The sequence below is a fragment of the Cupressus sempervirens genome, chromosome 8 (genome assembly GCF_028749045.1).
Source record: "Cupressus sempervirens isolate cs-2001-9-10 chromosome 8, ASM2874904v1, whole genome shotgun sequence".
Lineage (NCBI taxonomy): Eukaryota > Viridiplantae > Streptophyta > Pinopsida > Cupressales > Cupressaceae > Cupressus > Cupressus sempervirens.
In genome coordinates, this window is record NC_143125.1 from 412,214,744 (window position 1) to 412,286,832 (window position 72,089).

Consider the following 72,089-nt stretch of genomic DNA (forward strand, 5'->3'; position numbering starts at 1 on the left):
ATAAGGTTCATTGTCGATTGAGCCTACCAAAAAATAATAAGGCTCATTACAAAATAGATAAAGGCTCACTACTGAATAGAACAATAATGAAATAGAATCCACCATTAAAATAATTGCCTCCAACAATAGCAACACCAAAATGATATCATAATTAGTTATTTCTTACACAAATTCTCATATAGATCAATAAATGGATTTTTTTTTCAAATTTGCATTCATCAAGGTCACATGTGTCTCTATATCTCTAATCAAATTATAATTATTTACTTAAACCATGTCATGTCATATAAACTTCAAAGTTAGTTTGATTATAATTTGAAATAGATAACGCCAAAAATATTATGTAGTGGTCAGGAATAAAACATGGACTACATAACAACTTGCATAACTCAACATGTCTTTCTCACTCTACACTCACTATAACATCTAATAACATGAAATAGGATATACACACTACAACACAAACACTTGATCTGAAGCACAACAACCACTTTCCAAATAGGATTGTATTAAAATAAAGATATTGTATATCTAAAAATATATTAAAATAAAATAGAGAAAGAAGAAACTTACAACTTGATTTTATTGAATAATAGAAGCCTATTTATACAGGAAAATGAGCAACCAACATACCTAAAAGATTGATAAAAAAATTGATAGAAAACTATTAAGAGTTTGACAACACACCAAGAGAAATAGACAAGTGGACTACTCTAAACAGCTAACTAGATTTGAGAGGCAGGTCTACAACTAGTCATTTGTTCAAACTAGAACTTTATGAATAACTACAATTAAACTAAATACTTGCTTCCAACAACTCAAACTTGAGTTTCCACATGTGTAGCATGTATTATTCCTTATTCTAACACTCTCCCCTAAGGAATAATCTTTTTTTTTAAATTACTCCTAACATATCTCTAACGGTTACAAACTTTATTTTTCCCAAGGACTTGGTAAATATATCAATTGCATTGCCATTGGTATTACAATAGTTCAACTTTATCTCTTGAGCCTGAATTCTCTCTTATAAAGTGATGTTGTGTTTCAATATGCTTTGATCTTGCATGATATATAGGATTTTTTGCAAGTTTGATTGTACTTTGATTGCCACACTTGATTAAAGTAGGTCCATCTTTCTTTTGTCCCATATCTTCAAGAATTCTCCTTAGTCAAATTGCTTCACAAGTAGAGCTGCACAATGTTTTGTGTTCAACTTAAGTAGATGATAGAAAAATAGATGGTTGCTTCTTGTTGGTCCAAAAAATAACTCTTGATCCTATATTGAATGCATAACTAGTTGTTGTTTTACAATCATCTGGATCTCCTACCCAATCAAAATGAAAATTACTTGACTCAACATTCAAATGGTTAGTATATTCAAGGCCAAAAGATATAGTGTCATGTAGGTAACAAAGGACTCTTTTTGCTACATTCCAATGAACCTTAAGAGGATTATCCATGAATTGGCTAAGTATGCTGACAAATTATGAAATATCAGGTCTTGTAGTGGTCAAGTAGTTTAGACGTCTCACCATTTTCCTATATAATGTCCCATTGACTTTTGAAGTATAACTATCATAAGAGAACTTGAAATTTTATTCCAAAGGAGTACATGTTTCTTTACATTCTTGCATATTAAACTTTTGGATTAACTTCTTTGCATATTTACTTTGATTAATCGATGTCCTACCATTTTGTCTTCATACTTTAATTTCTAAGAAATAATGCATTTTTCCAAGATCATTCATTATTAATGCCTGTGATAGAGCTTCTTGATTGCATAAATCAACTCTATAGAACTTCTTGCTATGATTAAGGCATCTAACAACATTCTCATGTTCATCATTTTTATATACAAATTTGGATCATTTTTACTCTTGATATATCTGTTGGATACAATTAAGTAATTGTGTATTGTCTTTGATGTTACACAAATGTCATATCAGTTATCAGACAGAGTCTACCGAGTTCTATCAACCAGGAAAACAGTTTACAGAGTCTACCGAGCTCAGTTGGTCAGTAAAAGCCTTTTTGTAGTGTATACCGAGCATTCCGGTATGTCACACGGTGAGTTAGTGTTAACCGAGTTCACTCGGTAAGCTAAGGAAAGTTTAGTTCTTACCGAGATCACTCGGGTATCAAAGGATTTTGTAACGAACGGTTAGTGTTAACCGAGTTCGCACGGTAAGCTAAGGAAAGCTGAGTTTTCACCGAGCTCACTCGGTAGTCGAAGACAGCTTTTATCGAGTCTAGTCGGTTTCCAAAGGAAGTGGCAGGATTACCGAATTTCTCGGTAATTGTAGTTCTTACCCAGTTATGCCGATTAACACAGGAAGGAAGTTTTTGTTCTGTATTGACCGAGCAGCGTCGGCTAGTGAAGAATTTTTTAGTTCAAGCCGACTTTAGAATATGTTTAGTCAAGTTGGTTGGGCAAGCCGACTTTGGAATTGTTTTAACAAGTTGGTGGGGCCGACCTGGTATTATGAATAATATATAAAGAGGTGCTCAAGATGAAAAAAAAGTAGAGGAGAGAATGTATATACGGAAAGTGCAAGGAAGTGCAAGGAAGAGACTTGTGTGTGCCTAAGCAGAATTGAGCAGAGGGAAATCTTGGAGCTGCAGAGATATATTTGATCAGTAAGGATCTCGTGGAGCTAAACTGAGATCTGTATTCAGCAAGATAAGTTGCATGTATTTTCAGATCATTCATTGTTGCTTTCTAACCATTGTAACAGTGATTCCAAAATCTCCTAATAGAGTTGGTTTAACAGCCATTTCATAAATCCTTTAACAGGGTGGCAATTCAGTTGAATTGTTCAAAAAGACCTCTTACAAGGCCACTCCTAACAGGGTGATTAAATCCTCTAACAGGGTCACACCTAACAGTGTGTTTTGTAACCTTTAACAGGGTTGGCTCCTAACAGGGCTCACTTCAGAAGAGTGAAAATTGGTGACTAGTTGCTGGTGGTTTTTCCCATATTGGGTTTCCACGTAAATCTGGTGTCTACTGTGTTAATGATTACTTTCTTTTGCATAGTCGCTTATTTCAGTAAATGCTTCATAAATTAACTAAACACCTATCAAGTTTTAAGTAGTGATTTTTGTAGCAGCAGCAACTAAGTTTAAGGCATCTTTGGGACTTTTGAAAATGTTTTTGTGGTAACTGATTCACCCCTCCCCTCTCAGTTACACCATCTTCATTTTCCAACAATATCCTTGTTGAAAGAAGATTTTATCAATTTTCTCATACCATAATCTTGGTGCTTGTTTGAGACTATATAATGCCCATTTTAACTTCATACCAAATGCTCTTTTCCCTATTTCACAAAACCTTCAAGTTGAACAAGATAAATGTCTTCTCTTAAATCACCATCAAATAACTGTTAATTTAACATCCATTTGATGAAGAACCTAGTCAAATTTATTATCAAATGCAATTATTAGCCTAATATTATTTATTTTATGTATTGGCACAAAAGTATCTTCATAATCAATTCCTTCCTTTTGTGAGTACCATTTTACAACTAATCTAGATTTGAATTTATCAACAGTACCATCAGCATTAAACTTTATTTTGAACAACCATTTATAGCCAATAGGAATTTTTGTTGGTGTTTCATTTACTTTCCAAGTGTCATTATTCATAATTGAAACATATTTTTCTTGCATTGCATTCATCCATTCCTTTTTATTCCTATCTTATTCAAAATTGTGATGTTCATATACACTCATTACTTGATTCATTAAACCATTATCATTATACCTTATTAGTGTCTTGATTTTCCTTGTAGATCTTCTTATTGCTTCATAATTGGCTAGAATAGCTTCAACTTGAATTATTTTATTCTCACTTTGATTATGAATTTGTTGATCTACAATATCTGAATTTTCACCATTTTCTTCAAGTAGTTTCAATGAAATGGTTTTGTCCACCGCTTCTTCATCTTGAACATCATCTACAAATTTATGAAGTATAACATCTCTACTAGAAAATGTTAGCATGAATTTTGATGATATTCCTTTGAGGAGTATCCTAAGCATTAGAGAGTATGACATGTTGCATTCATGATTGTTTTTGTCATTGAAGTCAACATAGCAATAAGTATGTGAAGAATGACAGAGTAGTAGATAGAGATCTTAGTTGTATAGACAATGTTTTGATTGTCTGGTGATGCGCGTTCATGGACATGTTTGGTACGGTGTCCTAATGTGAAGGTTTAATGTGTAGCATGTAAGTCAAAGATGTATGAAAGTTGTACCTAATTTACAGAGAGAAATACAAAGGCAGAGTACTTGAGAAGTGGTTTATGATGTTTGCATTATATCCTTTGGCAGTGATATAATTTTTTGATATACAGCCAGCCAGTGACTTATGACAGTCTGATGATAATGCCAGTGGATGTGCAAGCCCTAGTGTCGCACATGTGAGAAGTTGTATAGACTATGAATCAACAATTCTATTGTAATTGTAAATTAATTAATTATCTTGTTATAATTAATTGGGAAAGCCTCAAGTCCGACTCAAGAAATTATTTTGAAGATATGTTATAAAGGAAAGATGTTTTCCTTGTTTGTAATGTACAAGAAAGATTGCACTATATGCAAAGTAGGAAAAGGAGCAGAGTATTTACTAAATGCGAGGAAGCGATCCAAGGGATTATTGGATGGGAGATTTGTGATCTGGTTACAAGATCAAAAGGACCAGAAGTTTAGTTGATAGGACAAGGAAAGGAAGGAGAAGTACTATTCATTTCTATTATTCTATAAGGAATTATACAAAGATCATTTGGACAATAGGTTCATTGATCTTTCCCTTGAAGCCGTTTGGACAATGGGACCAACTATCTTCCACAACTCCTAACAGGGTTGGCACAACTCCTAATTGAGTTTGAATATCCTAACAAAGATTCAAAGTCTCCTAACAAGGACTGATCTATATTGAATGTTGTTATAGACTCCTAAAAGGGTCCATCCTCTAACAAGGAATGTTTGTATTAGTACATCATCTTGTGGGTACCATCCCCACTAGGGTTTTCCCTCTGATCAAAGGTTTCCCTAGTTAACATATTTGGTGTTATTGTGCATGAGTATCTTGTTGTGGTTTCTAATTATATTGCACATATGGTCAAAGTTTAATAAGGTTGATAATTGTGATATTAGTTGGATAACTGATTCACCCCCCTCCCCTCTCAGTTATATTGTTGCATTGTATATTCTAACAAAAAATACCTTACGAGTAGTATAATTATACACCATGTAGGCTTTGTGATCAATACAATAACCAACAAATATACATTTGAATGACTTTTCATTAAGTTTCCTTCTATTCTCTTTTAGAATATGACAATATGCCTTACTTGACTGACAACTAGCTTAATTCCAAGGAAAGCTTCATAAGGAATTTTATATGCAAGATACTTGGTACATCTTCTATTTAATAAATGGACAGTTGTATCAACTGCTTCAGCCCACACATTATTAGGGAGATTCTCTTCGTTCAACATACTCCTAGCACATTCAACAATTATTGAGTATTTTTTCTTTCAGGTACACCATTAAATTGTTTAGGATTATGACTAGTTGCATATTGCTTAAGAATTCCATTATTTTTCCAATATTTCACAAGATGTTTTAAAACTTATTCCCCCTTGATCTAATCTAAGAATCTTAACATTGTGAGCTATTTATTTTTCTACCATGGTTTTGAATCCTTTAAAATATTCAAAAACTTTACTATTATTTGGCAAGAAATACACTCAAGTATATCTAGTGCAATCATCAACAAAGATAAGAATGCAAGATACTCCCCCAAGTAATTGAGTTTGCATCAAACCATACACATCTTAATGCACTAATTCAAGAATATGTATTTCCTTTTCATTGGTTCTTATTGGAAATTAATTTATATGTTTTTTACCTAATTCACAACCATAACAATTGATTTGTTCATCCTTAAATATTGGAAGACCTTGTACCATCTCTTTTCTTTGTAGAGAAATAAGATCCTTTAAATTTAAATGACCATACCTCTTATGTCATAGCTCTTCGGTAGATACACATGTAGAATTCATTGCAAGATTACTTTCTATTTTTTACATCAAGTTTATACAAACCTCTTGTTCTAATTCCTTCAGGAATCACATTTTTGTGATTTTCCATATCTTTAACTTGGAAACTTGTCTTCTAGAATTCAACTTTTAGACCTTGATCAACAATTGTTGAAACTGAAGTCTAATTCTTCTTAATTATTGGGACATACATAACATTATAAACTTTGTTACATGATCATTAGGTAGTTGTATACTTATATCACCACATTCATTTACATCATGTGACTTATTATCTCCTAAATAGATCTTTCTCACCATTTTTATCTTAAAATTTTTGAAACCGACTTCTATGGCATGACATGAGGATTAATCCCCCTGAATCTATAAACCAATCATTACAATCACTTGATTTAGTTAAAAGTGCATAATAAAAAACAAACACCTTTAAATCATGAAGGTTATCACTTATTGTATTCTCACCATTCACAAAATTACCCTCATAGTTTTTGTTTTTCGACTATTATTTTTCTTTTTGTATCATTCATATTCATCAACAATTACAATTACATTTTTTCTCTACATTTGATTTGGATGTTGCCCCATCATTATACTTTTTTTCTTCTTCGTTATTTTGGTTGTCAAATTTACCCCATTCTTTGGTCTTTGACCATTGCTTTCCTTTATATGGCTTTATTTCTTTCACCATCAAAGTTGACTCTACACTTTGAAATTTGTTATCCACATGCTTCTTTCTCTCTTCTTCTTGTAAATGGATACCCACCAAATTCTCAAAAGAATATTTATTTTCTCTTGCATCCATATCAGTAATGAAAAATAGATAGTCACTAACCATTCCATTCAAAGTAATTATTACTAGATACTTGTTCACTGACATGAACTAACTTATCCCTCAATTCCAAAAAATCACTAACACTTTCATTTACTTCCATTTTGATAGACAATATTTTCCTCTTTAAAAACAAAATTCTATTTTAGTTTTTAATCTCATAAAAACCTTTCAAAGTTGACCATGTACCAGTATAAGTGGCAATGTCTCTAATGTGAGGGACTATTGAGTCTTTTACAAACATTTTCAAGAGAATTATGGCTTGTAATTCTCTTTTCTCCCAATCTTGGACAGCATATGGTGGTGTTGTAGGTGATGTAGGTTTGGCCTCTTTACCATTTACAATGGCCCAAACATTATGACCCTCCAATAGAGTTTCTATCTTGAACTTCCAATTAACATAATTAGCACCATCTAACTTATTTGATTCAATTTGATAAGAATCTATAAGGTTGGGCATCACAAAAATGGAGAAAACTAATAAGAATTTTTTTACTTAAAAACAAATCTTACACTTGAGAATATTTTCTCAATAAGTACTCTTCTCAAATAGCACCAATGAGATCAGCACATTAGCTTATATAACTTGCACTAGCAACATCTATCACACAACTCCTCCTTTTGCAAACATATTGCATCTTCAACACTCCAAATGATTTTGAAAACAACACTGAATGAATTGCAAACTTGGCTCTGATACCATATTATAACAATGATACTATACAACTGAAAACATATGAAAAGAAAACATTGAAAGAAGAAACTTGTAACTTAGTTTTATTGAACAGTAGAAGCCTATTTATATAGCAAAATAAATTACCAACATACCTAAAAGATTGTTAGATAGATTGATAGCAAACAATTCAGAGTTTGACAACATATTGAGAGAAATAAACAAGTGGACTACTCTAGATAGTTAACTGGGTTAAGAGATAGATCTACAGTTAGTCATTTGTTCAAACTAGAACTCTATGACAACTAAAATAAAGCTAAACTCTTTTTGGCAACAACTCAAAATTGAGTCGCCACATGTGCAACATGTATTATTCCTTAATCTAACAGATTGGGCCCAAAATAACAAACTACAATATAATACAGGATGAATGGGATGAGCACAAATGCAACTAAAGATTGATCTAATCAACACATCATATGGGGCGTGCTACATTGGATCACCAAGACATCAAATCCACATCTAAGCATAGGATATATCAACATCAATGACATTCATTAATGCCAACGACAATGATAGCATCAATAATACATTTCAACAATCTCACACTTTGTCATTAATGGCAACATTCGTCAATAACAAAGAAAACAACTCAATAGCAAATAATGTCATCATTAAGATCTTTCTTCTTATCCCTCACAATCTTTGTTCCTCTTCCCCTTTTAATAATGATGGAGGGGAAAAGACCTTTAAAACTTACTCTTCTCCATGTAAGAGGATGTTGCCAAGCATTGATCTAGAAAATAATGAGAATGAAATACCCTTGGACCAATGTACATGTTTGTACTTTTATTGAACATTAGGAAGGGGCAAAACCCCTAACTTCTACCTAAGATACTCAAAACCATCCTTGCACAATGGTTTTGTGATTACTATAATTTTCTTTTTTGTAGGTACATAATTACTTCAATTTCCAACATATTTGATGCATGTGATTATTTTTAGAATGCAATATACTGGAATTTTTGAAATATTTATAGCATTTGTATAATCACACATAATTGATATTGCCTCATTAAAATATATGTCAATATCCTTCAAAATCTATTTCATCTATAGTATCTCAGTGCAACATGTGGATGTTGCAATGTATAATGATTCAATGATAAATAATGTTATAGAACAAATTTGAGATCCAAGGAAATAAGATCCACCACTAATAATCTATCGATTATCAATGCATCTGGCCTAGTCAACATCATTGTAAGTTGTTGAAGTGAAATCTGAATCATGTGGATACCATAATTGAAAATCTTTTGTACCCTTAAAATATCTAAAGATTCTCTTTACAATCATAAGATGTGATTCTTTTGGTTCTTGTTGAAATCTAGCTACTAAGAAAATAACATACATAATATTTGCTCTAGTAGTAGTAAGTATAACAATCTTCCAATAATTGACCTGTACTTAATCATATTTTTTATTAGCTTACATACAATAGCAATAGGTATGCATATTGATTTAGGGTTCTCCAATTAAAAATTCTTAAATAATTATACATTATTCATGGACTAAGAAATTAAAATTATTTTATTGTTTTGATTTACTTGCAATCCAAGTTTTTTTTTAAAAAATAGCTCACTAATCGTCAGCATCTTGAATTCCTTTTGCATTTCTTCTACAAATTTCCTACACAAAACATATTTTCGTCCAAAAATTGTGTCATCAAAATAAACCACAACAATCAAGATATAATATGATTAAATTATGTTATACAAATCATTGTCAATAGATCCCTTCTAGATTCTTTGTCCAATTATATACTTATCCAATCTTTCATACCAAGCTCTAAGTGTGTGCTTCAATCTACACAATACTTTCTTCAACCTACAAACAACATTTGAATCATTTATAGACTTAAATCTTTAAAGTTGTTCATATAGACTTCTTTCTTCAATTATATATTCAAGAACGTTTCCTTAACATCCATTTGATAAATTTTGAAATCTTTTAAATGTTGCAAAATCTAAGAATATTTGGATCCCTTCACTCAAGCAACAATCAAAGTCAATCCTTATAGTCAGGCTCTCTTAGCCTTATATGGCCTGTTGATTCTTTGATTATTATTTTTCGGTTTGGGACTTAATATTTGTTTCTTTTGTAAACCGTTGGGTTTCAAGCACCTGTTAAAACCTGTTTTACATAATCAAAAAATAATCAAAGTCAATATCTTCAATCTAAGTGTAACCTTTGCAAACTAATGTAGTTTTTTTTTCTCACTACCTTTCAATTCTCATCCATTTGGTTTCAAAATACCCACTTTGTGCCAATCACATTCTTGTATACTACCTTCACATTGCACTTTCAACTATTTTGTCTAGTCTCTTATAGTAACACTGATATACTTCATATTTTAGAATATCTCAAAAATGTGTCCATAAGCTATATTGTCAAACTTTCCAATATTGTCTACATCTCTTTGAATATAGAACTTGTTTTCAAACAAAATGAAGTATTGCATTGTGGCTGTTCTTCAATGTCATTGCTCAAAAGATGTATTGACATATTTCTTTTAGAAAAGTTTTATGTTTTAGATTAAGGTAAAAACAAGTTTTGAAGGGACTTGAAACCCTTTACAAAAAACTAAAGATAAAAATTAAAGCACCATCAATGTTAAATGTATATACTAATGTAACTATTGCTTATCTTTGAGTAAACTTTTCGTAAACCTCCACTAATTACCATTGTCCTCATTGCTTCTTCAACTTTTTGTTTCATCATTTCACTACATTCTATTGTGGTATTATAGGAGTTGATAATGCTCTTTTAATGTCATGTTTCTCAAACCATTTATTGAATTAAGTAAATTGTCCTCTATCAAATCTCAAACACTTAACCTTCCTACCACCTTCATTTTCCATTGTTTCTTTAAATATCTTGAATTTCTCAAATGATTCTAATTTATCCCTCAAAAATACAACTCAAGATAATTTGGAATAATCATCAATAAAAAGCATCCAATGGTTTAGTAGATGAATGATCTTTTCTTTTGAATGACTCTCTTGTTTTCTTTCCTTCTTGACATCCTTTGCAAATGATGCTCTAGTTTACACAATCTTGGTAAATCTCTAGTTGCACTTGTTGAACTTATCTTTAACAAATTGTCAAAGTTAATGTGACACATCCTCCCACGCTAAAGTCATCTCTCATCAGACCGATATAGTAAGCAACTCTTTGTCACTCCTAGTTGATACATGTTTCTTCATGTTCTTTTGCCTACTATGATAATTATTTTTTCATCTCATCCAAATCTCATAACCATCAACCTGAAATACAACATTGTAGCTATGTTCACACATTTATCTAACACTCAAAAGATATGATATAAACCCTTCATGTAGTAAAAATTGCCAATGTTATGTTTTCCATTAAAAGGAATAGAATCAATTCTAAAAATCTGTGTTACTTTATCATCACCAAATCTATCAGGCCCTCTATCATATTTCTCAAGTTTCACAAACTTACTCTTATCACAAATCATATAATTTGAACATCCACTATCAATTAACCATTCTTTTTATTTCTTCTAACAAACAATATAAACCTAGCATTATCATCAAATTTCTAGCAAATATAAGAGATATCAAATCTAGGTTTCTCTTATTCTACTACAAATAAACAATCCTCTTGATCTAGTTCATCAACAAACACACAAGCATTTTCATTTACATAATAGACCTTATTGAAATTACGTATAGTTTTAGATTACGGTAAAAACAGGGTTTGAAGGGACCCCGAAACCCTTTCACATCCTCAAAAAAGGAAAAAACAAGCCATCCAACAGGAAAGAGCCCTTAAACCTACTAAAAAGTAGAACCAAAATCAAGTTTTATAGGGACCTGAAACCACTAATAATGTCCAAATAAAGTATCCAGGTTTTACAAGGACCTGGAACCGTCAGTACATATTAAAAACTAAAAGCCAAAAAAGAGGACCAAGCACAGGAACCAGAAGTAACAACCAGCAAGCAGGACCTGAACAGGAACCCGACCAGAAAAGAAGAGCCAGGAAACTATTACAATTCTGTAATCATCTTCACTGCCTCCTTACCAATCTTAGCCGTGTGCTGGATGAAATTACGTATAGTTGTCTTGGATATGTTTTCCTCTTTTCTGAATTTCCTCAACTCCAAGGTAAACTTTAAGAAATCCCCTCCAAAAAATAATATAAATTATTGTCGAATCTTTCATTATTTTGAAAAACCAAATTATTTTTATCGGTGAATCTCTCAATTTTTTTAGTTGAAATATTATTTACGTTGGTGATTATTTTGGAATCATAATTTTTTAGTAGAAAATATTGGTGAATCTCAATAACAATAGGAAGTTTTCTAATCATCATGGAATATTACAAATCATAAGTGAACATGTTTTTATCTTATGGAAATTATGAGATAATTACTTTATATTTTAAATCAATAGTGAAAACTAAATATTGGTAACATATCCCTAAAGTAACTAATAATTATGATAATTATTGGTGAATTAATTTTAATTACTTTGATAATATATAATATTTAGGTGAATCAAATCTAATAATGTATCAAATATTGTGGCGAACCTTTGAGTTTAAATTTTTTAATAAAATAAATTATTGAGTGATTTTAAATATTTTAGAACTAAATTTAATAAAAATGTGGCGATTTAAGTTGCATTAAATCTTAAATTATTAGCCAAATTATAGCAAAATATATCTAAAATTCACAAAATTATGAATATTCACCACTAAAAAACACCCTACTCAACTCAAACGCAATCAAGGTGCCAAACAATTGTTCTCGATAAACTTCTTTAGATCATAAACTTCCTCAATAGCTCAAATCTTGTCATTATATATATATATATATATATATATATATATATATATATATATATATATATATATATATATATATATATATATATATATATATATATATATATATATATAAAGTCATTAGAATCTTCTCCATAGCATATTCATTAGTGAAAGTGGCACCCTAATTTTTTACTTCATTCATAACATTGTTAACCCTCTAAAAGAGGCTTGCAACATCTTCACCTTCTTTCATTCTCAAATTCTCATTTTGATGCTTTGTTGTTAACTTCTTTGATAAGTGTTCTATTTCAACTTTTTTCCAATTATAACCAGTATTCAATGAAATAACCTTTGCTAACAATCTTTGATAAAGCACTAAACATTGCATATTATGGTTTTTCATTCTCCTCATAGATTGAAATCACATCTACAATAGTAGGATCGTTTGTCAATGGAAAATACTTTGTCTCAACAGCTTTCTCAGTACAACTGATAAAAATCATGTAACATATCATGTGCACTTTCCAAGAACTATAATCAAATCCATTAAATATGGAAATTGTCAAATTATGGATCACAGATCTATCTCAAGTGGTTAAGCTCTTCTTCAAGGAACCAACCTCTAAAACCAATTGTTGAACTTGTTGAATAACTGGGGGGTGAATCAATTATAATAAAATAGTTTCTTTATCCTTATTTAATTCGGCAAGATCTTAAAGTAGTGTGATGATTAAAATAGATTAAAACATGAAAGTTCAAACACCATACACCATGAACACTAGAATTTACATGAAAACCCATCATAGGGAAAAAAAAACAAAGAGAATCTCATTCTCATGAATATACCAAGAAATAGGATATACAATCTACAATGCAAACACTTGATCTGAAGCAACACAACACTTTCCAAATAAGAACAAACCAAAAAGAACATACCCCAATATGTTGCAAGATGAATGTGATAAAACAAACACATCTAAAGATAGATCTAATCAACACATCATTTGCACTACACCAAATCACTAAGTTATCTAATCCACATACTATGATAGCATCAACATCACATTCCAACACATTGCTAATAAGTTAGAGATCAATTTTGCTACTTTTTTGTTGAAGTCTAGGAAAGCTAATGAGGGATTTCTGAATATTCCAAAATCAAAACAACAAAACGTATCAATCCACCAATTTGGATGACCCTGATTTCAATTATATCCCTAATGCTCATGGCATAGCTAATGAAGACCCTATACATGGAAATGAGAAATTGAATGTGTAGAACCTGACCTAAATTTTATCCCTAATGCTCATGGCATGGCTAATGAAGACCCTATCCAAGGACATGAGAAATTGAATGTGTAGATTCCTGATATAAACTTACTTATGTGAAGATTAACTTGAATCCGTACAAAAAAAATTCACATGATTTTATGCAAGGGCATGTTATTCTAAACCATAATATGATTCTAAACCTTACTATGAATGTATCCTTCTAGCGTGTAGTATATGTTCTTTTACAAATATTGTTGGTGTTAATGGTGCGCCTTCTTAGAGGCATGGTCTCTATAAGAATGATTCTAGTGATGAGTCTTTCGTATATATAAAATGAATGTGAACAATATATGCTATAGCTTCAATGATTTTATTTGAGTTGCATTCGACATCAAAGGTGACATAATAGACCTCTATAATGTGCTTCTATGATGATTTCATTAAAACAACTTAAAATTATAGATTACCTAATTCCTGGGCTTTCGTTGAGAAGACATGAGAAACAATGAGTTGGACTTAATTGATTGAAGCTTTGAGTTGTCATTGTTGAGATGCAAAACCAATTCCTAAAGGGACATTTTAAATGGAATTCTAAGTTGTATTACTCTTCTATATTTGACTTTGAGAACGACGACTCTAAATAACTAAGTTTAAGTTGACTCTTGATCTTCCATTAGTTTCGAGTGTGGTTGCCCAAAAGTAGCAAGTACTAGGCTCATTGTTGTGCTCACAAGAGATTGTATTAATTTCATGTTGCTGCTCGTGTGAATAGAATATTTGTAAAAACTAGGCATTGAGAAAAAAAGGCACCTAACAACCTCAAGTTGTGGCTTACCAATGTTTGGTAGCACATCAAATGGGGAAACATACATTGTAGTAGAAATGGTTGTAATGCCTACATCAAAAATGGGGAATTATAGATTGTCACAAATAGGAAATTATCAATTGTCCAGGAAATTTGAAAATTTGTGTTATCAATAGAAACTAAGTTCATATGGGATAAGTTGATCCAATTATAATACAGATTTTTTATATCCTTATATCAAGTTATTCCATATGAACATATGGATAATCAACTTGAACCTTTGTCTTGATATGGTTTTGATGAGAAAGCTGGTTTCTACATTACTTATCTATGTATGTATGGTATGTATGCCTATGCATGCATGTGTATGTATGCCTATGCATGCATGTGTATGTATGCCTATGTACATGTGCATGTATGTAGAAAACACCTTTCTTGTCAAAACCATATGATGTTGAGTTTGTACAAAACAATTTCATTGTACTGATAATGTAGATTCTCAGTTGAATTCTCCAACTTCAAATTAGTATGGCGATGAAAAAGAAGAAGAAATATGGCACATCAATATATTCTTTGAATTTTAACATTCTCAAATTCACCAATTTTCATTTATATAAGATGGATCAAGCCAAAACATCGATGAATTTTCATCACAATCACCAACATCTTTTTATGCATTCAAGCAAGTGCCCCTTTTAACAACTTCTCAATGAGTTATCAGACTATTTGTTTGCAATACCTCAGTTCACATGCAACAAAATTTGTTTCTCGTGCCAATTAATAGATAACATGTATAATTTCCATCCAAAATTAAAGGCATGTTCCATTTCTTCTATATACACAAATATCGTTTATATACATGCTTTGCAGGTCAATTATGACCTTCAAATGATTCTCATCAACAAAGGCCTGTAATCTATTAAGCACCAGAACATCATTCTACCACCATTTGACCTAGTTTTTGAACAAGAATCGAAGATCATCTTCAGTTAACTTTCCTAGAGCCTCTGAGGATCCTCCAACAGTGCTGAATTGCAAATTCTAAATGTCAGTATTTACTGGGTTACTTCAAATCTATCACAATAAATCTGAAGACTTTAAAGGCTTCAAAAACAAATGATATATGGCTTTGAATATTTACCCCTCAAAAACAAGTTGCTTCTTCTCCTGTAACTTAAGAATTCTCTCTTCAATAGTGTTTGCAATTACAAACCTTACAACCCTGATAATCACAAGTCAGTTTCCCAGACTCGTAAATATAGTTTGAAACCTAAACCACTATAGCTGCAACAATTACTATTCCCGTCTACAAAACAAGGCCCTATAAATCCAGAAATAGGCCAAGAATCATGCTTCTGATAAAAGTACCTGATTGGTTTATACTGTCCAAGCCTATGGATGCGGTCCTGTGCCTGCTGTTCCACAGCTGGATTCCACCAAGGATCCATCAAAAAGACCTGAAGATAAAAGAGCAACTTTTAACCAGACCAATGAAATGGATAAAAAAAGTGTGCATTTTAACAATACAAAAAGAATCATCAGAAACATTTCCAGTGTGTGTACTCTTACATGAGATGCTACAGTCAAATTAAGAGCCACTCCTCCTGCCTTCAAACTCATTAAGAAAATCTAAGAGAAAGAAATGAATGTCAAACACCAGGATCATAAATAAAACATATAATCAGACATTTGCAGACAAAAAGCTACAACTTCAAATACCTTACAATCGGGATCATTTGTGAACTTCTCAATTGTTTGATCCCTTGCTTGAATACTCATGCTGCCATCTAGTTGCACACATTTTATTCCTGACTGCAACATTCCAGAGACATTACATAGGATCTTTCTTAAATCACAAACATCAGAAGGTTACTTGCAAAATATGTATAGAGATCATACCTTCTGTAAACAAAACTTGATCAAGTCCAAAAATGAAGTGAACTGGCTAAAGACTATTGCCTTCGCAGCAGCATCCTTCTGTAGCATGAGCACGATCTCTTCCCTCTGAAAATAAGAATAAAGTCCATTGTCTAAGCCATATGGAATATATGAAGTACTAAGAGACAGCATTTCTATTTGAAATCTGCACAGGCTTCATTTGAGCCATAAAACTTAACAAGATGATAGAAGTATTTTATCCAAAGAATTTGCCAGAAATTTTTTTATAAAAGAAAATGTTTAATAAATATATTACATAAAAGTCGAAACATATAAACATGACAGTTCCTCTCATCAATCTGTCCCATAAGCCTCAGGTACATGCGTAGATTAGGTGACCAATAAGTGTAAGCACGATACCTTTTGTCAGTTCTATTGTGAACTTATTTCATTCTAAAACTGTAAGTGGAGAAACAAGTTTCCATAATTCAGAGTTGCAATTGCATTATCTTTTCAAAATCTGTGAGTAAGTCATAATCATGGCTCTGTACCATTGAGAGATTAGCATAAGAATCTACTTTTTTTCTTAAATGTTCAGGTTACATCTCACAACAAAAATAGCTGCATTCAAGTGTTGTTAAGGATTGCCAGGATCTCTCTGCCTCATGTCCTTGCAGAAAATGAACGTGTGGATCTTCATCAATTAAATGGTCACTCATGTCCTTGCAACCAATCAACATAACACAGATCAATTGTGTGCCTAGATCACCTACATCTAGACATACTAGTCTTGGCAATGTATAAAAATACTAGTGACTGCTCCCATCATTAAAAGTTCATAAGCTAGTCCTATACATAGCAATTTTACCTACATCCAAGGACCAAGACTATCAAGTACTATGTTCCCATCGTGATAAGTACATCAGCAAACAAAACCATTCGACAAGTTCGAATATAGTCAGAATGTAGACATCAAAATTTGACTTTTCTTCCATCATCAATTTCTTTCATTAATTAAGTAATCTCCGTCCCTAATAATCTCTAATATTCCCAATTTCTTATTCATTAATTGACCGACCATAATTGACTCTAACTGCTACCTTACTCCTTAATAACAGTTATTTTATTATTTTATTATCTTATTTTTTAATTGATCGTTATCCAATCACTAATCAATCTTGATTCACCATTAATATTCTTATGTCTCTTTATAAATAAATACTTTTGATTATTTAATTAACTTTTCTACTACAGTCAAAGAAATTGTTTTTATTTATTCCCCTAGTCACACTAAATTTAAAAAATTCCATTTATTCATGTCTTTAGGAGAACAAACAAATAATCTCATTATTTTAAATTCTTCTATATTGCCTCCAATCAAAAGAATGAGTAAATGTTTATTTAAACCAGGCTTGCTCATGAAAATAAATAACTATAAAGAATGAGTAAATGTTTATTTAAACCAGGTTTGCTCATGAAAATAAATAATTATAATTATTTATTCCCCTTTTCCCACACTCACATTCCCACTCTCTGACATGCTCGGCTAGTTCATCAAATTCCTTCCAGCATTTATTCAACTGTACCCTATCTTTGGCAAACTTTCTCCAACGCATTCCCAACTGTTCATCACTTCTATGCTAGCTAGAATCTCGACCATCTATCTTTCCCCCTCCAAATATATGAACTCAAAGTTCCTCCCTATTTTCTTTAACCACAGTTCATAAGTTTTCCTTTTATCAGTCTAATATTGTGCTTGCAGATTTCTAGGGCCATACTACTTTCATGCCAAAGGGGATTCAGAAGCAATGGAGACATGTTACAAAGGAAGTGCATGGTTTTTGTTTTTCTTCTTGTTGATACATTTTGTTGTATTAATGTTTTATAAATCTCCAACAATGAGTTCAGTTTTCTTGCTTTGATTTGAAGACTCTGGTTATCCTAGGAGGATCATTGTGTGAGAATTTCAAGTCTTCCAAAAACCATCAATTTGCAAAATTTTCTTCTTTTCCATCCAACTCTGCTCAATCCCTAAATGTCACGCAAGATTTTTTGAGACATCCACAACAAGAAAACATCCCTCTGTCATGCTATGTCTACTGGCACTAAACGGGAGACATCTATCTCAGAGAAAATTACATTTCCAAGGCTTACACCATTATGGGTACATTGTGGGGACAGTAAAACATTCCCTAGACCCTCAATAAACTTGTCCAGATCCCTTGTACATCTGGAGAATCAGCAATCATCTCCCCACATTGGAACCTAGAAAACATACATTTTTTTAAAACTTAGATTTACAAAGAATTTAGAATTCATTAGAAAACTGAAATAATGATGACATGGCGCTGGCAAAAACATATTAATAAAATTATGAAAATGGCATGTGCTGTGAAGATCCATGTAGTCTCAAAGGCCTTAATTTGGGCTTGGCTTGGTGGCAAGGCTTCCACCCCTCAACCCCATGATATATTATCAGAAAGAATGTGACAATGGCATTGCCTTGAGATCCCAAAAATAATCTCAGTCAACTTTTGCACATATTTTGGTTGAGGCGGAAATCATGGAAACCCTCCCAGCTGAGTTATCTTTCAAGCTGGTCAAGGATGAGTCAATTCAGCCAATGGACTATGAAGGCATTCCTTTCAAATGCAGAAGATACTTTCAAACAAAAGCATGTAACTGTAAGCTGTCCATAGAAGAATGTGTTCAAACAGGCAACCTGGTGGAAGGATGAATAGCATAAATTATATTCGGGGGGGGGGGAAGAGGTGGATAAAGCACCAGAGCTGGCTTCAAAAGAGGCCATAATGGATCCCAATCAGACTTTGGTTCTAGATTCTTCATACAATTCTGAGGTCAATTTAGGCTTGGGAGATAACAAGTGTCATCAGAAAACAAGGCGGGCTTCAAAGGCCACAATTGAGCGTAAGTCTTGCAGTAGGCCCATTGAAAGACAGTTGAAAACATTGAAGACACGAAACAAGGTTGAGTTTGTTCTTCTGGCAGATGGTGTAAGGGTTTGAATTTTGATGATTGTGGAAAGGAATGTGATTACAAGGATGGCAGTCTTAGTAATCCGGGAGTTATTTTAGAGGGGCATTCTTAGTGTCGTGAAAGAGAGACTAGGTCCTCCATTGGGGAACCCTAGGTGTGACAAAAGGAAGCAGAAAGGTTGGAAGATGGATGGCAGGTAGTTAAAGGTAAAAGAGACAAGAAGATGAAGCCAGTAGGCTTCGATATGATTTTATGCTCACACTCCAAAAGTGGGATAACAAACAAATCTTGATCCCAGACTTGTTAAGAAGTCCTTTGGTTGTTATGGTTATTTCGGAGAGGTAGTTCTCCATTGTAACTGCCATCATTCGAGCCAAACTAAAACCCAATTTGTTTTAAATTAAATAGAAACTAATCACTGACGAAAACAAATTAGGAGACTCCCCTAGGAAAAACATTTCAACTAGTTGCAAGAATGTGTGGTTTTTGAGCTCTTTGTTGAAAACACTCAATACCCCAAGAGGTATAAAAAAAGGCTTATATTCATCTCAATTAACCTTATTTGAACCTTCAAAGGCCAATCATTGACAACCTTAATTAAGTTAGCAAGCTTAACATATTTTGACATCAACTAGGAACCTATTCATGGAGTTTTTACAATCATGTTCAAAACGCTCAAATAACTCCCTATTTTTTGATTAAGAGAAATAATTTGAACCAGAAACTTTAGCGAGAGATTTGGGGTATGATGATAATCCCAGCAAGCTCAGGAGTTCATTATTGATGCAAAATTGTAAAGGACTATGATGCCTTTGATGGTTTAAGAGTATCAACCTAGCTTTGCACAAAAATGCACCTGCATCAATCTTTTGCCAAACCTTTCATAATGATTTGAACATTTGAGTAATTTGTTTTCATTTCATTGAGCTCTTGATTGGCTGCATGTTCAATGCATTCACTTCCCAATCATCTGTCTCTCCTATAAAATTCTCCCCACTAAAACCCTCATTAAGGATAGGCCATTTCAACTAAATGGAATCAAAAGTGTATGTTTGGGGATGGGCCAAGGACATCCAAACATCCTTCATCTGTCCCTACAAGAGCCATCCGTCCCGTAATGTACACATGCATTCAGTTGCCCATCATCTCTCTCCCCTACACAGTCCTTTGTAATGTCCATTTTTGGGGTCGCCTAAAATTTTGCCCAAAATTCATAAATTCAAAGTGAAACAAGAACAAAATGTAGTTAGATGTGTGATTCTTATTCAATTTCCCATCATCTCTCTCCTCCCTATAGAGTCCTCTATAATGTCCCTTTTTGAAGTGACTGTATACTTTTCCTAAATTCATGGATTCAACATGAAACAAGAGCAAAATGTAGTTAGAGGTGTAATTCTTACTTTAGGAAATCGAATGAGTTAAGTTTGTTTTGGAAGCATGCAACCAAATTAGATGATAATATTGATATTGATTAAATACACCCAATTGTAAGGTCAGACCACATATACATATTGATCTACACAACAAAACTCGATGATTTTGGTGTTGGGAGACATGATGAGGTCCCTCGAGTACCCTCTACCATGGGCCCAACAACAAGACCTTATCCTTTGTGGCCCCATGTAGTCCTTAAAGATGGTCCTCAACCATCATAATGTGATGGCATACCTGTTGGAAATATATGATAGGCTGAGTTGCTGAGAGGGGAGGGGTGAATCAGTAACCGATAAAACTTAATCTTTATTTACCAATTAATCCTTCATGTGTATTCTGATCTAGTTGCATGCATGAAAAGCTGAAAGCATTAAAACATTCACAACACTTTGACACACAATATAGTGACCCAGAAACCTTCCAAATAGAAAGTAAAACTGGGGTGAGGATGATACCCACAAGCTTTAGTACTGCAGTATAGAGTTGGCCTACTAAGGCTTACAATGATCACTTCTAATGATCTGCCCTGTAAGGAGCAATAAGGACTGTTAGATCCACCTTGCAAAAGAATTTACAAACATACAATGAAGTATGCACTCGGTAAAGAGATTTACAAAAGACTATCAAGTCTACCTTGTGAAAGGATTTAACTGTTCCACCTATGAGGATGAACCAGTGGTTGATCTCTGATTTGCAACTAAGTTCATTGAATGAGATTCCTTTGAGTGTAATAATCACCTTGTTGTGATAGATAAATTTTTACTGCTCCTTATACTGTCGTAGCCTTTTACTTTGCACTTGTGCTCTTAGTATGTCGCATCTAATAAACTTAATTTTTTTGTTCATTTGAATGTGATACAATACGTTACATATATACCAATCCAAATTACAATTCAACGGAGTCTACTACAATACAAGTTTCACCAAAATAAACAAAGTCGGCCCAACTGCAAAAACTCATGTTTTGAAGACAAACTCGATGAGGTTTTGATACTCGGCAAACATTGTCAATGCTCAACATTGTCATGCACTCGGTAGACATAGAAGCTCGACTCATACTAATCACTTCCAAGTAGTCTAAACTCAGTCTGCACTAGTGACTTGGTGAATACTGCGAAACTTGGCATATAAACTGAATCACTTGGTTGACACTACATAGCTCAATTACACTAGATTCACATCGCTGAAGCTATGAACTCGATAAGCATTATATAACTCGGTTTGCACTGAGAAACTAGGTAAACACGGTTTACACTGATAATCACCAACTTGGTAGAAACTGCTTGGCGCAAACTGAATATTGTTCCTAAAACTTGGTAGCAACTATAGAACTTGGTGGAGCCTATATTACTTGGTTAACACTGTTAACTATACAATAAACTCGGTAGCTACTAGCTAACTATTTAAGTGTGTTGTCACTAATAAACAAACTTGATTGAAATGTCAACAATCTCCCCCTTTGGCATTAGTGACAAAAACACTTATCAATCAAAACTGAATTCTCAAAAAGCTTCAAACAATCTTAAGTCTTCATCATGTGTCTTCAACTCGATGACATACTTTGTTTTTGAGATTTTTCAAAATTGCTTTTGTAAGAGATGCTTATCTAAATATTTGTACATGTAAATAATATGATGCTCCCCTATACATATATATTCACTATACTTTACACATTATATAAATCCTTTATTGGATCTTATATTACATCTTCTCCACTTTTACAATATGTTTTACATGTTATATACATCTTCTCCCCCTTTTTGACATAAATGCCGAAGGTGTATGCTACATGGTTATTCCAAATTGTGACAAGAAGTCAAAATGTACCTTTAGAATTAGTGACATTGTTTTGTCCCAATTTTCTTGCAACACTTTACTTGTATGCAATGCAATATGCACTTCTGATGATAATTCTATCATGTGATCAACAATGGAGAAGTTGTTATCATGGATGAGAGTTTTAGCATGTGCAATATGTTTTTGCAATGCATCCATATTAGGAAGAATCATGCCTTGTATAGGTACAAGTCAACCCTTATCCTAGCTTCTTCCCTTAGCAATTTTGCTTGCATATCAGTCAGATATCTGATCTTTGTATAATGAGCAGAACTGTAGCTTGGATCATGTGACAACTGGTGTGCACTTGCCTTTAGATCTTCATCAATTTTGGAGAGTTTTTCTTTGATTTCCTGTGTGAAAATGGATGTGTCACAGGGTTTACCGAATAGAGAAGTGACATTGTTGGCAGAGGTTTCCAATGAGCTTAGAATAGAAGACAAGTCTTCTTAGTATATTGCAATCTTTTGTGCAATTAGCTCTAACACTTTATTTTCAAATTTCTTCTCTACTCTTTGCAACAATTTCTCTTGTCAATTCAAAGCTTCATTGAATTTCTGGACCACTTCTGCTAACTGAGCCAATATAGGTTGAGAAGTGTCAACCTCTGTGTTGAGTGCCTCTGCAAGAATGTTCTTTGCATCTTCAAGCACTTGTTGCTCTCTATTCCTTTCTTCTCTAAGTGTTCACTGCTTGGCTTTCTTCTATAGAAGCTCTCCCACTATATGCATTTGATTAGTATTCAGAGTAGAGATATCCCAATTCGGGATAACTATATCCTCATCAAGATCAATATCTTCTTCTTTTTCTTTGTCTTTGCTAGAAACTTTTGTACTCGGTTGAGGCTTTCTCTCAATTGTCTTAGTACTTATTATTTGCATGCTCAGAATAGTAACAATAGTAGAAATAGAAGGACTGGCAGTAAAAGTAGATGTTGCACTTATTGAAGAAATACCTTGTTGCTGCATGAACAAAATTGATGGAGGAAGTACTGACTGCTCGGTAGATGAAGTGATGATCACTTCGATCAATGACGTATTGAGCTGAACAAGTGCAAAGATTGGTTGAGTGCTTAGATTTGCAATGTTTGACACAACCAACTCGTGAGGAGCTTTCTCTGAGCTAGATGGCTTTGAAGCTTTTCTCGGAGAGTGAGGAAGTGAGACAATAATTGTTGCTACAATCTTCTCAGGGTCAATCTCCTCAATGTTCTGAATCTCAGGGAGATTCTCCTCGATGACTTCCTATTCTTGTGCCTCGTCATCTTCATTCTCATCAATTGTTTCTTCTTCATCATCTTTGTCCTCTTCTTCCTTGTCATCTTCATCATCATCCTTGTCACTGACATGAACAACAAAATCACTTTACTTATGAAGATTGTAGATGTTCTTCCATGTGTTAGTGGCATTCCTTACCACATGTTCAATGTCATTGATCAATATCAGACAAGTGTTGAATTTCAATGTAAGTTTTTCTTCATTCTGCTTGATGGATTCTTTCCCTTCTTTGTCACTTAGACTCCACATGAGTTGCCTCAAAGTCTACCCATATATATCTTTTGCAATTTTATTTGCATGTTCCCATCTTGGCTTAATTTTCTCCATTAATTCATTGGAAATCTACTGTGCAAGTTGGTCTAGAGAATATTTCCATTTACCTATTTTAGACATAACCATGTCTTCAACTTACTTTTTCTCTTCTGCAATTCTGGTTTCATATCTAAATGATTTAAAATTAGCCATGCTAGCTCCAGAATCAATTTCTTTCAGTTTTTCTTAAAATGTGGGTGGAGGCTGTTTGAAAATCACACCTCCTGCTTCTTCACCCAATTCCAATTTCTTCCTAGATGATCTTCTTGTAAACACTGTAGTAGATGACTTGGCAAGTTTGATTACAACAACCTTACCTTTCTTCTTGACTGGCTCTTCTTCATCTAATTTTGCCTCATCTTCTGCATCATCTTTTGCCTCATCTTCTTCTATATCATCTCCTTTACCTTCTGTTAACAGGAGAGTAGAGCTAGTTTGTTTCAATTTAGCTATCCTCTTTTTACCTTTGCTAACAACTTGAGGAAGTTTTATCTCTAATTCACTTCTGGCTTTAGCTTCATCATATGTTCCAAAATATGTGGCCTTCGAATCAACAGGTTCATTTAACAATGCTTTAATAATATCCCCGGTGTCATCAATATTGACCTCATAACCTAAAGGCTTGACCCATACAATTCTCGATTTTACTGGTTGTATATACACTTCGTCACAATCTACCATGAAAGAAATATCATCCTTGTAGTCTTCTACAAGTTTCTTTGGTATCCCAATTTTGTTATTCATCTTATCCTTGAATGCATCAAAATAGTTGTCCATGATACTGACATAATTTTCTCCCATTTTTGTTATATACTCATTGATTTGATAAAGAACAAGTACATCTTTTCTCCATACAACTATACCTTTTGACGAGAAAAACTTCTGTACAAAGAAAAATAAACAAGTTAAAAGTGAACCGAACTTACAAGGGTTATTCTTTGAAGTTCTGATGCTTTCCATATTTTTGTTGAATTGGTTCAACATCAAGTCAGCAAGGTCGAAGGACATATTGCTCTTGACCACTTTCAAAGCGAGATCCACAGCTTCACATGATACACTATTGAGTCGACTGGAGTTGTATATCTTGTGTGCAATTACATGAAATCCAAATTTCAACTCCATATCAGTAGCACAACTGATCTTCATACCCCTTCAATCCCATTCGGCAAGGGTTCTCTTCTCTAGTTCCACCCGACTTAGGGTTTTGGTGGTTTTTGCCTTTGTTAACATTGGAAGCCCTGTGATCCGATGAATCATTTGGGAATAGGTTGCTCCAACCATAACTGCCCATTGTGCACACGGCTAAGGATAAACCTTATCCATTTTATTTGAAAATCTCAAGGCATGTGTGGAATGTGGGTCAAACCCTTTACTTCCAAGTGTTGATGCTCTGATTTTAACACACCATTCACACACAACTTCTCCAACGTTTCATCCATTTCTAGGGCTCCTATATCTTGAATCGAACATCGCAAATGCAAGCGAATATCATTTACCACAATTACCTTGGATAGAAATTGAGATTGGGCTCTGATTGGATCAAGGGTTTCCGCAATAGCCGAACTCAACTTGAAATCTAGTGCTTTCCATTCGACTCTTCGAACTAACATTTCGGACCCTTTCTTTGTCTTGCTACTGGAGGATGCCATCACTCAGTAAGGTTTGAGAAAATACGGAAAACCTCAACAATGATTCGCACAAATTGCTTGGATGCATAGAGATCGCTCTTCACAGATAGCTCTTGAAAATTCACGGTGACAAATGAATTCGATTTAGCCCCTTTTATCAAATTTCGACTTTCAATCGCCAAAAATGCTTTGGTATGATCACTTGGTTGATGACACACTATCTTCCACTCAGCTTGCATTAATTGCTCGATAGGAACATTCATCACTCGATGTCCATACAATGACTTAGTTACTCCCGACCTTGCTCAGTAGGGTCTTGCAACCAAACCTAGTTCGGTAGTGTCTAGAATTTCCTTAGATACTTAGTGATCCCTTGGCATCTTGAATATTGATATGGATCTTTCCTTTCTGCTAACTGGAACTGATGTAGGATGTCTGCTTCAAAATCTTAGTTCCAGTTATCTTTGGTAGATCAAGTAGAAATGCTTGAGTCACCCAGTTCTTGAGTGGCATGTGCTTCATTGCTTGGACTTGCATTCTCAGAAGATTTTAGAATCCACTGCTATCTCATTTGCTTTTTGATGTTATCATCCTTGGCTTTCTTTTCATCTTCAATTCTTCCAGTGTTCATACAATTCTTGGCAAGATGACCAAGTTCTGTACAAATGAAACATCTTCTAGTGGTGTCTCTTGTCCTCATGTGATGTTTTACATAGTTTATTCCTGTGTCCAAATTCTCCACAGTAATGACATCTGCACCAAGTGTTGTAGTCTCGACCAAATATAGCTTTTACAATCAGTTCTACTGTATTCGATATCTTAGTTTTGCATTCAGAAGATTTGTGCCCATGCTTCTTGTGTTTGTGACATTTGCCCTCAAATTTAGGTTTCTCTTTGCATTCATTAGCTCTATGACCATGCTTATTGCAATTGTAGCATTTTCCATTGAATTTAGCTTTGCCATTGCTCCAACATTTGTTTGATGTATGACCTAACTTACAATAGTGACTACAAGTAGTTCTTTGATTCTTTTGAGCTCCTTGCTTGGATGATTCACCTTCTTCTGTATATCCAATTCCTGCTTTGCCCTTTTGTCTCCAATGGATTTGTTCATTAAATTGATCCATGTCTGTTGAGATTTCATCATCCTCTCATTGGTTTGCCTTTCAGTGTTTAGATCATTCTACAACCTTTCATTTTTTGATCTTAAATTCATGATTTCTTCATTTTCATTAGTAAGTTGATTAATTAAGTTTGCCTGATGAAGGGATGGATATTTAACTCTTCTTTTCTTTTGTTTTTTTTCTTCCATGACTTCACACAATCTTACTGACTGAATTTCTTGTTCTCTCTTCAGCTTTCTGATTTCTTCTTGAAGTGTACCATTTTTTTCGAATAGTTCTTTGATTGCCTCATTAGCTTCATCTGAATTACTTTCTGAATGGATGTTTTTAATTCTTTCTTCAATGTAGAGTTTGTCATTCATCTGTACTGCAAGATCTTTTCTTCTTTTCAATGACTAAGAGAGTAGCTCCTTTGCTTTCTTGAGTTGCCCAATAGCCAATTCCAAATCTAGCTTTTCATCGTCAATAGCCTTATCAAATCTGAATAACTCCATAGCCTCTGCTCTTTGCTCAAGTTGTTAAACTTCTTTTGAGAACCACAAAGCTCTAATACCAATTGTTGGAAATATATGATAGGCTAAGTTACTGAGAGGGGAGGGGTGAATCAGTAACCAATAAAACTTAATCTTTATTTACCAATTAATCCTTCACGTGTATTGATCTAATTGCATGCATGAAAAGTTGAAAGCATCAAAACATTCATAACACTTTGACACACAATATGGTGACCCAAAAACCTTCCAAATAGAAAATAAAACTGGGGTGGGGATGATACCCACAAGCTTTAGTACTACAGTATAAAGTTGGCCTGTTAAGGCTTCCAATGATCACTTCTGATGATCTACCCTATTAGGAGCAATAAAGACTGCTAGGTCCACCTTGCAAAAGGATTTACAAACATACAATGAAGTATGCAATCGGTAAAGAGATTTACAAAAGACTGTTGAGTCTACCTTGTGAAAGGATTTAACTGTTCCACCTATTAGGATGAACCAATGGTTGATCTCTAATTTGCAACTTGGTTTGTTGAATGAGATTCCTTTGAGTGTAATAATCACCTTGCTATGATAGAGAAATCTTTGTTGATCCTTATACTGCCGTAGCCTTTTACTTCGCACTTGTGCTCTTAGTATGTTGCATCTGATAATCTTTTTTTTTTGTTCATTTGAATGTGATACAATACATTACATATATACCAATCCAAATTACAATTCAACAAAGTCGGCTACAATACAAGTTTCACCAAAAATACACAAAGTCGGCCCAGCTGCAAGAACTTTCTGAAGACAAACTCGGTGAGGTTCTGATTCTCAGCAACCATTGTTAATGCTTGGCATCGTCATGCACTTCGTAGATGTAGAAGCTCGGCTCATATACTAATCACTTCCAAGTAGTCTGAACTCGGTCTGCACCGATGACTTGGTTAACACTGTGAAACTCGGCATATAAACTAAATCACTTGGTTGACACTGCATAGCTCAATCAACACTAGATTCACATCGCTGAAGCTACGAACTCAATTAGCACTGTATAACTCGATTTGCACTAAGAAACTCGATAAACACTATGAAACTCGGTTTACACTGATAATCACCAACCTGGTAGAAACTGGTCGATGCAAACTAAATATTGTTCTTGAAACTCAGTAGCAATTGTAGAACTCAATAGAGCCAAAATTACTTGGTTAACACTGTCAATTGTAAAATAAACTCAGTAGCTGCTAGCTATTTGATTAAGTGTGTGTATCACTAATAAATAAACTTGACTGAAATGTCAACAATACCAAGTGAGGGTATTACATTGTTCCCCTCCATCGCATCAACCCCTCCCTCCCCTCCATCATGTCAATCCCTCCCTTCACATTGATCTATGTAGGAATAGTAGGGGAGCTACGGCAGGGTGCTCTTGACCATCAACGCTAGTTCCCAATACCAACCTTATCCTCCTCGACCTCATATGGCCCTTGACTGATGGTCTTTAACCATCGTTATGATCAATAGACCATAGCCATCATCGTGATGTAGCGCCTCTCCACCCCTATCATTGCTTGGAGGCAATGGAACCTCAAACCTTGGATTCCAAGTGAAATGAGGTTAGTGTACTCAATGTTATATACTATTTGATCTAACTAAAATTATTGGTTGTGGTAGATGGAATACAATGATGTTATATCATCCTGTCATTTATCCTTATTAAAATATACTCATGATGGTACTTCATTAATTAAATATATGAGATCTTTATGTTAAAAAAATTGGATTAATATATTAGGAAGATGATCATTGATTCCTAGAAAATGTGCCTTATATTTTGTAGGGTATTCTAGGAATGTTTAAATTGATATAGGTTCAAGTAGCTAAAAATGATCATTGAAATGTTTTAATTTAAATACAATATCATGTGATTGTATGTTGTGACTCTACACAGCGCCACGGTTGTGCGTTGTTGCCCGCTGGTGCTAGTACGAAGTGGGAACGGAGTCGTAATCACTTACTTGCGAGTACCCCATTCTCCTTCATGTGACTATGTCTATTTGTGCTTTTGCTATTTTTATATTGAGATCCGCATTTGGTTTTGATTGTTACTAAACAAGTACTAGGTACATTCACCCTAAATTCAGGATCTGAGTGTGTACCTATGTCCCCAACAATGGGCACTAGAAGATAATGATTTTGACCTTTCATATTGAGCAAATGTCATTCCTGGATAGACGACATATCTATGGTAGTGTATTATTATAATAATCCCTTCGATAAATGTTGGTTAATTCAAATTCATAATGCATTATGTGATTTGACCAGTGAGCGTGTTTGTGCACTTAGGGTTCTATAGTTGTCACCAAAGTTAATGAAATTAAAATGCTAATTTAATTGTATATAAGGATTTTTAATGATTTAATTTAATTTATTAATTTGTCATAGTTGGATTCCATATTCTTGGAATTGATTTAATTGATTGGGAAAAGAGCAAATGGACTATTAAGCGAGTTAATAATCTATTTTATAAGTTGCTTTTGTAAAAAAGCTCATATTATGACAAAAAGTGAGTTTTATGATCATTTCTCATTTTTTTGTTATGAGAAACTTGGACTTTTCTCCAAAAACCCACTTGGAGAAAATGAGAGATTTGTTCATTTTATTTGTTCTGCTAATTGGATTCTTGCGTGGAGCAGCTCAATGAATTCATGTCGGAATTGCTCTGTCTTGCCAAAGATCTCAACCGATTCAATGAAGGTTTTATTTATTTCTTCTATTTCTTAATTTTTACGATTCATATGAGGTAAGGCTCTTCATAACTTTTGATTTGCTTCGTCTTTTCAAATGAAATAAGTTGTTATTAGTTTGTGGGATGAGAACTAGTGTTCCCTCACATTTTCATTACTTTTCTCCAACTAGTTGGGTGGGTGCGAGAATTTTTTGTTTGCCCATGTGGGATTTAAAGCTTTTTGCATAATTCTTGAGGTGCCTGGATCCCAAATTTTATTTGAAAAGTGTGTTGTTGGATAGATTTTGTCCAATGGGTTTTAATTTCACAACCAAATTTCACGTTTAAGTTTTGGACATTTTATTCACCGCACGATTTTGTATTGTCCAAAACTCGTCATTCATCGTGTTGGGCAAGATTCAGATTTTGCTATAAATGGTCTTTGCTACAAGGAATAGGATGGACAAATGGGAACAATCATACAACATTCTAAGTAAATTATATTTGGGCTTGAAAGTGCTTTTTCATATTAATATGCTGATTTTAGAAACCTTGCCAAAATTTATCTTTTATGATCTTGAGTTCCTTTTTGGATTACAGGAAAGCGTATGTCTTATCTTGGAACATGAAGGGATGTTTATATTCCATGTTTATTTATATAAGACCACCTTGGGAATTCGCACTCTTGGCATAGTTGTCGATTGAGCTATGTTATTGTACCTATATTCCTCTAGATTGTTGTGCTTCCTATTGGTTTCCGTCCAGTGGCTGTCCTAAGCGTGCTTATGCTTTTCTTGAATCTAGCCCCTTGCATATTGTTGATTTATTGTTTTATGTGGAGCCGGTTGTGCCCACCCATGCACATGTGAGTGTGCCTATGGCGATATCTTGCGAGACCCAAACTCTTGGGTGTGGACCAATTGACTAATTATTCATGTGGGGTTGGGTTGGGAATTTGCATTGCCTTATGGCACTCATTGTATAACGAGAAAGTGTATTATGGTTATCCCGACCCGGATGTGATCAACAAGATAACATGGAGAGGTTTAAACTTTAAACAAGTGATAACCAAATATACCATTGTGACTTAATGCAAGATATGAGATCTACCCATCTAGACGGTAGTTGTGTGCCGTGAGTGAGCCAACACGAGGATGGTGTGCCCAAATGGTAGCCTGTCTTCTGCAAAAGTTGGTGTGAGGACACAGTATGAGGCCTCTCGAGGGAATTGAGTTACCATTCCCATATACTAATTGGTCCAATATAAGCCAAGTGACTCCACAGCACTAGAGTCCCTACATGGTATCCTGTAGACTTTCCTAGTGGTTGGGAGGAATTGCTACCTATCCAATCGTAGAACCCTCTCTTGACTCTCTCTTCTCTTGTCCTCTTCTTATAGCACTTGTACTTTTGATGCCATCATTCATATTATGACGGAGTAGATTAGTTTATTTGCACTACAATGAGAATAGATGGTAGTTATGGTTGATTATTTGTTGATAATACACACACACATATATGTATACTTTAGTGATTATAATTACTCTTCTAGAATTGATTGGTATATGTACCAAAGATGTTTGATGTTTTAGATGATTTAATTATGTATTTTGTATTATTGCAAACGAGTCTCTACATCCTTGATATACGTGTTTCTGGTATTCCCATTATACAGGTCTCCTTGCAAATTTTACTTCCTTTATAGTTTGCGCATCCTTTTAGGTGTTTTATCGCACCATTCAGACGCATAGTATTGCGCAATAAAGTATTTTATCACACCTAGTTAGAGCATCAGATTGTGGGACAATGCATCTCACCATGCAATATTCTAGTGAAGGACTATCCACTTTTGACCATTGTATCGTGCGATAGAATATTTCATCACATGACTTCTGCAGTTTTATAGCACAATATTGTATATGTTTCATCAAACCTTGGTTAGCAAGCATTCCTACACTTTTCTAGAGATTGCAGTTTGGGTTTTTGGATACCCATTTGGGACTTACATCTTCCCAATTCAAAATCGTCTGGTTATTAGACACTTTTGGGAATGGTTGGGTAATTGCTTAAATTAAATCACACTTAATGCGGAAAATGAACTTGTATGGTTAATTCATCTAGCACTTGTATATTGGGTTTTTTAAATGAGCATTTTAACTTGTGCAATTATAGATATTGGAATGAACCTTGTATGTTAATCATGTAGTAGGTAAATGAACGTGTTTTAGTAATGATGGCTTGGGAATCTTTGGCTGTTGTTTAGTCTTCTGATTGCAATGGATTTATGCATGATGTATGTGTGCTTATATCTTTATTCTATGTTAGCTTATAAATTGATCATTGTGTCCAAGGATTCCTAGGCAAGGCATTATACATAAGGCGGCATACCTAATGGGAATCTCACCATTCCCCCTTCTTGCATTCCACATCTTTCTCATGTGACCTATTACTACAAATTGCACATTCATATTACATACACACACACATATATATACAGTTATTTGGATATGGTTAAATATAGATATTATGTTTACATATACTCAATATAAAGTATAAACATTATCTCTAATTCATCTATAAAGTCATAATTGCATATAAAAGCCTCTTGGAGGATTCACCAAAAAAGTGATACTTGATCAATTTGATGTGAAAAGGAAGGAGACATAACATCCTGCCCACTACGACCTTCATTGAGGATAGGCCATCTCCAAAATTAGGAATTTGCAGGGTATGTTAGGGGATTGCCAAGCAACACCTAAACATTACCCATCTGTCCCTGGGAAAGCTAGCCATTCCCTACCTATGCAAGCACATTGGTTACCCCTTTTTTATACTTACAGCCTTCCATTCTCTGTTTGGTTTATGACACGCCCATCTAAGATGGATACGTATTTTGTGAATTTTGTGACCGGGATTAATCACTGGTCTGTTACTTCTCCATTTGGACCACCTTTACAATTACCTTGCTTGTCTCATTATAATACAATATATTAGTGATATGGTTTATCTGTCTACCCACAGCCATATATATGTGAAAAAGATGACTTGTCATTGTGTTTTAGTGTTTGAGGCTTTAGTATTTTATTTATAAAATACTTCACCTGAATACAACAAAGATGACCACATTGCCAAATCCAGATGTACCTGACACAGCAAAAAGGCGTATGGCTGGGACCAATACAATGATATGGATGGGTAAAATATCCAAGCCGTATCCAAGCCCCATCACACCCACATTGATAAAAGTTACACCAGTATGCATACCAAGGGAGGGTGTGGCATATCCAGTGACTTAGCTAAGAACTAGTCAACAATCCAAAACCATTTTCTAGTCTGTGTTAGTATATAAATGATTGAGTAAATCAGACTTGACTAATGATGTTTATTTTTCAACAATATAAATGTTATAGTGTATTTTACTAAAAAATTAATAAAAACTGATGTGAATGTTAGGCCTACTACAATGTTATAGTTCTTTCAAGTTCTTTCATATTTATAAAGTAATACTATCCTCTAAGTCTCTAATGCCAATATTTGACTGTAACCTCCACCAATCAAGGATTCTCTTCAAAAGCTGTACTATATTTATTCATCCTATGCCTAAATATTATTATTTGCCATTCTGACTGATAAAACAAAAACAATAACAATATTCTTCTTTCCCTGCTTCAACAGCATTGTAATAGATTTACTACACCTACTGAAAAAATCTATTGTAGCTATTATATCATAACCCATCAGTTTGCTCAACAATTAACACTCTCCCAGACTGTTGCCAAGGAATAACAAAGAAAATTATGTTATCCACAAAAACAAAGGAACAAAGGAACAATCTGCACGGTAAATAAATGCCGCAAAAATTAGAAAGCCTGTAACATACCAGAGCATCTATCTTGGTGCTGGTTTGAAAATCATCAAGATTTATACGATTCAGAATACTTGAGTTTTTGTAGCCCTTGACCTTGTTTGTGCTCTTTCTCCCAGTCAAATCAATTGTCAGAGGTTCTGAGCAAGATGGGCATGAAGACTGTCCAGTAGTTGAAATGTATTCTTCTATACAGCCTTTGCAGAATGTATGCCCGCATGTAGCACTCTGACACACATCAATACTGTGAAGCTTAAACCAGTAGATTCATATTGTGCATTAAGAGAAACAATTCTTATATGAATCTTCATATTTTTTCTTACAATGACCATGGCGGCTGAAGTATCAAAAATACTTACCACCAGATCATCTGACTCCTCATGACAGAGACCACAGTCACTTTTTCCTGAAGATAAATCATATGCGCCATTCTGATTGTCTGGATTTGATTGTGCTGTTTTTGAATAAACCACCAGATATGGGTGGTCTACTGCCTGAAAAAAATCAGGAAAACATGACAATTCTTGTGTCTCAAAAAGCTCTCACACAATAACAAAGTAGTACCTTTTTTATTGCTAGTTAAAATTTGATAGCTTTTTACAGTTTATGACTTTACATAAATTTACTAATTCCTATGCAACATAAAACACACAAAGAAAATGAAATATTCCAATATGTAAACAAAATCCCTGAAAAGCCTAACCATCAATATCATTATGGAAAAACAAGTAAAAATTGTCCACTCCGCAGTTTGCTAAACAAATCAACCATGTTACAAAAAGACTCCATTTTACGGGTTTGGACATAATCATAAAGGAAAAACTGACATAGAATTTTTCACAATCTTGTGATGCACACAGTTTTAAGAGAGCTCGTCATACAACACTTTCTAAAATAGCATAGCTGATCAAAATTGTAAGTATCTTGTGATATATTGATTAATGCATGGTAAGTTGTTATTTTGAAATGTAAACTTGAAATTGGCAATAATTATTCTCTAATATTTTTAACCCGTATCTACTCTAACCAGACAATTGATAATAGGAATTCAAGCTTATTTTATTGTTAAAACTAATTAAAAGAAAGGAAGCTTTCAACATAAAGAGTTGTACACATCCAAAGTTCCAGATCACCACAAGATGTCCTACTGAGAGCAACAACAATATTAGGGAGAAAGCACACCTATATATGTCAGATCCTGAATGTTCAAAATGATTTGTAACTAAGAATTAAATGAGACCAGGAATTAAATGACAAGCTTGAGGCTAGCTAATTGCCCAAGGTTACCTGCCACAGCTGGGTGAGCAGATCAAAGATGAGCCTAATTGCTAAATAATTGCCGAAGATTACAGACTAGGAATTAAATGACAGGCTTGAGGCTAGCTAATTGCCCAAGGTTACCTGTAGGGATTTTTTTAGTGGCTATTATTCGCCAATTGGCTAATATGTCCCAATTGGGCTATAGAAATTGGCTAAAAGAACACCGTATACTAGTTGACCGATTCGCCCAAATTTTATAAAATACTCATATAGTGGTCGGAACGTTCACAGCTATTATTACATAATTTCAGTTTGGTAGTCGGGTTGTTCGCCCATATTTCTCTTTAATGTTTACTCTTATTCGCCACGGAATTAATTGAGTGTCTCTTTCGACGATCATCATTCGCCAAATTCTCATTTTTCTATGTGAATTTTTTTTATTTATGAGTGACACTGTACTCCACAGACAAGTACAACTTACCTTGATACGTGTCAACATTCCGGTGACTACCTCGACAATTCTTCTTCCTTCAAGAAATGTTGGCCGAAATTAAACCTCAGCCATTGATCTTGGATAATCAGACGGTCTGAGTTCTCAAATAATACATTTAACATAATTACATTTCAAAACATAATTCGCCATCAATATTTATAATTTTATTAAAAACAAAAATTATAATTGCCATTATTTTATAAAAATTGTCTAAACTATTAAAAAATTCGCCACCAAATATCCATCGATTGACGCATAATTCGCCGACACAATTTTTTTTTTCACCCAAATGACATGTGATTCGCCACAATTTTATAAATTTTGGGAGGGGGGAGTTCATTAAAGTTATCCCTGGTTACCTACCTGGCACAGCTGTGTGAACAGATCAAAGATGAGCCTGATTGCTAAATAATTCCCAAAGATTACCTGTCTCAGCCGTGTGAGCAGATCAAAGATATGAGCATAGTTGTTGAGTAGTGTTCCCGATGTGATATATCTGAATTTGGCAGAAACATAAATACACATTAGAACTAAATCATGGATTACATGCATACTTGTACTGGTTGGTACAGAAATTATAAAATACAAGTATAGAATTGAAAAATCACATCATAATCCTAAAAAACAAATCATTTTTACAGAAATCCAATTGCATAATACACATTCCAAAGAAAATAAAATTTTATAGATCTCATGACATCAATACTACTGCTGGTATTCCATTTATAGTGAAAAGCAAGGGAAGGTGATATACCTTGGCAAAAAGGATTATAGATAATAATAAAAAGTGCAAAAATTGTAACATCTATATTCAACAATAAAAGCAACAACACAACATTCCAAAATGTTACATGAGTATACTTAGTTATTGTTATGAATAAGAGACTGCTAGATGTACCAATCTGTCATAGGAAAGAGAAACACAAGAAATAATTGCATAGCACATATCTACAGTTGTAATGGATAAAAAGTACATCTCTAGAATTTGGAATTGGATTAAACCTACAAAAAACATGTCTGTACAAGTCAACATAATGCCTACAGTAGAGATCCAATCCAAGGCATACGAAAGGAAAAACACATACAAGAGGTAAATAATTGGATAGAAGATAAGTAATGTGAAAATTAGATTTTACAACTAAATTATAAAAACAGAAAGAGAATTATTGAAGTGATAAAAGTTGAAGCAAATGACAAGCCAATCTTTATATTTGTGACTTAGTTCACTGAAAAATTGCATCTAAATCCATCCCTTGAAAGCAATTCATGTAAAGGTTTGCTTACGTGTTGAACTGTGATTGACTCTGTGTATACAAAGCTTCATAGAAATCTTGTTCTCTTGCATCAAATGCATCTCGTCTCAAAAATGTCTGTAATGAAAAGAATGTGACACAGCAAATAATGAGAATCTACCTTGTCTAACCCCTCTAAAGAAAACAAAAATAACAATTACGACTACTATAATAAAGCAATCTAAAGCCATAGGTGAAGAAATTCGGACTGTTCTAGGTGGAAGAGCAAGATCTGCTGCCCGTTCAATTTTTGTACGCCTTAGAACTATGCTATTCAATACTTTGTACTTGAGCAGAATCAGTGCTTTGTGCCCATCATGAGTGTAACCCCATTTCTTTATTGGATTTGCAACAAACTGTAACATGAAATATAACATAAAATAAAATGTTCAAAAGGGAGAAATTTGTAGGAATATGCCAGTCCAGGCAAGGAAAAATATAAACCCGAATCCTTGTTTTCCCCTACATAAGGAAAAAGGGCAACCAATGATATTATACCTTGTTCCACCAGCAGAAGTGTTGTGGGGCTGAATGACCACAATCATTGCACTTCTGCCCATCCTTCCCAAACCTGTGGTTGATGACATGTAAACTCTCTTAGATACATGGTTACAAATTAACAGCTTACGCAAACAGTTCCAAATGCTAAATACACAGATTACTAGTATGTTGAACATCAAAGCATACAAAAATAACTGTTATAAGTAAAAAACCAATTAACAACCCAGCCGAAAAAATCATTAAGCAATAATACACGTCTGTTTATTAATCTTTCAAAAACTGCAACATTACAATGTTGTGTATCAAACAATTTAAGATTAAAAATAAGGACAAACCTAACATCAAAATATCTTACCCTCATTATTAAACAGTTTGGTGATCGACAGCAGTAAAAATGTACTACAAGGCCCCTGGGAAGGAATAGTTATAGAATACCAGAACAACACAGAATCATTTAAAACCTTTGCTTGGGACTGTCACTTGTGCAAGTTGCTCCATGTAAAATAACTTGGCTCCAATAGAACATTAATCTTTTGAAAATTTGTGTCCGTAAAAGGCATCACTTGTTTATTAAAGCATTTGTTGCAAATTTCATCTGATAATCCTGTATGAAGTCTTTACCCAACAATTCATTATACTTCTCAGACCTAAGTCATGAACTTCAGTAGGCATGAAGCACAATTCAATATCTGTTTTATGCTCTACTTTATAAACAGACAGATTTTAAAACATTATGCCCCCGAATCCTCCTTAAACTGACTTTGGCATGTAAAAAGTTGCTTCACTGCAAAGTTGCAAACAACGGCCAGCACCATCATACAACAAAATTGTCACCTCACACACTATGATGTATCTTGTGCAGCATGATTGTCAGGTCTGTTCTATGTTACAGATTCATCCCCTGCCACGTGCAGATACATATCTAGCTTGAAACCACTCCGAATTGAGGCTGATTCACCAGGTGATGTTGTCAGAAGTTAGAACGCATGGAGACAACTGTGAGTTATCCAAGGGCAAAGATGTGAAGAAGCCAGCAGAGCCAAGCAGATGACCAGTTTTCTTTTGCAAGATGATACAGTGATTCCTTTCATCCATGACCACTGACTCACCACCATTTGATTCCTTCCTTGGCCACGCATAGCTATTGTCCATCATCCCCTATCATCAGTGTTTTCCCCACCTAGTGCTGCATTTTGTAGGAACCTTTGTTTGGGTGGAAATAAATAATTAAAGGTACCATCTAATCTTTATTTCAATGTGTCAATCAATGATTAAAGCATGTCATTTGATCAATTGTTAAGGTGCACGTTTTGATGGACTCTATTTTAAACTGGAAAGGGCTTATTTTCTATGACTACTGTTGCCTTGATGATAAGGATTTATTTATTTATCAAATTAAGAAAAAGCCTTTTATGATTTAACAGTTAAATATGGATACATTGAGGATATATAGGGATTCGGATCAAATTATGACAAAGTGTGTTTGTGTGTGTGTTTTTGTATAATAAAAATTTGGATTAAATAAAGATTGTGTGCATGTGTGTAGCTATCGACCGAGATAGATTGTGAAATTCAAATACCTAAACCCCAAACCAGCAACATGGGATCCATCAAGCATGGTACCCTAATTCTTATTGAGTATTATCCATATATATGTCCAAAAGATGATTGGAAAAGACAAGATGTGTTCAAATATTATTTAAAAAAGATTAAATACAACCTGCCACAATAAAAAAGACTGAGTGGACATCTTCAGTTGAACAAAGTCAGGGCAATGACAAGTAAATGTGCTTGTTAATAAAATTTTGAGAGGTGACAGAAATATATGCATCATTGCAAAAATGCCAACAAGATCACCATGAAGCATCTGAGAATCAAAAAGATCAAACATAGAGGCAGCCCAGTGTGCCATCATGCTCTTACAATCTTATCCTGATTTTCTTCCTATATCCAGATAACCACATTTTCTCACTGCGATGCTGATATTCTGGATCTGATGCAAGCCACAAGAAATTGGAATTTTTTAGTGTTTTCATTTAGGAATATTGTTAAGGCAAATATATGGTAAAGGTGATGATGAAGCCACCACGGTGGGGAATGATGAGAATTGTAATAGTTTCCTAATTTCCTTTCTTATTCATGTGCATTATGTTGTAATGTTATTATATTATCTAATCTACTATCCCCCAGTTCTTTATTGTATTCATCTCCAGCTGGTCAGAGCTCTTGGACTGTTATATCCATTACAGATTTCCCTCTTTAAATTTTACTAAACCTTCATCCAATATAAATGCAACTATATTTTCTAGTTTTTTGTCACAAAACATCCAGCTGCTCTGTAGTGAGTTGCCAGTTTACAAAAATTGGTTTTGCCAATATGGCAAAACAATCCCAAAATCAGTCTGGCTGGGTTCAGCTGTACAATGTAATATATAATTTGATATTCCTATATATATTTATATCTAACAATTTATATGTAAATAAAATAATGAATAAACTAATAGAAAGATATATATATTTCACATCCCTCCTATATATCTTTATAAGATTACAAGAATATTGTATTAATTAATCAGTTTACTGATTTATATATAAATTTGTTATATAACATGATTTTGGGTTGCAAATATTACACATGTCATTGGCTGTCCAATGGGGAGTGTAGATTATCCAAAACATCCAATGCTGCCGCTGTCAACTCCATGACAAATTCCTCTGCTTCAGGTCTGTCCTACCAAACTCTAACCAACTTGAAGCATTCAAAGATGGTTGTTAAGCCCCGGAGAGCCTTCCATAAAATTTTAAACAATGGGCACCCAGAATTTTTTTATTAAGAGCATTTTGAGCTCTTGGACCTGCAACATTTTCTCCTTCACACTCTCCATGCTTTCTTTTCTGCAGATGCAAACAAATTTGTACTGGTCCTGCAACAACAACACCCAATAAATCTCAAACGCTTCACCTGTATGAGGATCAAATAGATGCAATGAGTGCTAAGTGTACTATTTGTAATCACAAGAGATAAGCTCTTGTAAACCACTACTCTTGCAATTGTTTCAAGATCGGTAATAATTAAACATCACATAATTTGACATGACAAAAAATACCACCTAGTTGTTAATGAATGAACTGAGCAGAGCTATGATCAATGGTTCATAAGGCACAGAATTTGTTGAAGGTTTTGCAAATGGCATGGCAAGCTAAGAAGGCTTAATCTTGGGCAAAACTTTATGGTCAAGCAAAGTTGGAACATCACGGATTTGAGTAGGCAGACCTTCTAGGAAGTTGCAATACTTCAAACTTGTAAGCATCACCTCGATGCAATGGGTACTAAACAAACAATTTAAGCTGATGAGAAATGGGTTCTTATGAATTCAACCTTGTAAGCGTCACCTCAATGCAATAGGTATTAAACAAACAATTCAAGCTAATGAGTATGGGTTCTTATGAGCCACTACTCATGAAATATGCAATTAAGTCCTAATAATACATCATAGTGTATAAGAAGTTTGAACCATTTACTATCACACCTTGGTAACATACAAAGACTTTTTCAAAAGTACAAATGCTAAAAAACTATTAGCATCAAAATACAATCTTATTGACGAGAGTTTTCATATAAATTGTTATAAATTTTCTGTAATCAACTACCATTTTCAACAACAAAAAAGACCTTATCCATCTAACCATCCACAAGATTAAATGTTACATAAGTGACACCGTACCCCACCCCAAAAAAAATGTAGACTAACAATGGTATTTTCGAGACTCTGAGATGACAGTGAAACATTCCTCCAATGTGCCACCACTACCAGGTAGGAGATGTCTCCCTCAAAGTGGGGACATTGAAGGGATGATAGGATTTCCCTAAGATACTCAAGAAACTCAACCAAGTGTCTCTTGAATATCTCACAAACTTTAAGCTGTCTACCACAACTTGTAGCCATTTAACAACATTTTTGGGACCCCAAGATGTCAAAGAAACATTCCTCTGGTGTGCAGTCACCACCACTACTAGGTAGCAAATGTCTCCCTCGAAGTGAGAACGTCAAGAGAATGCTAGGATTCTCCAAGAACCCAAGAGGCCCAACAGCATTTCAAAAGCTTTAAGCTTTCCACCATATTTTTGTCATCTGACAGCAACATTCTCGAGACCCCACAATGGTAATAAAACATACCTCCGCTATGCCGCCGCCACCACTCCCTTAAAGTGGGGACATTGGGAAAATGCTAGGACTCCCCCTGGCCCCCAAGACAATCAAGCAAATCCATGTCTCTTGAACATCTTTAAAACTCTATGCTGTCCACCACATCTAACATTTAAAAAGGGTATTTTTTAAAATTTGGATCACTAATCCTGATTTCTAATACTCTCATTTACCCCACCCACACCCTAAACCATAAAAAATGCTATAAAAATTGCATATCCCTTTTAATTTAGACCAACAAAATACTTCAACTTCATTGTTAGTTCTCTAAACAATGATAGTTGGCTAGAAATACTAAAATAGTGAGGACTTGGTGTTCGAGAGAATAATGTGATAAATTATGAAAATAGCATGCACCACTAAGGGCGTGTAATGTCAAAGACCTTAAATCGGATTCGGGGGTGGGGGCTCAACCCCTACATCCCATCATATGCCATGTAAAGGAATGCACAAAGGGCACTGCTCCCAAATACTATGAGAGGTGCTGCCCATCAACCAATCAGGGGCCCTACTCCCAGACCCCTGCCAAATAATCCCCAAATCAAGATCCTTCTCCCCCTTGCCCACAAAACTTTTATAATATCCTCTCCTATTTTTCCCAAATAAAGAAACTTGCAAGCTACTTTATGATATCGATTCATTTTCTTAATAACTCAACATAGCATTTTTGTCAAACACTTGGCACACATACTACAATATATAGGAAAATCTAAAACTTCTTATTTGCTAATTAAATATTGATTTTTGCCATGTAAATGTGCTCATACAATTGTTTAACATGCTGCAACCAATATCAGTCTCATATTCAACAACTACAATGCAAAAGTATTAAAATTTGACAGAAGAAACCTGGAATTAGTTGCTGTAGTATTTTTGCAAATGTAGTTGGCAGCCTTCCAAACCCTCAAATCAGCAAGAATAAACAATAAACTTGTTGCAAATATTGTTCACACACTGTAGCAAATTCACTATTCATCCGCACTGTAGCAAAACACTATTCATCCGTACTGTAGCAAAACACTATATGAAAACCAGTATGTTTGGAAACACCGTTAATCCTCCTGACTGTCTTTCAACAGCGAAGAGAATGTTAGCAAAGAGGGATTCCGTCCTCCAAGCCCGATAAACAAATATCCAGCAACATAACATTAATCTTCATCCAAGCATACTAAAAAGAAGCTCTGCCATTTCTTTTATAGTGTTATCACAAGAGCTCAGTCCTTCATTTTCTCAATGTGGGATAAAACATAACTCCCTTTATGTAACTTATGTCTCCAATGTGTTATAAAATAAAGGGGACTCTTTTAATTTAAATATTTCCCACAAACTATAGTCTATGCATTAATAAAGTTAAATATTTAAATTTAACTTTATAAAATAGCTTTATTAATGCATAACAAATCTTATCAATGATAAACAAGTCTTCTTATCGATTTTAAACAATTACCATCGACATACCGCTACCACTGGATGTCCGACCATGTCCAAGATGACTTACTATAAATAGTAAGTATGCCCAAAGTTGCCTCAAAACCCCTCAGAAAGACCTGCAACCGAAACTATCTAGGCTAAATGGCCTCTTAGTCCCTTTAATGTCCCGGTTAGCCTACGGGACTGTGGGGAAATAGGCTAACAACAACATCATGCTATGAATGCTAAAAAGGGGACATTACAACTTTCCACCTCATTCTGTGACTCCCTGACACATGAACAATATCAATATATTATTCTTATAAACTCGCATATAAATAAAAAAGCAGATATGAGATTAAATTTATAAACAAAAGATAACATTGAATCAGCCTTATAGTGTCCATGAACAATAAGTTAAAGAGTCAAGACAATGCTTGCTCATGTGAATGTGTGTGGTATATATTTTTAAAAACTATTAACTATGTGCACAGAAATATTTTGAGTCCTTGAAACAATAAGGCACTAAACCGAATGAACGCAGAAATGGCCAGCTCAAGAAATTGCATCTACAAATGGGTCCACTTTGAGCCTTATGCAAGAGAAGTTACCTGTAATCAAGTGATTTGCAGTTGCACTTCTTACAGTAGTAATAGGAGTAAGGAAAGATTTGTAAGAAGCGTACCTGCAGTGCATTTCAAATCCATGGCATATGATTTATAAATGATCTAACAGTTCAGATAAGCAATCTGTACCTTTTAAAGGATACAGAACATGTTGATATAAAAATTGGATGACAAAACTTACAAGAGAGTATAATTCTCCAACGCGGTTTTGAAGAGGAGTTCCACTCAAAGCCCACTTGTAAGATGACTCTAATGAGAATACAGCTTTAGCAGTACTACATGATCGGTCCTTGATATAATGGGCCTGACATATAAAAGAGTCAAACCCTAAACGATTTACAGCAAAGTAAGACATTTAATTATTTTCAGAAATGAAACTCTTTTTCTGCTTCAAAAACATTTAAAATGTATCACACATATCACTTATTTGATATCATACTGTGTGTTTCCTGAGTAGTTATTGTCATTGGCAAGACTTCATAATTGAATATATCAATTTCTTATGTCACAAGCTCTATACTCTGCCCAAGAACCATAGAAAATACAATGTAACAAACATACCTCATCTAATATGATGCGATCCCATTTGACTGAATGCAGAACTGATGGTCCTGTGTCATTTGATGAGCCTGGTACCTTATTTCCAATCTCCTCAGTGTCATCAAGATCTGCATTTTTATTTTTCCTATTGCTTCTTTGAGAATTCCCATCCATAGCACTCTTACCAATGCTTGACACTTTAGACTTTCCTTTACCCTTCATCTTTCCCTTGCTGACATCTACATATTTATCTTCATCAATTGTTTTCTTTTTTGAGGATTTCGCATATACTGCCTGTTTTCCTTTCTTTTTAACTTGTTTGGATTGCTTTTCAGATCTCACAGCAAGAGGCCCACAAAAGTATCGCTGGTGTATGCCTAATCGTTCTGGATAAAACAATTTACAGCACCATTGACACCTCTTCTTTCCAGGCATCAGTTTCTTTCTATGCTCTGACTCAACAATGTTATATGTGGTCAAAACAATATCATAATCAGAAAGTTCTGCAATATCTTTACATCTATTAGCACCATGATAAACCAGAACTTTAGTGCTTCCTTCACTTGTGAACCTTGCAATCTCATTTCTCCATTGGATGACTGCTACCATTGGACAAACAACAAGAGTGGCTTTAATCTGAGGCAGAACCTTAGATTTGCTACTGGACTCCCCTTCAATGTTTGACAGCTTAGATGAGTTAGCAGTAAGAGGTGCCTTCAGTCGCAGGTCACGACTAGTTAGAAAAAGGGATATTGCCTGAATTGTTTTTCCCATTCCCATTTCATCTGCAAGAATGCCACCTTTAAATTCAGATTCTTCTTGCTTTAGACTCCAAGCTAGCCACTCCTTTTGGAAAGGTAATAATGGCATCAGCATCTCAGGGGGTGGCTCCTGCTCTTCTATGGGACCCTTCTTTTGAGCAAATGCATCTAAGTCAAGCTCTCCATCATCTGCCCAGGATCCCCAGTCTTCAAGGCCTTTCTCCCAAACCCGCCAAATCAAATTGTCAGCAATGCCTACTTCAGAATGTAATGACTTCTTTTCTTTTCGCTTCCTGATTTTTTTGCTTCTCCGTGCATTTTTTAATGGTTTTGCCCTCTTTCGTTTATTTTTGGACTCCTGGTCACTGGAAACAATTATTTCTTCCTCGGTGGTTGCACCAGCATCCTGACCATCACTTATTTGCATTTGAGGTTCAAAATCCGAATCTTCTATGTCAGATACGAACATGTTATTTTGATTCACAATCGTCTCAGTGATTGGATGTGATGCTTTATAGACGTATTCTGCATTCCGTTTCTTTCTGCTGCCTCTGTTAGGTAATACCGCTTCCATGGTAGGTTCCTCATCTGAAGGGCAAGCAACAGGTTCAAACAACTTCAGGCAATAGAATATCACTCGTACACAATACAATTTGCATCATTAGCTTTTCTTTCAAATTATGTAATTGGAAGAAAATCCTTTTATAATCAATCACTAGAAAATCCTATTAAAACCCCACAGAAGCTATAATTTCGTACTCCGCCATGCTTCAAGCTCATATATATGTTTTGTTCGGAGTTAGATAAGGCGGCTCAAGCTTAAGCAGACGGCACATTGTTTATATTTAGACCCTAGTATGCTCAAGATCAATACACAAGAGATCCTCCAATACGAAGCATACTGTAGATAAAAAGAAATCAAAACCAGATATTTGAAAACTTCAGCTAATACTAAAAGACCAAACCAGGCTATACCTTAAGTAAAATATTCACTTTTAAGGACTTTCTTAAGTTATTTGTAAATGTACGCCAGAAACCAGAATTAGAAGTCAAAACCAAAACAGAATTTATGATGATGTAGCTACTGATTCAATATCTCTTTGAAAGCCAGTTTCTTAACCTAAATTGATGTATATACACCGTCCTAAAGGCTGCTTGAGACCCTGAATACACAATACCAAATACGCGCCACTAAAAATGTGTCCACACTCACCGAATTCATGGTCGCTGGCTACAAGCACCTCTGCATCAGAGGGCACGCCATCAATCTCCGCGTGGTTGCCGAGAAGCGCCGTGACTGTAACATTGACAATGCAAACCGTGTCAACTAAAATGTAGCATACTTAAAACTTGAGAAGCTCAATTTAACTCATTCTATACAACCGTCCTTTCTAAACACAAACACGCACCAAACTTTACAACAAGCAATCACATTCTACTATTATCAGAATGCCCTTGATCCAGAATTTCATAGATTACTCAACCATGAGTACAAAGGTGCAGGGATCAAAACGGCGTGATACTGAGATATAAGAAAGGCAGTGACAAGGGGAAGAGAAAGGTAAGACCTCTCCGCTGAGTTTCCTCCGCTGCCTTTCGTCGAGGACGCCTCATTGTGCTTCGAATCGCAATCAAGATAGATTTTGCTCGCCCTCTTCCTCTACTGTATTTGCAGAGGAGTAATATGATAATGGCGCCTTATTCCAATGGCGGGAACGAGTGATCCATTGAAAAGGCTCCACGTATTAGGGCTCACCTCACGTTTACAAATGGTAACGGTGGCCCTCCATCGCATTACTAATTTTGCCATGCCGTCCTCCTTTCTTGGGAATGGCGACGTGACCTAAATCTATGGGAGTGTGAAATTGATATATTTTTCAATTTGGGTGTTTTTCCCTAACGTGATAAAATAGAATTAGAAGACTTTTCTCGGGCGTAGTAGAGGTGGTTGGTGAGTGGAAATATGAGGCTTATGGTTATGTTGATAGTAAAATATACTTGACATTCTAGTACAAAAATCTTGACAAAACATTTTATTGACTCAAGCTTCATTCTTACATTTTTTGTTTTTTATAAGTTATCAATGTTTTAATGTAAGTAGCTAGCTTAATTATATTTATTCACATAATATCTATATTAAATATGTCAATTGATATCTTTTTGAGGCGCTTATAGTAGTTGAAGGGTTAAAATGGAGAACTGGAGTTGTCAGCCACAAGTATTTAATTTCGAACTGCAGTTGTAGCCTAAGTAATATATGTCTAACTGTAATTGTCAGCAAGTATTTATTTCCAAAGAAAGATCATTCGAAACTATCAAACAGTAGTTCATATTTATCGGAGAACAAGATCAATGGAAAAGTAAAATTGTAGTTGGCATTTATCGCCGAAGAAAAATCATTAGAAACTGTCAAACTATAGTTGGTATTTATCCCAAGATTAATGCAAAAGTCAAACTGCAGTTGTCATCAACAAATATTTATCGCTAAATAACTATTGTATTTATCGCAGAAAGATGAATTGAAAAGTCAAATTACGTCAAATTGCAATTGCAAGTATTTATGACTGAATAAGCATGGACGCGGATTTTTGATGATCCCTCTTCCATTATAGGGGACGCTCATCGACGTAAAAAAATTCTTTTGTAAATAAAATCCTACTTATTTCGTGTGTTTCAACTTTATTTTTTTGAGTTTCTCTAACTAAAATACAATTAAGCCATGATGGACCCATTGTTGTGAAAATATATGCTTAGTATGAACTAAACTATCTTTTCTCTAGGATTTACTAGTCCATTATCATAATAAGTATTGACATCATTAAATATTAAGGTTGAAAATTTGTAGTAGTAAAATTAAATACTAAATTATCTCATTAGTCTTAACATTCTTGAAATAAAACATCTATTTTTAAAATTTTAATTTTCAATATTAGATTTATCACATATTTTATAACTTGATTATAACTGATTACAAGTTTAATATTTAATCTAATGTTACTAATGAGTCATAGTACAAGATATATTAAAAAGCTATATATCACGCAAAAGTAAAGAAAATGAAAATGAAAAATATCAATTAAGAAATAATTATAAAATTATTAAGTCAAACAACTTATAAAATAAATAATATTAATAAATTTAATCGTACTTTAAAATGTATCTCTAATATGTTCCATGTACATAAATAAGTAAAATTTAAAATGTAAAATATATTTATATTTAACAAATTTAGTCTATTTTAAATATAATTATGTTCTTATTTAAATAAACTAATAATATTATAAATATTATAAATATTAATTTATAAGACACATATTATTAATTTTTAATTTAAATTCACTCAAACTATAGAGATGAATCCAATCAAAGAACACGAAAATAAAAAAATCAGAAGAAAATGATGGGGAACAATGTTGCACCAAATAAGCCAATAGTGGCATGTTATGATGGTTAAGTTGTTGTGTTGTTATCCTTGCCATCAAGGTTCAAATATCATGGGGATGAGGTCCCTCGTTTGTGGCCTCACTGGTTCATAGCTCCAGGTCAAAGTATCTACCCCTCAAAAAAAAAAAAGAATTGTTGCACCTAATAAGTCAAGGTAGAAACTATATGAAATATGCAAATACAACTACCAAAGACAATTTCTTTTAATTCGTACTAATCTAGGATTAAGAGAATAAATTAATAAACAAAATTCTAAAATTAATTCTCAAATGGAGATAAATGATTCTAAGGTTTTGCCCCCAAAATCCCTCACTTTTTTACTGGCAGCTGCTATATAATAGAACTAATGAAAAATCATCTAATTTTGTCTATTTAAATTGTGCACTTTCCTAATTGTTTATTATATTTTTCCAGCTATATTAGTACAAATTTCTCACAATTTTTTTAAGACTACAAAGAATGGAAGACAAATATTGAAGGCTAAAGAAATGCAAACAAATAATAACCAACTTGTAGTGAAGAGCATTGATCTATGAGTTAACTATTGTGCTCAAGATGAACATCACAATTGTTTGCATAAGTGTCATCAACAATCCATTCATACTAATTTTGTATGTTGCAAACTCGTTGATGGAGCCCAATTGAGAACCAAATGCCCTCTATCTTTGGTTTAACACTCGAAACCCTAGGTAAAAGCTATAAAATGCATGTACGTTGGCTATGATTGATGGTCAAGCCAATTTTGAGTGAAGATTGTTGATTTTTTTGTGATAATGGTGTGTTTTGTCTATGGTTCTCCTTCCCATGTTGTGTTCCCTTCTATGGTTTATATCATTGGGAACATTTGTGAGGTATTGTATACCAGTTATTATGTCGCATATAATGCTCTGGTGTTTCTACTAAAGGGAAATCTGCAGACTAGATATTTGGGAAGAGTCAGATGACTAAGTATTTATAAATAGGTTCTCATCTAGTATCGAACATAGTTTTTTTTCTACTCCGATTGGGAGGGCAGTTCATTGAACAGAACAAGTGAAGTTTCTACACTAACTGGGGCAAACTGACAACATCATAAATTTGGTCTTATCTTCTTATCCTTTTTTTCTTTATATTTTGTATTAAAAAATAAAATAACCTCACAAAATACTTCTCACCAATAACATAAAATCAATTATGTCTTGAAAATTGATATTAAAAATATAACAAACAAAACCTTTGAATTATAAATAATATTTGTCAAGTCAATTAATTACAGGGGGTCTCATGAAAACATATTGTGCCTATATATAGGCAAGGGCTAATAATAATAGTACAATTTTTCTTGTCTTTGTCATATACAAATGTATACACACTTATTATAGCATTTCGACATTATGAAAATTTCCATCCAAAAAAAGTTAACCAAATGACTTGTGAGCCTTTGGTAATCATGAATATAACTTTAGTATTCTTTGTGTTCCTATGGATGCCTTCTATTATGAGTCTTTAAAGTCATATAACTCTTATCCTTTTGAGTTCCTATCGTTTTGAATGTGTTGTGATTCCAAATACTTCTAAAATTTCTTATATATCTACCTTCAAGTCTTTATCTTGTTGGTATCAATAAATAAACTTCATTATGCACAATTTTGTAATACCAAGAATCTATAATTAAAATACAATATAAATTGCACTTTTATTTTTACTTTGAAATGTTTTCTCCTCTCCCAAGCATCAATTGATAAACCTCATTGTGGTGTTTTCTTAGTGTCTTACATGTGTCCTAAATACAAATATAAATGTGATTTTAATTTTTTCCTATTTCATTTATTAAAAATAATAAGTTTATTTCTAAATAAATCAAATAGATTGGAATTAAATTAAATTAAAATAAACAATATCTTGAATTCACAAATATATTAGTTATTCCCCGTGGCAAAGGGATGTGAAGCAAAATTAGAAGGATAAAATCTATATGCTAATATATTAAAGTATCTAAAATTTGGAATGTGTAATTTAATATCAAATGGTATAGGCAATCGATGATACAACTAATCCCAAACTAACTAACTTTACAAAACAACAAGGATAATTGTGTGACCTCTCCCATTTCTTGTGGGTCATGTATGTTTCCATTAACTTGAATTGTACCTCATCTTATTTTCTGCATTCTCCACCACTTCTTGCTTCTCGTTTCACACATGTGAAAGTTTTGAGAAAATAATTCAAGAAGCATCCATGTTATAATCAACAAGTGTTCAATTGTTATCTCAACAATGTTGATAACTAATGATTTGGTTTGTATTGGAAGCATATAATTTTATGAAGCCAACAATTATCTCATTTCCAAATACTTAAAACAAAACAATTAAAAAAATCTAGAAATTAAAACTAACATCTTATTGTTTCATAATTATTATGGTTGGGTGTGACACAATGTGCATTATTATAATGCAAGACAATTATTAGATTACTTGATTTAGCATCGCCACCAATCCTTGAAAAAACATTCTATCTACTTGAAATTGCGGAAATGTTTTGTATCTCTCGCAATAATTTCTCTCACAATAATCTGGTATATGAGTTTCATTGTTGTGTGACAATCAACATATACTTCAATATTTGTAACAATTTTGATGGTTGTTATGGGGTATTTTTAACAAACCAAGTATAATTGCCAAATCTCCATTATAATAAGAAAAGCATAGTTCATTTTCCTCATCTTCCATATCATTCAGTTTTTTTTTTTTTTAAATCTAGAATTAACTCAACCAACATATATCTCTCAAGTTGATTTCTCCACAATTGCATATATCCCCTATGAACATACATGCAATTTTTTTTCATAAACAAAACCAACATGATACATCATTTTGTAATCTTCAATCTAACTATATGCAAGAATCTTCCATAAATCATCTTACCATTTGAACCTAACCCCTACCACCCAATTTTTGTATACATATTTGAGATAAGAACATAAGCAACAACAAACGAAAAATGTTGTTGTAAATCTAAATTCAAATGAGATGTAGAGACACCAAAAAAATGCATCCACCATAGATTTAGAAAGGTTGTCACTTTGATTATTGTGATCCCTAGAATCACTTGCAATCTCAACACTTTGCAACCTATGTAATGCCCTACTCAAGAATCCTTGGAAACAAGGATCAATCAAAGGATAAAATATATTATATTTTGTTAAATAAAGGTATAACTTGTACATACAACATGCATAATGTAACACCTCACTAGGGGCCCAAGGGAGATTAACCTAAATAATACGACCTTATTTGCTAAATCATTTTTTTCCTTAAGAGTTTACAAGTAGTAATGTATAATAATGTGGAACCAAGAAACAATAAGATAATACGTGCATATAATATAACTCACAACATAGATTACAAATTTTAAGGGTATCATAATGTAGAATTATGCATTATTAAAATCCACTACTTGTACAATTACAAAACATAACTCATGTAATATAGATGAATGACAAAGAAATCATCATATATGAGAATCCCAAATTAAACTGATACAATATCCAAATATATAAAACTCTACATCCACTCCACATGTCATAGTGTATGAGATACAAATCAAAGTATAAATGTACGACATCTCATAAAGGTGTCATAACCCATACATAATTGATACACAAGAATAAGATGAGAAGATAGAACAAGTCCTTAAAGATGAACCATGATAATGTTACCACTGCAAGGATCATCCAACATTGTGATATAAATTTAGAGCATATATCTCAATGATAAAGTTCACACTACCACTTGACATCATGTAACTCAAGAAAGGCCCACTCCCTCTGTGCTGAGGAGATAATAACAAAATCCATACATACACCAAACCATAAAACCAATTACAATGTTCAAGGATTAAATCTTGAAAAGCTATCCAATATCAAGATCAATTCTCAATTGCAAAGGAAGTACATATTAATTCAAAGGCGACAATACTTGTAGGAAACCTAAGATGTTATGGGGAAGTGTCACCACATACATTTAATCCTTGAGTTTTGTCCTAGCAACATGGCCTACGTAATCCCTAATCATGCAAGCATGGGGTAATTAATCCATAATCATAAATAATTTCATAACTTATACATAATCCTTATGAAAATAACCAACCCACATATGAAAAGTAGTTCATAATATTTTAACATTAATATTGACAAGTAAACTATTTGAGAGGTATTACATCCACCTCCCCTAGAATTAGGCTTACTCCTAGAATCTGACAAACAATATAGAATACAATTTTTATATAAAGATGCTACAATGGTTGTCTTATGAATCCAATGCATAATTCAATTGGGGACTTCGGTCCTTGACCCAATTGACCTCCTATGATAATATATCATAATCTTGTAAATACATAACTCACATAGTAAATAATATATGGATTTTAATTGATGCATAATAAATTTTAATTTGAATAGGAATATTATTAATTACCTTTTCTAATCTCAAATCTAATCTTATCCTTTTGCATTTAATTACAAAAGTCACACAATGTAGTATGCAACACTAAAATAGAATCCAATCCAAACATACCACTAAGGTCATAAATGATCTTTTGAAATATAAGAGATTTATATGTCTAAGTTTTGTTTCAAGTTTTAACTATTTAGACATCTAGTAAGCATACAATCATCCCATAGTTCCCAATGTAGAAACCAATGCTTCGATACCAAGTGTATCGCCCAGCTAAGGAACCTAAGAGAGATTAATCTAAATAATGCAACTAAGACTACTAAATAATATTTTTTCTTAAGAGTTTACAAATAGTAATGTACAATAATACAGAAGCAATAAACAATAACATAACACATACATATAATATAGATCAGTACATCGATTACGAGTCTCAAGGGTTCCCTAATGTAGAACTATGTTTATCTTAAGATCAAATAAGTACAATTATAAAATACATCTCACATAATGTAGATGAGTGACTACTAACATCATCACATATAAAAATCCCAAATCCAACTGATATAATACCTAAATACATCAAACTCCACTTCCAATGCACATGTCGTAGGGTATGAGATACAAATCAAAGTATTAATGCATCTCATAAAACTGTCATGACAAATAAATAATTCAATACACAAGAATAAGATGAGAAGATAGAAAAGGTCTCCAATGATGACTCACAATAATGTAAATGCTACAAGGATTGTCCAACACTAGAATAAGAAATCAGAACATATATCAATGATAAATGTCACACTACAATCTAATCTAGTTGAACCCAAGAAACACTTACTCTCTATACGTTGAGGATATTAGACCATAAAACTAATCAGAAAGGTCAAGGATGGAATCCTAAAATCTATCTAATCTCAAGGTCAATACTCAATTGTAAAGGTAGTACACACTAATTTAGATGCAAAAACACATGTATAAAACCTAGGATGTATATAGGGAATTGTCGTCACATATGTTTAACCCTTGAGTTTCATCCTAGTAACCTCTCTAGACCCTGATAATCAAGTGACCATATGTGGCATCAATAAACCTCCCGTATGGACAATGCTTGTAACCATGCAAGAACTCAATCAAGCATCTTCTCTCGCTCTCATCATACTCAAGACCTTAATCAAGTACTCAAGCATGGGCAAGAAACATGTCTTATTAATATTTCTATCCTAATAAACTTTATTAAGTTACTTATAGTAAGTTGGTCATAGCAGCTAATTATGGACCCCGACACTTATTGCAAATCACTCCCATCCATACATCCAAGTAACCTACTCTAAGCTCATAAATCATAAAGAGTCTCGTAAATCAAATAAAAGTAACTATTAAGTATGGTTCCATAAAGGAGGTAATTGGAACACACACACAGATCCCCAAACCATAATTCTCATAGGTGCAAATGGGTCCTCGAACCACATCAAAATAAATCCAAGACTATGGTTCCTCAAATCACAATATAACAAGCCTAAGACTGGTCTTTAAACCATCACATAACACACTCTCAAGAATACAAAATAAATGATCTTAGAAAATTACTGGGGAAATAATAATTATAAATGAAACATCAATATAAAGTACCTCACATATTCATCATCACATAAAAATTAGACACTTCCCAAACCTTTGTGTACAATCCCTATAGCCAACGTAAATACCACAATACCCAACCACAAAGACAATCAACACACATACACTTCACATAATTTTTTTGTAATGAATAAAAATGTACATGTTTTCTAAGGGTTTAGCTTGGCTATAAAATATTTCATAATCATTCAATTGTTTACTAATGTGAAGGCTCACTAAATTTTCCTTATACAATAAAGTTCATTAATTAGCCGAAAGGCTTTTAATGTGGGATTGCCCTTGTACTTTTTGCCCAAAAAATTTGACTCACGTTGTTAAACTACTTTAAAAGCCATAAAACAACCATTAGAAACTCGTAAAACTATTTTGTGACGATCAAAAAGTTTAGTCATGTTAAGAAAATGATATCCAACATTATATATATTATATATTTTTTTGAAAAAACTCTTCTTATCTATTTTTTAACGAGTAAAATAATTATTACCAATTATTCTTTTTAACACACTTCCCAAACCTTTGTGTACAATCCCTATAGCCAACGTAAATACCACAATACCCAACCACAAAGACAATCAACACACATACACTTCACATAATTTTTTTGTAATGAATAAAAATGTACATGTTTTCTAAGGGTTTAGCTTGGCTATAAAATATTTCATAATCATTCAATTGTTTACTAATGTGAAGGCTCACTAAATTTTCCTTATACAATAAAGTTCATTAATTAGCCGAAAGGCTTTTAATGTGGGATTGCCCTTGTACTTTTTGCCCAAAAAATTTGACTCACGTTGTTAAACTACTTTAAAAGCCATAAAACAACCATTAGAAACTCGTAAAACTATTTTGTGACGATCAAAAAGTTTAGTCATGTTAAGAAAATGATATCCAACATTATATATATTATATATTTTTTTGAAAAAACTCTTCTTATCTATTTTTTAACGAGTAAAATAATTATTACCAATTAAAATTAATAATAACATTGTTTAAAATAATAATAAAAATGGATAAAATTAATTGTATAGAACATTAAAAAATTATATTTTTAGGTAAAAAAAGATATGATTTTTTTTTTATAATAAATTATAGTATAACAAGTATATTTTTCTTTAATTTAATTGTTCTTTCAGCAATAAAAATTAAAAATTGAGAGAGAGAGAGAGAGAGAGAGAGAGAGAGAGAGAGAGAGAGAGAGAGAGAGAGAGAGAGAGAGAGAGAGAGAGAGAGAGAGAGAGAGAGAGAGAGAGAGAGAGAGAGAGAGAGAGAGAATTTTAATAATATCTTCAAAACTTTAAATAGTAAATTTAAGATTAGTTTTTATATTAAGAATTAAACAAATACTTTCTGTAAATTTTTATTCTTACAAAAAAAAAACCATCGTCTATTTAATTAATTCAAAGTAAAGTTTAGAATACTTTTCTTTATCAAAATTAAATAAATATTTTTATCATCCTTAAAAAATTAATTAAAAAATAATCCATAAAATTTTCATTAATAGAAAAGATATGTCATTGTTTTTAACTTTATCTTTTTTATTAATCATTTTGAAAATTAAAATAAGCAATAATATTACATAAAATAATCATAGAATAGATCAAATTAATTGTATACAACTTAAAACTTATGTTTTTTTAGATTAAAATGATATGTATCAATAAAAATAAATTGCAAAGTATTACAATTGTTAAAAAAATATCATTCTAATTAAAATAATATCTTGAATGAATAAAATAGATAAAATGTAAATACACTTATCTACACATTTAAAAAAATAAATTATGATAATATTTGAAAAACTTCATATACTAAATTTAAGATTACTTTTTATATGAATAATTAAATAAATAGCTTCTCACTCTTTTATTTTCATGAAAAAATAACTATCATCTATTTAATTAATTTAAACAAAATTAAATTTAAGATTTTTTAATATTAAAAATTAAATAAATATTTTCTCAATATAGAAAATTTTCTTTATTTGTTAATAAATAAATTATTCAAAATAAAGTATCTTTTTTATTGAATGAAAATATCAAAATTAAAATAAATGATAATAAGATATCTAAATATCTAGAATATTAAATAAAATAGATTTGTATAAAATAAATCAAATTTGTATTAATTGAAGAAAAAAAAAATTAAAAAAATTTCGCAATATTTTTTTTTTCAAATTAATAATTAAAATAATCAATATAAATTGTTTGTTTTTAAAATTAAAAATAATAATAATAATAATAATATAAGACTTGTAAATCTCTAAAATAATAAATCATTTCCAAAAAGAAATTCCTAAAAACTATGGATAAATCTTGTCGTGTGATGAACTTTTGCCTATACATATAGGGTCAAAGTGATGAAGGGTGCTCCCCTTGATACCACAAATACATAACGTAAACAAAGAAATAACAACAATTTGTGAGAACAAAAGATGGGCTTCTTATTATCGTTGCAAATGCAGAATTACAAAATTTTAAAATACAATATGCAAACCCACACGAGTGCCTTCCTTACAATAATTTGCAACACAAAGCTGTGAACTATTACCTAGAGTTGTCCTAGATAATGTACGATAATTCCTTAAATAGGCATTTTTACATTGCTTGGGAAGTTTCTAGACATTAAACCCTAACCATTGAGATCGACTAACTCTAAAATTACATATAGAGTCGACCTGATACACCTTTAATACTTATTTTGGAAATTTTGGACGACCCAACTTTGAAAGGTCATAACTTTCAAATTGTTGCTCTGATTTACTATTATAACCCCTTTTTAGAATCCACAACTTTTAATCTACATGGAGAGACTTGCACTAGCTCCAGTCATGTAATGTCCCACCAGGGAACCCAAAAGAAATTAACCTAAAGTTTCACCGAGTTTGCCAAATTTTTTTTTTTTAAGATAATAAACAACAACAGATAATATAGCAGAAGCAATAACTCACATACATAAAAACAATCCATAAACATATTACATCTCCAAAGGGCCCCATGACGTTGAATTACATATATAAAAATAAGTTTTATTAATACTAAATCTGATACACAACAAATCCACATCAAATAATTATTACAAGTGCAATTCCATTTCAATAATATATAATTACATAAGATGTCACTTGGCAAAATTAGATCACATAATCATCCACTGTAAAAGTCACATTGCATGAGAAGCTAAAAAAGTATACATCATCTCATAAGATCTTTGATAAATCAAGTACAATATAACAAAATATAACCATCCAATAGAAAAACAACATCAGAAAGAAAAGAAGAACTACATTAGTACATCTAGTTGTTAGATCTCAATGGTATAAGAAACACTACCACCTGACTTCATTCAACCTAAATAGTCCATCCCCATCGTGCTAAGGAGATAGTCTCAAGTCCCAAATGGATATCAATCCCAAAAGTCATAACCAACATCTAGGTCAAGGAGAACTTGATAGCAATCTATCTCAAAGGTACCAAGACACAAATATCATCTAATCCCAAAGGCAAAAAAAGACATGTAGGAATTCTACTATGTAAGTGGGCAAGTGTCATCGCATGAGCCAGCTCTAAGATTACCCCAATAGCCTCTCTTGACTTTGGCCCCCTAGTGTCTCTATGTGGCATTAGTATCATTTTATACAAATAAGACATACTAACAAAGCAAGGTCGCAACCAAGCATTCTCTCTACTCCCATCCTAGCCTGTACTAGCACTCAAGGCATGGGTGAGGAAAAATTCTAACTCCTATTAATCCATTTTACTGTCATTTAATAAAATGCCATCACTTATTAAAACAACTTACAATGGGTTACTCAGGCAACCTCCTTAGGGCTTCGACCTCCATTGCAAGCCACTTCCCAACATACACACATATTACCTACCCTAGGCTCATAAAAAGTACAACTCATAAAATCATAATTTTTACCTCAGTCCTTTGCAAGCAACTAGAAAGCACCTAAAGACAAATCACAATATTCACCTTAGTCTTATGCAAGCAACTAGAAAGCATCTATAGATAAAACACAATAATCACCTCAATCCTATACAACCAACTAGAAAGCATCAAAAGATAATTGATTGAAGACTCAAAGGTTACTCTAGGAAAATTATACCATTCACCTTAGTTTTATACAAGCAACTGGAAAGCATTAACAAACAACTTATCAAACTCGTCATAGAAAATACATGACTACATCATAATGGTTGGGTATAAATGATAGTGACCAAACAACAACCATAACATCATTACATAACAAAATCTTTATGTTTTGAAAATGAATTGAATTATGAAAATAGTATTTAAAATTATGATTAGATGTTTCTTGTTTTTCTGTTAAGGGTTTCGAGTCCCTTCAAAATGTAGTTTTACCTTAATCTAAAACAAAACCCCCCAAGCCTCTAGTCAACATACTAAGGCAAATCCGAACTCTCAACATGAAAAACAACAAACATCTCATCATAATTTTAAACACTATTTTCATAATTCAATTCATTTTCAAAACACAAAGATTCACTATACAAATAGGGTTTCAATTTTCATTATCTAAGGATTTCAAATGATCAAAAGATGTAATAAAATCACTCTAGTAATAGAAATCATTTTCATATAAAATTGAACCATCAAGCGAAACTTGAGTTTGTTAAAATCATCATTTTTTGAATTCCAATTATCAAATTTACTTTCCAAATAATATATTTCAATAATTAATAATTACCTAAATGGTAATATTATAAATTTGTGTGTCCTACTTTCGAGGACAATTGGCTTAAGATTAGGATTTGGATTCAAGAATTATCTCTCTCTTTTACCATTGAGATATTGCGATAGGGCATGCTCATCCTGGCAATTTAGGGAAGTCGATGCCTAGTACCTACAATTTGCATAAAATTTGAGCATGTATATACACATGTAATCTAAACTAAACAGGCAATGGCAAGACATGATGCATCGTGTAGATCCTGATTAGCAGGTGACTACAACTCCCTCCCTCAACTACATCAAAAATGTTAAACATAAAGTAAAACATATAAGTACACCACACACTTGAAAGTATGGGATAAGTAACCATAGAAACTACATATAATCATTCATCTAATTGACATCATGAAATAATTGTAATCACTATATAAACATACATGTATCATCATTGAAATAATCATGAACACATAAAATAACTAAGTAACTCATCATATATATAAACTGAGTCTGAAATAACATCTAATCAAATCAGGCAATCAAGTATCGCTAATCATAAAAGTGCCTAAAAGAATTCGACAAGCTAACATGAAAAGTAAACTAGGGGTAGGCATTATAGGTCGACCCCATTTCAGAGCCAATCCAGGGCTTCTAAGGTCTTCAAAATTGAGCCTAAAGTTTTTATACCAAAATTACACACCAGAAAATTTGCAATAACTCTACGAGTAATCATGATATGGCACTGAACCTCAACTGGCGGGCTAATATATCTAAGATGAACATCCACCTTTGAAATTAGGACATTCTGAGCTCATGTGACTAACTTAGTAAGTAGCAAGCCTCGAGAAACAAAAACTCTACACCAAGACAACCCTTATTCAAGAAACAAAGAGGAAATATTTTTGGGCGATGCAAGATTGTTCTTACACCCAAGGTACTCTTGCATCAGACACCCAAGGTAATTTGAGAAGTGATCCTATCACGTCTCAGGTGTTCAAAGGAAAATTAAGACAATTAGCCTCCTCATTTGCTAGCCATGATGAATTTTCTACTAGCCTCCCTTTCCATTTAGGTACTCTTCATAAGTTTTTTTCCTTGTACTTTTCCCAACATGACTATCCAATATCCCCTTGATCTCCTTTGTGTTGGAATTACTTTGGAATAATAGGGTGGGGGAGTGAATCATTTATCCAAGATCCAGATGTATAAATAAAACTTTTCACAATTCAGTGAACCCATAAAACATTCATATCCATGCATGCATTCATTGTGTATTCACTAAAACTTGTATGTTACTGTCAAATCAATTTACAGAAGTGTAAAGCATAAACCACAACACATTCATCAACACACTTGACACAATGATTTATGTGGAAACCCAATTTGGGAAAAACCATCAATAACATGCTACTCCTTTTCACTCTTCTAAAGTGATGCTTTTTGAAAGGCCAACCCTATTAAAGGTTACAATAAACACTGTTAAATGTGACCCAGTTAAGGGATTTCGATCACCCTATTAGAAGTGAGCCTTGTTAGAGGATTGTAGTCCATTCACTTGGAATGCCACCCTATTATATTATTTTCCAATGATTGTTAGGTCAACCTCAATCGAAAGGATTTACCCTAGACTAATACAATTGTTAGAGAGTAACAGTAGAGCTTTGATCTGATACAACTTACAACTTCACTTGTAGATTACAAATCTCTATTTAGTCCTCAATTCTACTTGGATTTCATACTTTGCAGCTTTGATAGCTTGTTCACTCTTTAAGTATTCATCTCCTTAAGCCTTCTTGCTTAATATGTCATTGCAATCTCTTCTCTCGGGTCACTTGATGAAACCCTTAATTCCTTCTCGTCATTAGGTTCTCACACATGATACCAACCTCTTTTGCTTCATGACTAGACATTCCTATAAATATGAAATTAGAATATTTTCCTGCTCATTATCCATCATCCAAATTAGGGTTTTGGATGGATTAGGTAGGATACAATGTATCTACCCCATATCTTATCTTTTTTAGAAACTTCTCCTAGATTTCATTTGAATTTGCCTAGAAACGGTTTACATCAAATTTTGTGCCACTAGCTCATCAATCTTATCTTCCTCCTGGTTCACAAGTTTCAAGAAAACAAACTTGTCAGCTTAGATTCGGCAAATCTTTGATCTTTATCATAATGCAGTAGCTCGACATTATCTATCTTCTGATGCTTGACACATACTGCATTGCTTGGCATCAACTGTAAAATCACTCAGCATCAACTAAAGTTTATTGGTGGCATCAATTAAACTTTACTCGACATCAACTGTCTTGCTCAACATCCATTAGATTTTTCTTTCACTAGGCTTTAACTGACTTTCTACTCGGCTTGCACTAACTTTGCTCGGCGCCTACTATCTACTCGATCAAGCTTGGTAGACAAACTTTGTTTAACTTATTCTTCTAAACTTTCTAAGTGTAGCCAACCATTTTGTAACCTTAAGTAGATCATCAAATCATCATGTCATCACTTCTTAACTGATTCTTGTACTTCATTACATAGTCATAACTCAACCTTTCCTCTAGGTGCTTTTGTTACATCTTATTGATCAAATCCTCCTCATCAATCAACTAAGTGATAGTACTTGAATCTTATAAGCAATTGTCTGACCATCAAATAGCAGGTTTGACATCAGTGACAAAACAATGATTGAAACACATAATCTTCTTCAACAATCTCCTTCTTAACAATCTCTTTTTCAATGATCTTTTCAATCAGATTTCAACACTTTGTAGTTGAACTAGTTGATGGAATACTCCACTGCACTTTTGTAACTTCAACTCCATCACCTTCATCACGATACTCTATTAGATCTGAAATGTTATATACTAGTGAAATATTCAATTCAATGGACAACTCCAGAGCATGGTCCAAACTTCTTCATTTTTAGGTTATTATATTTACCCACTAGAAAATGCTCCTTTCTCAAACGAACTGTGACTTCATCTCAAATATAAAATTCCTTATACCTCCTTTTCACATCTACCTTAGCCTTATACTATGTGTTCCTCTTTATAATGTGCTTCATCACCTCCTCAATCGTGAATGTTCTTCAAATGTTCAATATAATCTTTTGTTTAAGCACTATTTATTTTTTGTTTGTCCAACTACCTCAATTTAGAAACATTTATGGGACTAATCCCACATACAATCTAGAATAGTGATTTACTAGTACTCATATTGATAGAATTATTGTATGCAAATTCCACTAGTGGCAAAATTAGATCCTAGGCCTTTGATTTATCTCCAACCAAGCATCTCAACAAATTCCCCAAATTCTAGTTCGCAACTTCAATTTGTGGATGATGTGATGAATTGGATTTCAAATTTTTCTTTAACTTCTTCCATAATTTACGTTAGAAATATCCAACAAACTTGGTATCCTGACCTAAAACTATGCTCTTTGGTAGACCATGTAGTCTCACCACTTCTCTAAAAACAACCCTGCTACATGAACAACATCACTAATCTTCTTGTAGGAAATGAAATGTACCATTTTTGAAAATTTGTCAACCACCACAAATATCAAATCATGTGCTCACTGGATCCTTGATCCTCCCACAGCTTCTCTACTATAGATAATGGTTGATACAACATAGTATTATGTTTCACTCCTTTTGCCATCTAACACACTGCAACAATGTACAAAATTCTTCACTTCTTGCTACAACTATGGCCAATAATAATTCTTAGCAACCAAAAAAATGGTTTTATTTCTCCCCAAATATCCAACCAGTCCTCCAGTATGCTTCTCCTTAATGATATTCTCCCTCATAGAACTTCTGTAAAAGTAGAAATTGTTGATCTTATTTTGGTTTTGACATATGAGTGACAATACACTTAGTCATTACTTAACAATATTTAGTGCATGCCGAGTAAGTAGTGTATGTCGAGCATAAGTTGTCATATAATGCATGATGAGCAAGATATATAGTATGAGTCGAGCACTAGTATGTGTCGAGCAAACAGTTAGTGTCAAGTCACTCCAGTGATGAGCAAGTTAATATATGCCGAGTGACTCAAATTTCGAGTGAATAGTGGATGCCAAGTCATTTAGAGGTCGTGTTACAACATTGAAGATATAGTGGATTTCGAGCATCAAGGGCTTCAAGTTTCGAGTAAATAGTTTTGGACATAATTGTTTGTAATGGCACAAACTCCTATGTAAACCATTTTTGGGTCGACTTAAGGATTGTTTTGCAATTCTAGATGATAAGAACAAATCTATATTGAGAATCCCTACACAGTACATGTAATCAATTAGATTGAGAGATGTTCTAAGTGGTAAAATGGGTGAATCATAGTTGTTGATTCCTTCCTAACCTTAGGTCACCTAGGTCTTCTCAAGAAAGGCAAATTCTAAAGAGTTTATGAGAAAAGAGAGAAGTTTGCATGCACAGACAGAGCATTCATGGTGACTAAGGAGTTGTGATTGAAATATGAATTGCAGAATCAGTTAGAGAGAGCATAGGAAAGCAAAGAGAGGACATAAGTGATACATATGATAAGAGAGGATCAAGTATATATTAGGAAAGAGGCGATCTAATATCTAGCAGAGAGGTGCTAACTAAAGGATAAAGGCTAAGACATTCTAACAGGTGAATCAGTAAAATCTCTTAACTGGGTAGTCCTAGTAGGTTTTTGTAAATCTTTTAATAGGTTGCTTACTTCATTATAAGTTGAAGTCTTTTAACTAGAAACACTTATAATAGGGTGTTGAAATCCTTTAATAGGGCACGATCTAACAATCTTTGTAAGCCTTTAACAAGGCAGACCTTTCATAAGGTAGATCATAGTTTATCACCAAACATTGTAACCTTCATTGGAGACACTTCACAACTACAATAATGAAGATTTGTGGGTGTCATCCCCACCCCAGTTTTATCTTCTCATTAGAGGGTTTATGGGTAACCAAATATCTCATGTCATATATGTGTGGAATGTTTATTTGTTTTCATGCTATGGATGAATATGATTAGTTTGGTATTTCAGTTTACATGAAAACTATAAGATGGATGCATGGTGAATGTTTTAATGGTTGAAGTTTTGAAGTACTTATTCACCCCCCCCCCCCCCCCCCCCCCCCTCTCAGAGCTTACTTTCCCTATTGTATTTCCAATAATTGATATCGGAGCCTTGTTCTCTAGAAAGGAAAGCTTTGCAGCTTTGAGGAAAAATCTTGAAGATAGAAGTCTACAAGTTGGGAAAAGTCATTGAGAACCAGAAGATTGAAATCTAGCTTGCCCTACATTAGTTGAATGAAGAAAGAGATGATTTTAAGTGCTCGTTAAAGAGAAGGAAAGAGATAGCTATTGAGGATAATGAGACACATTAGCAAGAGGAAGACACTACTAAATTGTTTGCAGATGGAAACATAGATAAATTTGATGCAGCAGTTTTAGATCTGATGGAAAAGAATGGTGCCCTAACTGAAGAGGTCATAAATCTCAAGATAGAACAAGAAGTCCAATCAATATTGCTATGTGAGGTGATCGAGTAGAAAAAGAAAGTTGAGGAATACAGAGTCATGATTGAAGATGACAAAAGGTACTGGCCAATAGACCAAAAGAGAAGACATTAGAGGTACAAAGGATTGCTAACATGCAACTAGAAACAATGAATCAAGTGATGATTGATAATCATGAATTGAATGGTAAGGATATTGAGATCACAACCCTAAAGTTATAGAATGGACAACTGAGAAATGATCTAAGAAGAGAGAAAGAATTTGCTGAAAGTTTTAATAGACCAAGTGAAGCCATCAAGTACTTTGAGAAATTGATGAGATCTCCTAGATCTAATAATGATACTACTAGATTGGGATACATTAGTACTAAGGAAGGAGAATCATCTAAAAGTGGTGAACAAAGAAACAAAAAAGGTAAGAACTACAAACCTACTTGTCATAATTGTGGAAAGTTATGTCATAATTGTGGAAATTTAGGTCATACAATAAATGTTTCCAGGAGAAACAATGAAATTCAGAACCCTAAGTAGAAATTCATGGGTTGTTTCCATAAGTGCAACAAGAAAGGACATCAAGCACATGGATGTAGGACCAAGACTACAAGCACACAAAGATTTGAAGGATATTGCCACAATTGTAAGAAGTATGGACATAAAGCATATGAATGCATATCTAATGCTAAATGGACATCAAACAAGCAAACAAAGGGACAACACAATGGAAAACCCTACAATTGGGATTACAATGCAAGGTATAGCTGTCACTATTTTCAAGAGTATGGACATGTTGCTGATAATTGCATTAGAACACATTTCAAAAGTGACTATAGTAGATGGTTGAATCAAACTACATGTTTTAGTTATTTGAAGATTGGTTAGAATGAATCTATATTGAGGATCCCTATGCACTACATGCAACCAATCAAATAAAGGGATGAATTAAGAGGCAAAATGGGTGAATGACAATCGTTGATTCCTACCTATCCTTAGGTCACCTAAGTCTTCTTAAGAGGGCAAACACTAAAGAGTTTATGTGCGAAGAGAGAAGTTTGCATGCACAGATAGAGCAATCATGGTGATTAAGGAGTTGTGAGAAATATATGAATTGTAAAATTAGTTAGAGTGAATAGAGAAAAGTATAGTGAGGACAGAATTGTTACATCTAATTAGGATGATCAAGTATACATCAAGAAAGAGGTGATCTGATATCTAAAGAGAGGTGCTAACCAAAGGGTCAAGGCTGAGACATTATAACAAGTAAATCAGTGAAAATATCTTAACTGAGTAGTCCTAGTAGGCTTTTGTAAATCCTTTAACAAGGTACTTACTTCATTGTAAGTTAAAATTCTTTAACCAAGCACACTTCTAACAAGGTGTTGAAATCCTTTAATGAGGTAAGATATAATAGTTTTTGCAAGCCTTTAACAGGTTAGATCGTAGTTTATGATCAAACATTGTAACATTCATTGGATACACTTTACAAATATGGTAGTGAAGATTTGTGGGTGTTATACCACCCCAGTTTTACCTTCTCATTGGAGGGTTTTTGAATAACCAAATATATTTGTCATATGTGTTTATTTGTTTTCATGCTATGAATGAATACATGTTTAGTTTGGTATTTCAATTTACATGCAAATTGTGAGATAGATGTGTGGTGAATGTTTTAGTGGTTAGAATTTTGAAGTATTGATTCACCCCCACACACCCCCCCCCCCCCTCAAAGTCTACTTTCCCTATTGTTATTTCTACCAATTGGTATCAAAGCCTTGTTCTTCGAAAAGAAAAGCTTTGCAGCTTTGAAGAAAGATGTTGAAGATGGAAGTCTACTAGTTGGGAAAGACTATTGAGAACAAAAGATTGAAATCTAGCTTTCCCTACACCAACTCAATGAAGCAAGAGATGATTTGAAGTGCTCATTAAAGAGAAGGAAAGAGATAGCTATTGAAGAAAATGACACACATTACCAAGAGGAAGACACTACTAAATTGTTTGCAAATGGAAACTCAAGTGAGTTTGATGCAACAGTTGGAGATCTAATGGAAAGGAACGGTGTCCTAACTAAAGAGGTTAGAAATCTTAAGATAGAACAAGAAGTCCAATCAATATTTCTATGTGCGGTGACCAAGCAGAAAAAGAAAGATGAGGAAGAAAAAGACATGATTGAAGATGACAAAAGGATATTGACCAATAGATTGGAAGAGAAGACATTAGAGGTAGAAAGGATTGCCAACATGCAACTGGAAATAATAAATCAATTAATGATTTCCGATCATAAATTGAATGGTAAGGACATTGAAATCACAACCTTGAAGTTATAGATGGACAACTAAGAAATGATCTACGAAAGGAAAAATAATTTGCTGAAAGTTTCAACACACCCAATGAAGCCATCAAATACTTTGAGAAATTAATGAGATCTCCTACATCTAACAATGATACTATTGGGTTGGGGTACACAAGTACTAAAGAAGGAGAATCATCTAAAACTCGTGAACAAAGAAGCAACAAAGGTAAGAACTACAAACCCACTTGTCATAATTGTGGAAAGTCAGGTCATACAACAAATGTTTATAGGAGCAATAATGTAAATCTTAACCCTAAGTAGAATTTCATGGGTTACTTTCATAAGTGCAACAAGTAAGGACATCAGGCACATGAATGCAGGACCAAGACTTCAAGCATAGAAAGATTTGTAGAATATTGCCATAATTGGCAGAATTATGGACATAAAGCATAAAAATGCAAATCTAATGCCAAGGGGACATCAAGCAAGCAGACAAAGGGGTACTATAATGAAAAATCCTATAATTGGGATTATAATACAAGGTATAATTGTCATTATTGTCAAGGTTGAAAATTTCATTAGAACACATTTCATAAGTGATTACAGTAGATGGTTGAGTTAGACTACATGTTTTAGCTAATTGAAGGTTGTTCACATCAACAAGAATTGTCCAACAAGGTCAAAGGCACCTAGCAGTGAATTCAATGAGGGCAAAGAGAAGATTGATGTTGAGAAAGTCAAAGTGCATATGGACAAGATATGGATGAAAAAGGAAGATTATTGTACATCAAGTTTAGATGAGGTCACTTCATCCAATGGATTAGGTGATTACATCACCCCCAACTAGGCAATCAAAAGGTATGTGGGACTGATATTCTAATAATATATTTTACATTAGTTCCAAGAATCTAAGTTGTGAAAAGATTATGCATGCATGAATAAAGATGCAATGTATTGGTCATAATCTGGAAGAAATCTACAAGTTTTGTTAGTTTTCATGTTGTTGCCAAGTGAAAATAAAATTTTAGTTGATGTCGAGCTATTAAAGGTGATAGTATTAGCTGAGCTCACTGTGGTTGCCAAGTGTAGAAGAAATTGTGTGTAAGCCAAGTGAGTTGAAATTGCTATGATAGCCAAGCTTACAACTGCGTAAGTACTGAGCATTTATTGCCAAGTTTTAAGGTTCATATGGTCAATTTTTTACTCATTTGCATTCATTCAAGATTGAAGAGAGCACGAAGAGCTTAAGGTGAAATAAGGAAAAGGATTCAAGTGTTTGTGAATTGGATTCAGCTACTACTCACCACCAATCATCAAATTCATAAGGTATTTATCATGTGTCAAGTTAAGCTGTCTAAATTATTGCAAACCCTAGTTATCTTAAATGGCATCTAGTTCTTCTATTGTTGTTTGAAAGGAAGAAAAAGAAGTTTTGAATGTTTAATTAATAAGCAATGAGATTAAACAACCACCCTTCCAAGCTATTCCTGAGATTACATACAAGGGAGATCCAACTAGTGCACTATGGATGATACCACGACAGATTTTGATGATACAAGATGTAAGATATTGTTACACTTGTAAGGTTGGAAGTATTGGTGACATGGAAATTTATCAAAGATTTGAATGTAAAACTATGTGTTGATGTAGTGTTGGAGGAAAATAAAATTGTAGAGAGAAAAGGTGGTGTAGGAGCACCTTCAATTTCATCCATTGCAAGCACATCTAGAGGATCAAAGGCAACAGATTAGGGTAGTAGTTGGATCTAGAATTCAATGTTAGAAATAATGTCCAAGTTGTAAGGCAAGGAGACATTAGGTGTATTAAAAACCTAGTTGTCTATCTTAGTCATTTTGGGCAATTTCTAAGTAGAAATAGGAAAAGGTAGTTTAGAACGTTGAATTATGATCATAACCTTTCTAAGTTCCTAGGAAGAGTCTAGGATTAAAGTTTAGAAGAGTTGGATGACATTTGACAACTTTTTCACAAAGTTGTCAAAATTGCATAATGTAACTTTTGTGCAAAAATGCAAGATTTGAATCCGAACATTCACAACCACCTTTGTCAGTTGGAACCAATTGGAAATGTGATAAATAAGGTTGAGAAACCTTTCTCAAGATGGAGGAGAATAATCTAATGTACCTTTTGCATTGAAATCAATAAAATCTATTGTTTTCCTACTAAAACTATTTGAAACTTCATTTCTACAGATTCACATGAAACTCTAAAGGATTGAAAAATTTGAATGATTTTCATATGAAGTATTTGGAAGTGGTTTAAAGTTTTCAAGTGAGAGTGGTTAAGAGAAATCCATTTTTGTGTTCTTGTTGGTCGCAGGAAGGCCCTAACTAGAGTTTCGAGAGAAAAAATCTCTTTCTCAGAGATTCCACCATGGGAAAAATTTATCTCTTGGTGGAAAGAAAGAGGGGAGGATTTAATTTAATAATTTTTGGGTCTTAGATCAGGAGGTAGAAGATGTGGAGATAAAATACTAAACCCTCTGGACAAGCATTACATGTGACTGTCCAGTTTTGGGTTTTTGAGGCACAACTTGGCCCAGGGGTAGAATTGAGATCTAAGATCTTGTATTAGATGTTTTTGCATGTACCTAGAGTGCTCCAATAGGTTTTGTTGGAAGATGAATTGAACTCCTTGCACTTGCTTTGTAAAAGTGACCTAATAAGCCCTATTAGGCCTAGGAGAGAATTGTAAGCAACTTGAGTTGGGGGATTGGTCAACGGTACTAACTTGGTGAGGGTTGTTGATTAATGGATTGAAGTTTTTGAATGTGGTTAAGGCTTTTTGTGGTAGAGTTCCAAGAAGGTTTCCTTCATAAATCCAAGATTTCTCCTTGTAACCCTATTTGGAGGTTTGGATAGGTAGTTTGATTTTCCAAAGCAAATATTATGGAGATTGTGTGTCAAACATTTGGGAATTGCATCTCAGCATTTAAGAAAACCATAGTCAATCTGTCAAACATTTGGTCTTGAGTTTGTGTCTTGTTATGCCTTAAGGAGATGTTCTAGACTTTGAATTTGATCTAGTCTAGATAGTGTGGGTTTTGGGAACCATTGTGGAGTCCTAGGTTGTATTGGTGGAGAGTGGTTTTGTGAACTCCTAAGTAACACATTCTTGATATAACCAGGGGACTCTGCTCCAAAAGGGTTAACCTATGCCCTAGATTTTCCAAATGGATTAAGATAGTACTGAGAAGAACACATGATCACTCTGTGTGGTTGGAAAATGGCCCTACCAAGATCACTAAAAGGATCATTTAATGAGTAATAGGGTATCCTACCCTAGATAGAACTAAGACCATGTGAAGTGATGCTAAGGAAGTAATTGAAAATAATACAAGGGTTGTATGAAACAAAAGAGGGTTGCCAATAGACACAATTTTAGATCCCCTAATTACATTTGTAGTGAGAATAATTGCTTAGAAGTTCTTTCAGTCTAGCAGATTGAATAATGTATCTTGTATGGCTATGGATTTAGGCTACAAGATAGCGAAGAAGGATCACTCTTATGACCTTATTGAGTTACAACTCCATTGGTTATCAAAAAGCTTGGGAGTCATAAGAAAGACAAAGAGTGTACAATGAAAATTTGGTTCATTACTGATTTGCATATTATTTTATGTGCAGAACACATTTCCTTCTTTTGGAAAAGTTGCTTGGAAGACCAACAGGTCTATTGCATTTCAGATTGGAGAGTTCACAGAGCAAATTGGGGAAAACTTTGAGTCAGTCATGACAAGCTATTTTGAAGACTTTAAGAAGTCTATGAAGTAGAGACTGAGGATACCAATGTCACTAGTAGAAGAATATTATGATGATGTTTGTTTTCTAGTTGATGCTGATCATACTTATGTATAAGGAGTTGTTCCTAGGGTCAGATGGTTCAGGCCATTATCCTATGAAATCAATGTGGATGAGACATCAACAACCATCACACACTATTAGCAGAGGAAGTAGACAAGAGTGAAACCTCATTTGGAAATTATGAGGAAGCCAAATCTATAATCAGAATAGATTTGAAGACAACTTCTATGGTTAGAAAGAAAAACAAAATTATGAACAAGCTAAAGGAAAGATTTGGTGAAGGGGGAAAAGAGGAGGAAGAAGAAGAAAATGATGAGGATGAAGAAGATGAGCAACCAGCTCAAGCCCCATTTTCACTAACACAAGATCAAGAAGAGGACCAAGAAGAAGGAGAAGAAGCCAATGAAGCACCTCAATCTGAACAAAAGAAGAAAAGAAAAGCAAAGGAGCCAACAATAAGAAAACCAAAGAAGGTTGTGAAGCCAACACAACAACCACCAACAGTACCTATTACCAAGGCTAGCACAAGGGCTACAACAAAGAAGACATGGCCTCAAAAATTAACCTCACACTTCAACATGATCCTTATATGCTAGAAACTTCCTAGAATCAACATGGGATTGTTCATCCAAAATGATCAAACAAACTGATCTGTTTCCTTCTAACTAATTGGATTTTGCTATCCACTCTCAGAGTTGAGAAATCAACAACTAGACCACTAGTACAAAGGATTTTAATCTATATGTAATGCAATATTAAACTAGATGAGCATATTGATCTAAGAATAAAATAAACAAATTAAATTGGATGTATGCATTTTAAGCTATATGAAAGAATATAAAAAAATGAGAGCAACCTTGAATGCAAGAAAATGAGTAATCAATTTGGCATTAGTTTGACACTATTCACGTGCATCCTTCTCCAAAAATGAGAGACTAAAAGTTTCTTACATAGAATCCTAGAATTTGATCAATGGTTGAGATCAAATTGAGTGAATGGTTGAGATTGAAGAAAAGATTTAGTCAAAATAGAAAATTCCCTTATGAAAAGAAAGTTAACAAATCACTTCCAAATGTAATAAGGAGTTGACTGATCTAGTTCCTTTTCTAATTTCAA

The 72,089-nt window shown here is 33.5% G+C and overlaps 1 protein-coding gene across 1 annotated transcript; it reads right to left on the bottom strand.

Moving 5' to 3' along the window:
- Nucleotides 1-15,148: 15,148 nt before the first annotated feature.
- LOC149543014 (Helicase protein with RING/U-box domain-containing protein) lies at nucleotides 15,149-46,993 on the bottom strand. Its single transcript, XM_089797950.1, has 17 exons — nucleotides 46,719-46,993; nucleotides 46,364-46,447; nucleotides 44,411-45,738; nucleotides 44,031-44,153; nucleotides 43,835-43,908; nucleotides 37,603-37,675; nucleotides 37,314-37,460; nucleotides 37,097-37,182; nucleotides 36,239-36,308; nucleotides 34,419-34,553; nucleotides 34,075-34,287; nucleotides 16,404-16,508; nucleotides 16,224-16,316; nucleotides 16,074-16,133; nucleotides 15,873-15,961; nucleotides 15,646-15,726; nucleotides 15,149-15,531 (listed from the first exon to the last, which is right to left on the bottom strand). The coding sequence occupies exons 1-17, from the start codon at nucleotides 46,762-46,764 to the stop codon at nucleotides 15,459-15,461; spliced, it is 2,880 nt and encodes a 959-aa protein (XP_089654076.1). The 5' UTR covers nucleotides 46,765-46,993; the 3' UTR covers nucleotides 15,149-15,458.
- Nucleotides 46,994-72,089: the final 25,096 nt, after the last annotated feature.

Excerpts from the sequence above, each read along its gene's own strand:
- LOC149543014 (XM_089797950.1), bottom strand. The coding sequence starts at position 46,764 with ATGAGGCGTCCTCGACGAAAGGCAGCGGAGGAAACTCAGCGGAGAG. Across the intron at positions 46,448-46,718 it reads GGAGGAAACTCAGCGGAGAG|TCACGGCGCTTCTCGGCAAC; the intron begins GTCTTACCTTTC and ends TCAATGTTACAG. Across the intron at positions 34,554-36,238 it reads TGCTCACACGGCTGAGACAG|GCAGTAGACCACCCATATCT; the intron begins GTAATCTTTGGG and ends GATTTTTTTCAG.